The 72,089-nt window shown below is 39.0% G+C and overlaps 5 protein-coding genes across 5 annotated transcripts in view; 2 read left to right on the forward strand and 3 right to left on the reverse strand.

The window, feature by feature from the left end:
- Positions 1–3,027: 3,027 nt before the first annotated feature.
- LOC135461817 (uncharacterized) lies at positions 3,028–7,027 on the reverse strand. The gene is made up of 3 exons (XM_064739063.1): positions 6,929–7,027; positions 5,737–6,501; positions 3,028–4,007 (listed from the first exon to the last, which is right to left on the reverse strand). The coding sequence occupies exons 1-3, from the start codon at positions 6,969–6,971 to the stop codon at positions 3,499–3,501; spliced, it is 1,317 nt and encodes a 438-aa protein (XP_064595133.1). The 5' UTR covers positions 6,972–7,027; the 3' UTR covers positions 3,028–3,498.
- Positions 7,028–17,834: 10,807 nt separating this feature from the next.
- On the reverse strand, positions 17,835–19,071 carry LOC135464515 (homeobox protein engrailed-1-B-like). Its single transcript, XM_064741943.1, has 2 exons — positions 18,732–19,071; positions 17,835–18,133 (listed from the first exon to the last, which is right to left on the reverse strand). The coding sequence occupies exons 1-2, from the start codon at positions 19,069–19,071 to the stop codon at positions 17,835–17,837; spliced, it is 639 nt and encodes a 212-aa protein (XP_064598013.1).
- Positions 19,072–43,979: 24,908 nt separating this feature from the next.
- On the reverse strand, positions 43,980–49,221 carry LOC135479940 (charged multivesicular body protein 5-like). The gene is made up of 7 exons (XM_064759813.1): positions 49,064–49,221; positions 47,981–48,085; positions 47,298–47,344; positions 46,913–47,006; positions 46,508–46,579; positions 45,879–46,097; positions 43,980–45,226 (listed from the first exon to the last, which is right to left on the reverse strand). Exons 1-7 carry the CDS (start codon positions 49,130–49,132, stop codon positions 45,170–45,172), a joined length of 663 nt encoding a protein of 220 aa, XP_064615883.1. The 5' UTR covers positions 49,133–49,221; the 3' UTR covers positions 43,980–45,169.
- Positions 49,222–49,512: 291 nt separating this feature from the next.
- On the forward strand, positions 49,513–55,847 carry LOC135479146 (peroxisomal trans-2-enoyl-CoA reductase-like). Its single transcript, XM_064758907.1, has 8 exons — positions 49,513–49,648; positions 50,956–51,089; positions 51,301–51,466; positions 51,750–51,831; positions 52,794–52,890; positions 53,361–53,468; positions 53,812–53,923; positions 54,792–55,847. The coding sequence occupies exons 1-8, from the start codon at positions 49,513–49,515 to the stop codon at positions 54,857–54,859; spliced, it is 903 nt and encodes a 300-aa protein (XP_064614977.1). The 3' UTR covers positions 54,860–55,847.
- A 12,973-nt stretch (positions 55,848–68,820) lies between these two features.
- LOC135482018 (uncharacterized) overlaps positions 68,821–72,089 on the forward strand; it is a 7,045-nt gene continuing 3,776 nt past the window's right edge. Inside the window, exons 1-3 of the mRNA XM_064761832.1 lie at positions 68,821–68,981; positions 70,393–70,429; positions 71,631–71,828. Coding sequence (XP_064617902.1) covers positions 68,856–68,981; positions 70,393–70,429; positions 71,631–71,828 — 361 coding nt within the window. The 5' untranslated portion in view covers positions 68,821–68,855. The remainder of the gene's footprint in view (positions 68,982–70,392; positions 70,430–71,630; positions 71,829–72,089) is intronic.

The following is a 72,089-nucleotide window of genomic DNA, read 5'->3' on the forward strand; positions in this document are numbered from 1 at the left end:
AACCACATAAATATTTAAGTAAACGCACCACCACCATGACTGACTCGACTGCGGCTAACAGTCCGGCAGTTATCCGGTGTGTGTCTGCGTGGTGGAGGGCGGCGAGTTGACTTCTGACATTCCAGTCTCCTCCACCCGTTACCTCACCACCGCCGCCTAAGTGAAAAAACATTGATTAATGTTGATCTAGATGTTGAGAATAAATAGTAAATTTATTATTAACATCACTTTGTTTTGGTCGTGTCGGTTTCTGCACAGTGAACATTCATAACATTTTAAACGCTTTATTTTCGTATATCAGGTATGGACATGACGTTTGTTTTACACCTAAATGGAAGCGATTTTTGAACAAAAAGCTTTCATATCCCCTAAATGCATGCTACGCTAAATTATAAACTTCAATGTTGCTGGACTTTAAAGCAGCCATATGTGCCCTGCACCATTTGGGTTTCCAAACAAAGAAAGCAGAAGAAATCACTTTTTCCCATGCACTGAACACCCGATAAACCTGAGATATGTACATGTTCATGCTACAGACTGCATCAGAACTATATGCAGACAGTACCATGCAGGTGCAGCGCAGGTGTCGTGTTGTGTTCCGTGGTGTTATATCGGAACTCAGCCTACTTTTATAAATCTGAATGTAGAATTAGTTTTTCGCAACGTTCCTCGTAAATCATTTTGCCCTGTTATGTTATATATACAGCCTACACACAATGAAGGGAAGGACTCAAAATTTTTATAAGGCGCCTTTATTGCAATTATGAAACGAATATACACGCCAAGGCTTTCAGCTAACCGTCTCAACAAAAAGAGGAAACAAATTTAATTCGCTTTTATTACAAATATAAAGTTATATTATAAGCTAACCGTCTCAACACATGTAAAATTTATTAACACCCAAATGTCCAAAATATTCCTATGGATTTCAATCAAAGTTATAAAGCAAAGGCTATAAGCGTTATATAGGTGCACGTATCTTCTCCCTCTATACCTAAACTTAGGCCATATACAAATAACGAAATATTAAATACATCCACATCACCAAGCTGCAAGTGTGGAGTTGGCAATTGGGTTCCGAATACCCAGACAGAAAATTTAAAAATTAACGACTTCGTTACTGTTATCTTTCAATAAGTTGACTTGAATTTCGGATTTTGACACTTTGAAGATGCATGCTTTCAACTGCAGCCAATTCCGTTATCCTAAATGTTTGAATCGTAAGGTATTCTTTCATTAAAATTTGATTTTTGGAGGAATAAATCGTATCAAACGGCACTGCATTTTGCAGGGCAGACCTAACGGTTTTTCCATATTTGTTAATGCATTCATAATGCGAACTGCCCACCTACCTAGCGAGATTGCCCACGGTTAACTGTACTCGGCAAACCACAATCGCAACCATGTACTTCACTCTATGTTAACCACAATACCACCCATGCATCTTACGCACAAACCCACTTTGTCTACACGTAGGTCAGCCGTAGACACTTTCATATAAAGATGTGCGGTAAGTTTGCCTCACTTTACATATGACCGATGGATTAGCACGCCAGCACGTCGCAATGGCCCAGGAGCCTCCCGCCAATGCGGTCGCTGGGAGTTCAAGTCCAGCTCAAGCTGACTTCCTCTCCGACGTTGGAAGATCTGCTAGCAGCCTGCGGATGGTCATGAGATTCCCCAGGGCTATGCCAGCTTTCCTCTCACCATAACACTGGCGGCCGTCGAATAAGTGAAATATTTTTGAGTATATATCTTTATATATATACAGGTAGATTATTTTTGTGATGGCTTGAATTAATCTTCGTATAATCTACCTGACGTAAACAATCTATATGAACATCACACCTGGGTCCCTAAAGATATGTTTGCATGTTTGGTTGAGATTTCCAGCACGATCTCGTGGAAGAGAACGCTAACAGAACTGTATTATAGGTCTTCACGCAACACGAGTATATATACTCCATCGCCTAACTGACGTATAATTTTCCCTGTTCGAACGAAGATACAGCTGTGTCGGGCAAGCGGTTTGTCTTTATATGCCGAGGTACCATGGTTTCTTCTGGAATCTGTCCCATTTGCTTCAGCTGTAAAACGGCCTAAAACCCCAAAGAATCAAACATATATGTGGTAAGCATTATAACCGTCTATTTTCAAGAAAGGTCCAGCTCCCACTTCCTAGTTTTTAAACAAAATTACCCATACCTTTACAACCATGCGATAAATCCAGGTTCATGAGAGAAATTACGGATCATGTGAGAACTTCAAGTTTATGTGGGAATTTCAGGTTCAAGTTTATGTGGGAATTTCAGGTTCATGAGAGAAATCCAGGTTCATGCGAGAAATTCAGGTTCATGAGAGAAATCCAGGTTCATGAGAGAAATCCAGGTTCATGCGAGAAATCCAGGTTCATGCGAGAAATTCAGGTTCATGAGAGAAATTCAAGTTTAAAACTATGTTAGTCTTGTTACTCTCCTTGCTTGGTGTTCACTGTATCAGGAGATTTATCAAGTATTGGTTTCTCCGGTGCCATGTAGTAAGAAATGAGCCTGCTTAGGGTGTCCTATCAGGTGTTAAAATAAACAATACGTAACAGTATTAATCACTATGAAAGAATTGTTAGAATAAGAACTATAACTCGCTTCCATTTTGAACAGCCAGTACGGTGCTTTGCGCTATGTACATATATTTTGAAAGGAAGCCTCATTTTGGGATTTAAGTCTAACGCGACTAAACTTTTCATACAGCTGGTTTCACATACTCATCACAAAACATCGTGAACGTTTCCTAAGACTGTTTCTATGGTTATCTGAAAACAAGACATTTCAGCGTTTTGGTGGCTTCTTCTCAAGGGAGCCTGAGTGAATGGTGGAATAGCCCACATGTTGAAGGTACTGGTCGGATCTGGTGCACAAGATGTGGACATTCCGTTATAGATTAGGTAACGTATAAAACAGACGAAGAAAATTATTAACTTTCTGTGAATATTAGCCAAGCAAAGGATATATAAAGAGATGTCTTCTCGCTTTTATTAATGGCATTTAAGAACAATAACAGTGAAGGGGGTTCTTATAGACAGTGTAAAACTCAATACAATACACACCATATCATGTTGAGGTCAGTGGTCATACCCTGTATTATAGGCAATGAGTTCTGAACACGTCAGCATGCCGGTTTAAATTATGTATTACCCATGTTAATATGCATATTATTGATTACATGGTTCCACTTCATTACAAATGCTTTGAAACGTTTAAAAGGAAGAGAGGACAATTTTACCCATCTTTGCTAATGGAATACAAACATTGATATGACCTGTAAAGCACATTACTAAGCACATGCGCGTGGAAATATTAACCCATCTTTGTTAATGGAATGCAAACACCGATATGACTGGTAAAACAATACTTAGCACATGCGCATGATTCAAAAGCAGAGTTACCGTCTGGCACCAAATCAGTGTAAGTGTGGTAATCCACTTAAGTATCTACTCATAATTTAATACAGCTCAATTCCGTCCTCAGACGAAATCAGCTGGCTGGAGTCCTCTGGGTCTAAAGGGATATCCACACAATTGATTAGCTTATACTTGGCCAGGAAGTGAAGAAGCCAGATGTGTTCCAGCTTAAACTCGGGATACACAGATCTGAATATTGGCACAGCATTCTCCCGTAGCTGATGAACACTGACCATACCAGAATGTGTATATGCGTCTCTCAGCCAGGTGGCCACATCTCGCTCAGCTTTGATCACATTCTCAAGCAACTCCGGCCTGTTGACCAGACCAGTGTACGGACAAGACTTCACAACTCGCGTTGTCCAGCGTTGCACATTGGATTTGGCTATATCGAATTCAATCATGGCGGATTTCGGTCCCATCTTCAGAGAATGGCCGACAACGGCTAATTTGAATTCCCGGGAGTAGTTTCTCACCACTCTGGTCTTCTTTTGTGGGCAGTGCATTTTACGATGGACTTTCCACTTGGCCTTGGCCTTGGAACTTTTGACTGAGATGAAAAACAGAATAACACATTATATCCTCGTTAAACGGATTTATTTATTTATTGGATTGGTGTTTTACGCCTTACTCAAGAAGATTTCACTTATACGACGGCGGCCAGCATTATGGTGGGAGGAAACACACGACCATCCGCAAGTTTTTGACAGACCTTCTCACGTAGGGCCGTGAAAAGTCAGCATGAGATGAACTTGAACTCACAGCGACCACACTGGTGGGAGGCTCCTGGGTTATTATGCCGTGCTGGCATGCTACCCCCCTCGGCCTCGGTGTCGATGTCGGCTCGGTGTCCGTTGACTTTGCTTGGGTGCACGATCCATTATTAACGGTGTATATATTGTCTTACATATTACTGCATCAGTGAGGCATGCTTCGGTCTGCTATACATTATATTGCTATAAACGGACACCGTCTTAACATGGCCGAAATAGCGATAAAAATGACGTTAACCCCCTCCCACTCTCCAGAACAAACACAAAGAAACACTCCACCACAGTTGCCACACTGACGTCACTTATTTGGTATAGGACGTCTTCGCAAAATGTGTTTGTGTGTGTGTGTACTATAGGAACTAATTATTAACAAAAATGGGTTCATACATTCGCCAGAATCATAAGTATACTTCTTATAATTACTTGCAATGTAAATAAAGAACAACCATTGCTAGAAGACAGAAGTCACTAAAGTAACCGATAATTCATGACAGCACAACAGTCACTTATCCTCATGGTGTGATACAGAAAACGATGACCCTCGTCTCACAGGTGTAACACATAATACAAGACAGAACAAAATAGTCACTATATTCACGGCGTGATAGAGGAAACGATGACCCTGGCCTCACAGATCTGATAGATGATACAAGAAGATAGAACATAGTCACTATACTCACGGGGTGAGACAGAAAACGATGACCCTGGTCTCACCGATGTGACAGATAATACAAGACAGAACAACATTGTCACTATATTCACAAAGTGAGACAGAAAAAGATGATCCTGGCCTCACAGACGCGACAGATAATACAAGACAGAACAACATTGTCACCATACTCACGGGATGATACAGAAAACGATGGTCCTGGTCTCACAGACGTGACAGATAATACAAGACAGAACAACATTTTCACTATACCCACGGGTGATACATAAAACGATGATCCTGGCCCCACAGACGCGACAGATAATACAAGCCAGAACAACACTGTCACTCTTCTCACGGGGTAATACAGAAAACGATGACCCTGGTCTCACCGATGTGACAGATAATACAAGACAGAACAACACAGTCACCATACTCACGGGGTGATAAGGAAAACGATGATCCTGTTCTCACAGACATGATAGATGATACAAGAAGATAGAACAACATCGTCACTATACTCATGGGGTGATACAGAAAACGATGATCCTGGCCTCAGAGATGTGACAGATAATACAAGACAGAACAACACTGTCACTATACTCATGGGGTGATGCAGGAAACGATGACCCTGGTCTCAGATGTGATAGCTGATACAAGAAGATAGAACAACATCGTCACTATACTCATGGGGTGATACAGAAAACGATGATCCTGGCCTCACAGATGTGACAGATAATACAAGACAGAACAACACTGTCACTATACTCATGGGGTGATGTAGGAAACGATGACCCTGGCCTCACAGATGTGATAGCTGATACAAGAAGATAGAACAACATTGTCACTATACTCACGGGGTGATACAGAAAACGATGATCCTGGCCTCACAGATGTAACAGACACAATCTTTGGCATCTGGTCTCCATCTACCTCTGTCATGTCCGCAACTTCATCTTCCTCATCAACTTCATCGTTGGAGTCCGATCCTACATCAGAGGCACAGTCACTAACAACCTCTTCGTTTTCTGGTGAATTCGGACAGTTCATATCGTCTTTCTGAGAGAGGGGAGAGTTCACTGGTTGAACGGGCAAAGTCATGAAAATTTCGGGGCTGGGTTCTACTTCCGTGGAGGATGCCTTCACCAAGTTTGAGAGGAATGTTGAGGCTGCATGGGACGGTGAAGACTCCTGGAAGCTCGATTGAGAGGTCTTGATTCGTTTAGACAAGGGAGTTGGGTAAAACCCAGAAGATGCGGAGCTGAAGATGTTTCGGTCGCCCGAAGAGCTTCTGTTCGGTTCGGCAATAAGCGAACCACCGTCCAGATCATCAAAGGTACCAGAATCTTTCTCACTTAAATCCGAGCTGCATTGTGGTCGTTTTCTTGTGTTTCCCTCGTAACTTCCGCTGCGGTTTCTCTTTATCCTTTGGTCATCAACAAACAGGTCCTGGAATCTGTGCTTCCCATCCTCTCCCTCCTGACTTAGTAAGGGAAACATCCAGGCTGTGTTTCCAAAATCAGACTCCTGAACCAAGTGCTGTATCTTCGACGACACATTCAGCAAACAGCGACATTTTATTCCCTGCATCCAGTCCGGATGAGATACTACCTCGTGGGAATCTGATACAAAATTTAAAAAAAAAAAAAACAGTTGTGGTACTGTGCCTGGACCAGAGTGGTCTCCTTTTAAGAAACATCTGTTCAAAAGAACATTTGACACTGCAGGTCCTGTTCATTTATTTCAAACATGCCTTTTTGTAAAACCAATAAAGAGGAGGTTTGTTTACATGACTAATAATAGCGACAAACATCGATCAATTATATAGAGCACATATACTACGTGCAACTAAGGTGAACATTAGCTTCTCACCTTTTTGCTAAGTTGGTATTTGAATGAAAAAGTCTCCTTTTTAAAGTCTCCTGCAGGCTTTTAATAAGGCTTCAATTTTTCCAACTAATAAAGATTCAACATATACACAAGTGTTTTTAAAAAATGCGGACACACAGAAATGCAATTATAACCCATCTATTACTGATTTTCACTTACCTAGTCGCATGCCTCCTTGCAGCTTATACTCGGAAAGTTTCATGTCGAGCCATACCGCAAACTGAGACAACAAAGGCGGCTGCTGATGGAGGTCCTCAATGATCGCCGCAAACTTTTGCTTGGCGTGTCCGATGCTCACGCCCATTATCGAGTAAGCAAACTGTCGCTTATACTGAAAATATAACGTGAAATCAAGGCTAATATTTACCTCAGCACATGCAACAATACTTTCCACTACACAACTAAAATGAATGAATGAATGAAAGAATGAATGCTTGGGGTTTAACGTCGTACTTAAGTATTCAGTCATATTGAAAACTTTGACAGCCTTTCTGTAACTTCTGAATTCGGAGCTTTGCACTAGAAAAGTGCCAAGCTCTTTGCATACACCCCTTAAAAACTCCAAGTCCCAGTGTTGATCTGGGTATCAATCAGAAAAGACACAGCGAAGACCGTCCAATCAGAGACAAGATGTTCAGTCTGCTGACTGCATGCTTTGCACCCTGTTTATTTACCTTATACAAGTGGTCCATGCTTATTTGACAGTTCATATTATCATTTGTATCGGAAACAACTTTCACATAAGGAGAAAATCAAACCACGTACAAGACACGATGCATAACTTGACCTATTCCCAAAACAACCTATTTATGCCGGAATGGGTTTGTTGGACTAACTACCAAATATAACATGGTATTTGGCTTGACCCGGATAAAGTAGGGTTCGTCTAAACAGAATTCACACTGTAGCCTGCGCGAGGAATTTACTGTCCCCAAGTAGTACAAAGATCTGACCTTAATGTGACCAGAGCTACAACTGAGGCTCTAGCTCTAGATGCTTCAAACTCATTGTCCACTAAAATGGTCAAATATACTTAAGCTTTAACACAGAAGCACACAAGAAATCTATGTACCATGCGGACATGTCACTTTCCTACATGTACAATTTATCAATCCTGCTACACACACAAACAACCAGTGTTGACACAAAATCAAGTTATAAGTCTAATACAGAAAAACACAATGTTTTATACATGAAAATGAAAATAATATCTACAATTTGACGACGAGGAGCCATTAGGTGTGTGTAAATATATTGTGGTAGGACAAGCCCATGCCGAAGACACCAGGCATGACACCAAACCTAGTAACATTATACTGACACCAGGCCAACCAGTTTTGTTTCCTTGTTCTAACCTCTCAGTGCTGGGCGACAAGCGAGGCAGCAAAAAATGATCATTTTTAAAGTCTTGGGTATGATCCGCCCCGGGTTTGATCCTGGACAATGAAAATAAAGCGATACACATGAACAATATGAATCGGCATTCAGAATGTGTTCAGCATGAGCTATATTTTTTTCTTTCTTTAAATGTGTATTTATATGATTGTTCAATGTCATATTGAGGAATTCGTCACTTATACATGTCGAAGGCAGCCAGTTGATTAGGTGGAGAAACCTGTAGAACCCGGGATAGACCACCGACATTTTCTAACGTGTAACATATGCTATTATAAAAAGAAGGCAACGCGGTCTGCACCAAACATCATGTAAGAACACATGACAGAATGCCATCGATTGCATCTTACGGCCACGTGAACAACGGAAGCGGTGGAAACCTAGAAGATCCCGTATCCGAGTGAGCTGAAGATCGAGCCACTGAAAACAGCACCTATACAAGCTTGTTATATATAGCTCTTTTCTTGGCCTATGATCATGATCATTTCTTGTTATGATCATTACTTGCCGTCAGATTCTACTAGTATACGATGTTGCCCCATTTGCACTTTCCGATAAGCAAATCAAATCGGTCAAATTGATCTCTGAACAAGTAATAATATGTTATTCTTTTTTTGCTGTCATTGTGAACTACCCGTTTGCTTTACGAGCTAGACTAAAACAGTGACGTATTACAAAACAAAAAAAAGTACACCGCTTGATTAGCTTGTTTTAACTGGGCAATTCTTTCCACCGTACCGCCTTTCCAAAACCTACAAGCTAAGCTTTGTTCTGTAACCTTCTATTATTGAGTCCTGGCTATTTAGTGGATGGTTTTGGTAATACAGGCCATTGGGGTGCATGAAGAGATGTGATCATGTTTACACTATAGCAGACAATGTAAGTTTTTCTGTTTGTCAAATATAAATTCCGTGCATGTCATAACACTCCGAACGGAATAACTAGGATAATTTTTATCAGCGACTTTAAATTTTGTTGCTAACGGACCCGCCCCAGAGAAAATTTGGCACCAACCGACTAAAATATCTGGGTTTTCCGATAAAGATTATTTAGTTCAGAAAACAAAGTCATCTGACCTGATCGGCTGAGTTATCAAGGACGCATAAACTGTGGAAAAAGTCCTTTTTCTACTCCTGTGAATCACGAAACACAGCAAGTCTTCAATGACTACGTCAGTTTGATGAAATGACTCAGTTTTCTGAGTTGAGTATAAAGCTCTTGGAAAAATCGGATTTGCATAGGATTTACTGGGAAAATCAGATTTGCATAGGATTTATTGGGAAAATCAGCACTATAAGTCAGCTGATTCTATTACAGTGCAAAATTTAGGTATGTATAACCCAATAATAATTAACAGGAATGTCATTTTCAGAGACTTCCCAAAATAGGTTCATATACAAGGCGTCGGATGAGGTACTCTTTCCATGATACATATGAATTTTTTGCAAAGGACCCCCTTACTAACAATGTATACGCGTAACATAATTACTCCTCCCTGGTCCCATGTCACAAGAAAGTGTCCCTACGTGCTTTGAACAAATATCATGTAATTCGAGAGGCATGACACTCATAACATCAGTAGCCTATCTCGTCATTCTTTACTCGATCAGTTTTATCTGCCATTGATATTATGAGTGTATCGAGAGGGATGTAGATTACAAGGTTAAATTTACAAAAGACAATATTCAGTATAGACGACAATGAACATGGGCTGTAAGGTTTCGCATATGTCTATAAAGCGCAAATGTCCTTTGTTCCATATTCGTTTGCTTCGGTATGGTATGAGGCGTCATCCAATGTCTTCAGCGATAAGGTGAAACAGAATATTGATCCAGTCAGCTGTCAGATCCCCTCGGGCTTACAAAACAAACGTCAGGTACGGCATCGATATCTGAGGAACGACAGCGATTATAACTCCAGACGTTACTTGCTGGGTCTTGCAGGAGTGATAGTTACGATTAATGTGCATATATTTTGTCTCTACGATGCAAACCTTTGATCGTTTGAAAACAAGAGTTTGCTAAATATACTAATCTCAGTATTGATGCCTTGTTTTACGACAGTCACATCTATGTAATAAGCCAGAGTCTTAAGAACTCCAAACATACCTCTCATCTAAGGTTACAGATCCACGAGGTTTTCAATGTATGATTTGGCATGGCAATATGTTGGATGGAGTCTTAGCAAATAAATGCATATTAATAAAGAGAATGATTACACACGTGTTTCGCAGTTTATTACTGTGTTTTCCCCGCATACTTCAGAATATTTTATTCATACAACGGCTGTCAAGATAATATGTGGAAAATTGTGGAAAATATGTGAACAGGGTTCCAGGTTCCACCGCCGTTCTTTGCTAGGTACATGCCAACCTTCTGACTTAAGGCCGCAGTCGGCAAAGCTGGGGTTGGATTCGAGCCCGCGTCCTAACTGATCAAGATCCGATTGGCTTTAGGATGTGCCATACGTCGTGCGCATGAGCAAGAGAGGGCCAGATAGGAAAATTAAAGTATTAAAAAGCGTTTGATTTTATTTTAAAAAATGAAGGAATTTATATTTTTATCTGATTGTTGATTATCGCCATGCTCAGGAATTGTTTCTTTGTACCATTTTATACTCCTGTACACACAACAAAATGTCACATAACAATATTTCCTTCATGTTTAATATACAACAACATGTTCAACAAATCTAAACCGTTTGTTTTGCAGCGTCCAGTACTGAAAATGGTGCACGCTTTGTCGTTTCAGAGAAATGCTAAAAATGCCCATTCTTTTTTTACAGCACAATGGTCACGTCTTTTCCACATCTAATATATTGACACTCTCTTTCACAATTTTCACAAAATATTCAATACCTTTGTTCATCGTTGCCTTTTTGTGATTGTTCAGCGCTAAAAAAAAATTTATTTCATCATTGCTATGGTATGTTCATGTAATGATTAATGACTGGGTTAATTCGAGTGTGATGCGATGTCTGGACGTTCAATACAATCTGAAAATGCTTTCTGCGAATCTGAAAAATGTTTTCGGCGAATTTCTAACGGTGAGAGCAAAATGTTGAAAAGAGTTTTACTTCCTGGTAGTATACATCTGCCATTGTTTTCCGGTGGCAGTTTAAGGCACTTAGAGTATGTTGTGTCATCCAAATCTGTTGGATATACCTAATAAATTTTCATTCCACAAGTAGGTGAGCTTTCAGGGTGAAAAACTGTCAAACTATACAGGAGGAAATTACCACAGCTCTTAAGTATAACATCTTCGCACACGAAAACAATGTCTCCGGCATGCCGGTAGGTTGGTTTGAAAAGCGTAATGGGTAAGGAACGTAAAGGCTAAGGTAAAGAAAACGAATCTATAGGCCTTCCTACGAATACCAAACAGCAAAAAAGGCAGGTTGGTCAGCTTAATACTTCTTAGTCTGTCTGCTTCTTTCCTTACACACTTCGTCGTGAAATGTCTAACAGTGCACGCTGTACCATCTTACGTCTCCATGGAAACGCCATGTGAACTCTTTAAGCTGGTTTTGGGGAGATGATAGAGAACGAATGGCCACAATTTCTCGTGCTGCTAAATTAACCCTCGAGCTGCTGGTGGACCTATTCGTGGATGGCATCAGCGGTCATACATCCAGTACAACGACCATGAATAGGAAACTTTAGGTTTTCTCCCGATGCTTGAAAAGTAAACTGTACATTTTCTCCAGACAAATAATAAAAGTAAATAACTTTTTGAATGGTTGGTAACTAAAGGGATAACGCTGGCATTTTTTTCCTTATGTTTTGCCTTCGATTACGTCGGCGTATCAAGATTCTTATAGCAACTAATGAACTTTTGAGGAAAAATAATGATACAAATTTAGAGGAAACAGCTGACACCAGTGACCAAGGCAAATTGTACTGCTGGACTCAAAATAACACTAACAATACAATCAATCAAAGAATGCGTACTGTGCTTTTCGGCAAGAGATTAGAACTCGAAATCTAGTAAGTTTGCATATTGTGATATATTTAATGTACACTAATGTGTCAGATTAAAATTGGTAATTGTGGTATTTCTAAGCTTGGTGTTCTGGGATAGGCAAGGCACTGGCTGGGGCGAGATCTAAATATTGAAATTGTCAGAGATGGTCAACAGACATGTCAAGCCACTGAGGCCACTCACGGCGTTCCAACGAGGCACAATTTGAAATATACAGAGATCATTTTGACTTCATTAATTGTAGTTTTACACCGTTCTCAAGAATATTTTGCACATACGAGGGCGAGCTGCAGTACGGTGGAATGAAACCGGGCAGAGCTCGGGAGAAAGCCACGACCATCAGTAGGTTGATGCAGACCTTCCCACGCACGACCGGTGGGAAACCAGCCTGAGCTGGACGGCATTAATACCGAACTCCTACAAATGACGATATTAAACCCGCTCTCATACAAGTCTTGATAAATTTAAAGCGAAATAATGTTGAAATCGACCTTAAGCCGTAAGCAAGCAAAGCAGCATGAGAACGATATGCTATCTCGCGTGTGTTTTGTTTCCTTTTCTGTGCGAAACCAATAAACCGCAGAAAGCATCCAGTTATATGACACAGTACTGGTAGACTAGATGGATTCAAAACAGACAACATAAAACAAAAATAAAAACAAAGACTCAAAATATGAACAAAACTGAGGGATGTGTCACAGCGGGCAATTGGCAGACAGCACTCATCCCCTGAAAACTACGGGGTCTATGCCTAGCATTAAAAGGGTTAATCGCCTTCTGGCTGTCGTATGCGAGCAGAAGCTGTACATCGAGTAGCGACGGCACATCTATGGAACCTCGTCCAGGCTCAAGTGAATAGACGGGAGCTCTGAAAATCGATACCCGCAGCGAGGCCTTCCGCAGCGTGGTTTGCGGCAGCGCGGGATAAAGCGTGACTATGAGTGCAGATGTGGACCCAGGTGGATCCATGACCCGGCTCAGGTTCTTTGTGTATCTGGCTGGGATCAGCGACTAAGACTCCCCCCAGGCCCTACTGCATCAGAGAAGCATGGGGCTGCGGACTGAGCCTTCCCTTCCATCCAAACGTATGCAGTATAACATCGTACGAGCGCTGTACGTATTTGGGTCATAATGGGTGCCTCATGGAGAACGGAGGCAGGTCCACGGATACTGACACTGAACAATACTATATAAACGTACGACCAAAACATTCAGAACAAGACAACTGCTAGCCTGTCCCATACACAGAACAAGCTTATGCTTACGCTGATCCAAACAAACGGCGAAGCTAAGTAACACAAATAACGTGTACTCCACTTACCACTGGAAGATTTTCAGTGCTGAGTAGTGCGTGTGTTCAGAGCCTCACGTACATCCGCGAGAGCTGGGTCTCCGAAGTAAACGTGGGCTGAGGCCAATGTATAGTAAGTAGGTCGACTCGAATCTCAACATGCACTACAGGGTCAGTCGATCGTGGATCTGTGCATACAGCCGGGGTTATTCTCGCACTGCGAGTCTCGCCGTCTGGGTCGACCACTTCCAGATAATGGGCCAGTCTAAGAATATCCGCCGTTTGACTTGGGCCCGTCCAAGAGGGTACTCGACAATCAAAATCATTGATTCACTGGCAGAGCTTTCGGGTGTATAGAATCCCACCAAGGACAGCTTCCTCTTTCAGTCGTGACATATCGATAGAATTTTGTGTGGTCTAACATACAGAACATAAAGGGCATAACATTGACCACTGGCCGGTTTAAAGGCTATTTATTGTTGTAAAAAACAATAGACCGATATTTTGAACAATTAAGTCGGGAACATTGTAAATATCACATTTTTTTTATACAACGTTGCTTTCAAAACCATGTGCCATTCTTCAGTAAACCTGATATCGTTTTGAAATAACCATTTGTCCTGTAATCATTTGTCATGTAGGGTCATGTACCGGTCGGCACGATTACTGGCATAGTGTCTTGTACTGGTCGGCGTAAAAACCTATACATGTATTTCGGGACTGACATGTGCCATGTACTGGTCGGCCCGATGACTAGCAGCTGTCATGCACTGGTCGGCCCGATTAATGACAATGCACTGCGACTGGGTGGGAACGTCATGTATGGAGCAATCGGCATGAAGGTGTATTAGATAAATAGGTTTGCAATGGAAACTGCTAGTAGGAATTACTGCAGTCAAATGAACAGTGTATAATATTGAAAGTGACGTTTTAACGTTGAGTCTGTTGAACAATGTGTTTGATCACACGAGTGCTGGTGCCAGTTAGTGTTTCACCCATGTTACATACCTAGAGATTCCGACACGAGTTCTGGTGCCAGTTTAGTGTTTCACCAATGTTACATACCTAGAGATTCCGACACGAGTGCTGGTGCCAGTTTAGTGTTTCACCCATGTTACATACCTAGAGATTCCGACTGATTGGTGGCAAAAAACTTCTTTCAGATTTACATCAAAACGGTAAATGGCTAACCACTGACTTATTGTGTGCCTTACGCTTAAAGCGTCTAAAAAGTCAGCGATTTACTATTTGACATAGCCATTGCTCAGTGCAATTGTTGAGCTATCTAGTTCAGAATCTCCGCCTTCTTATGTCGTTTTCTGGTTAAAACTCTGATAATTGTTTTCTGAAGAACACGGAGCTGTCTCAGTATCTCATACAGAATGAGTATGGACAGTGTTAGCTCCTTAGCTCCTTCACATCGATTTGTCAGTCACACCGCTTTGTACGGGGGCACATTCTATATGGAAACACTTGTTGGAGATTCCACAATGGCCTGGCATGGATGGGAGGAAGTCTTATCTGAGTATCACTCCGGTGGAGAGGGAGAGGGTTGTGAGGATGGGGTGAAGGCTGGTATGATAGTCGGTGTGTGTGTGTTGGAGAGTGCGTGGGAGCCACAGTTCTTGTCTGGTTTCATAATTAAAACCAAAACTTAAAACTTCTGCACCTGAGACCGGATTCCATTAGTGATTAATGTTTGAAAATAGAACCTTTTATAGATAAGGAAGGATGGGTACCCTTGTCTGAGGTGTGAATGTGCTTTTTGTCAAACGTATACCACAACCATGACCACCATCGTATTTTGATATAGATTTAGAGTTTCTCACGCCTCAAATGAAGAAATTGCCCGTTTGCCTTTATTTTCGCTTTAATTATCGAATCCATTGCATGCAGAGTTTTGTAAGGCGTCTTTCTCTGGAAACCGCATGTACTTTAACAATGGGATCGAATGTTCTAATTCAGTCAGTTCACACTGCCTTGGTTGCTTCAGGGGTACCCCACTTAACATGGGAGGACTATAAGGAATTTGGATTTATAAGTACTGAAACAGGAGGCTGTACTATTTTTTTAAAAATGGCATATTCCAGATTGCTCTAGATGGAAAATGTATATTGATGGTGGTAAACCTTAAAATACTCAAAATTCCTATATTTGGTGCCCTCTGCCCCAGGTACATTATAGAGAGCTGTAACAATTCGCTTCTAAGCTGCGTAAAAATACAGCATTTTCTGCTGTTAACCCGCAGTGCCCGTTTATATCAAATAAATAAATAACTAGTTCCAATCGTGTGTAGAATCTTCTTTTTTTTTTTTTTGCTTTTTTTTTTTTTGCTCACATTAGACAATTCCCTTTGGTAAAGGGCCTTTCTCTTGCAGAAAGATCTCTTCCAACAGCATTCACTGGCTCCTCACGTAAAGAAGTCTTATGGGGATCATTTACCGGGATCCACAGATGCATCTGAATTAGGCTCATCTAATGAAATCACCTATTCTAAATCTTTCCGGTTAACTGGTAATCTGTCTGCATTCACAGCCAAGTTGGTTGTTTTGTCTTTTACGGTTTGTAGCAGATTTATACCTCTTTTCAGGGCCCTCGTACTTTCTGACATTTTTACTTTGTTAACAGTTACAAAGTTTGTATGTCATAGTCCTCATTCCGATATGTATTTTATTATATTATATTATATGGCCTGGTGTGATGGTAGAAAGTGACGGTTATAGTGCCATCGCTTGGTGCCGTGTTTTCATCGCTTCCTAGATTTGCGCCGTAGTTTCGTATCTTCGCCCCATAGCTTTGTCCCCTCGTGTCATCGCTTCGTCCCACTGCCGGGATATACCAAGATGGAACACTAGTATGATAATTTCCATATCCGCCTTCAGGAGATAAGCTGGACACTTTAAGCTAAACGAGCGCATATATTTTCCTTATTATTTATGAAGTAAATTTGTCAACTTCAACCCCAAAATATATATATATATCCTTTAACTTTCTCAAGATATCATACCATGCCGCAACATGCAGCTTGCACTTTTCTCTACAACATATCAAAAAATCAACTCAGCATGACCACCATGCGTTTATGCTGTTGTTGCTATAGGAGTGAAGTGACAGCATTTTGCCTCCTTTTTAATGTTAGGATGGTCGGTAATAACACTGGGTAAGTCGTTTCAGTTCTATCCAAAGCAGACAAAATGTAGATATAAATTTTACCTAACTTGGTGCTAAATAGCTGTTGAGAAATTTATAGTGCATGTATCAACAAGTTATAATGTGTGGCAGTATTATCCAATTTGTACTCCTTTACTCTTCAGCTCAGAGGCAAATCTTGGACCCATGTAAATGCACTAACTGCGCATATGTAACCTTTAATACGCGTTCAACTATATCTATAGGCTACATCATGACGGTGTTGCCATATAGTGGGTCTGTTGCTATGCCAGCATATATAGTCCTGCCTCTATGGAACGCATGTCGGCAGTTGTTCAAAAGTGTATTAAAATTAAGTCAGGCTTAAATCTTAATACCAGTCTCAACCCAATGCAAAGTGAATTACACTTTTGTCTGTACTAAAGCTAATGCCGGGCTTAAGTATTAATACGTTTTTGAACATCTGGGCCCAGTTGCCTGCATGACCGAGTTGCTTAGCGCGCCAGCGCGGCGCAATCACTCAGGAGCCTCAAACCAATGCGGTCACTGTGAGTTCAAGTAGGTGAGGCATCGTACGTGGGAATCGAAAGTTCAGCAACCTGTGGATGGTTGTATGTTTCTCCCATGCTCGGCCCCATGTAATCCACCATAATGCTGAACACCGTCGTATAAAAAAAAAATTTTCATCAGTTCGGCGTAAAACACCGATCAAATAAATAAATCTTCGGAAAGGCCGCAACCATTCACGATGCCAATTCAAAGACTTAGGCATAACCCAACTAGGGATTGAACTTGCGACTTTTACTTAAGGCCCATCAAATGAAATCATTTCAAAATGGCTTCTGATAAAACTCGATGTAGTTTTTTTCTCTCTTCTTTACGCAGATTAAAAATGGTAAAAACTTAGTGGACCAAGCCATATATGTTTGCAAACATTTTATTTATGTCATTTATTAACATATATTATCTCTGTACAAAATCCAACAATATATAATAATACGGTTTTCCAGAAATATCTTGATATCACATAGGGATTAAGTAAGGTGGTTTGATATCGAACGAATACGACAACATATTTAAAGTAGTGCCTAGAGTCTACGGCACTGTTTATGGTAGACTCGTTGAGAAGACTAAGTTCTTAAGGTACCTTCCTATGTACCATGGCGGACACCCCGGGAAATTTGAAAAGTCTTTGGCTATGGTCTAAAATATCACAGCATCGCATTGTCTTTAGGACTTGGTCATGAGATTAGCTCTCCTCTTTACGAGTGACGTGATTGTACAGTCCCTGCTCCAAAAGATTCATAGCCAACTTTGTTTTTCGACCACTTGATTTTTTCGACTTGGCTCGCTTGTTCTGGAACCATATCTTTATCTGTGACTCGTGAAGTTTCAGCTCTCTGGACAAACTGCGCCGTTTATCTTCGGTGAGGTAAGGACACACCTTGAAAGCTTCTGTCAGAATCTCTATTTGCGCCTTGCTGAAAGATGTACGATGACGCGGCTCGGATGACTCCGTTCGTCTCTGCTGACGGCGTGATCTTGGACCTAGAAGTTACCGAAAAGAACGACGATTTTATACAAATGTCATATCCTGAAGGATAAAATACGTATTAGAGACACAAAATAGGTATACTTTTCTCGCAGTATATTTGTCTAACTCAGTAATAAAACTTACCAATGGAATATTCTAGAGAACCGGTATGGTGTTGGATATCAATAAGAAAATACCGTTACATAAAGAGTTCACTGAACCCATCACATATTTTTAGACCGTGAATATGTATGAATTAAATTTGAATTAGAAAACTAAATTTATTTATTACTTTTAAATGATCGTTACATAAAATACCTACAGCTTTAATTGAATCAGGTAAAGTAAAAATGCCTTTTCTTATTTATGCACACAGTTCTGGCGAACTTTTTGCCACGATGTCTTTTTAGATGAAGGCAAATTGACAAGAATACATGCCACTTACGGAGAATATCGAGGCTTGTATTTGATCAATCTTTAAAAAGTATTTGAGTAAATATGGCAAACAGTGTTCGGATGCAGATCTTTCGTATGATCACAGGGTACGAGAGTACTTATACCGTAGCACTTAAATTGTACATTAAGTCATCGATATATACATGGGGCACCTACCTGCGGAGGGTCTGTCTGAGTAACGCGTGCAGTAGATCCACGCTGGGAAAAGCTGCTCCCGGTTCTCAGGGGACGGGAGCACCCTGTTCACACCCTCTGACCCTCTGCCACCCAGCTGGGGGCCCTTACTGTCTATTATCCCTGAAAAGGACAATCTTCCACCTAGCTGGTCCTCTAGAGTTTCCAGCTTTACAATGGTGACGGCAGCATTCGGCGACGGCGGACACATGGGCTTAAGGTTAACATCAGTGCTACACCCTGCAGTTTTACTGTCATTAGAAGACTTTGAGCCAAATGAAGGTTTGAGTATTTCGTCGATGGAGAAATTAGTGAACTTCATGTTCAGGAGCTTTCTGACGTGCTCCCTCTCGTGTCGTCAGGAAGAGAATGGTGTCTCTAGGGCTAGGGGCAGAATGGTCTTTCGAGTTCTTGGTTGACTGACTTATCATGAGAAGTGACCTCTGACCTCCCAAAAATCACGAGGGTAATTGAGTGCTTTGAAAATGTGGTCAACCACAACGTGCCCCTGGCCACATGGGAGGGACTTTAACGGCGATAAGCTCTCTGCACTTTGGGCGATGCTAATTTAACTATCAAATTACACCCCATTCCACCCTATGAGTGGACATCTAGTCCAAGACTGCAACGCTTCTTTAAATTACAAAAAAAAATCTTCGTTTATCTCCTTTTGATTTAAAACAAGAAAACCTGTGAGTAATATATACCTACTACGGTACTATAATAAACGAGGTAATTGTTCCAAAACAGGTCACTCTCTACCTCATCCATATTTCATAAGAAAACAACATATAAAATATGCATTTACAATTTAAAAATATATATATCTACTCTTCATTAAGCATGAATCTTTTACCATTTATCCATCATGGAAAGGTCTTAATCTCAAGATTAAAACTATTCCTTATGCTAAGCTTGGAATTTAACATGATGGAAGGCAAAGAAAACGTGATTATCGTTTTTTTTTAACTCCGTGAGCACAAGTAAACTTGACTCTAATGACTTGTAGTATTTTAGAGAGAGTCAGTCTTGAATAATCAGTCCAAGATTTATAAGTTTTCAACAATGAAATAGATTAAATAAACCTTTTGATGTAACGTTTATACTGAATTATACTCTATACTCATTTTGTTAATATATATATATATATATATATATATATATATATATATATATATAGAAAATAAGGCTACATATATATATATATATATATATATATATATATATATATATATATATATATATATATATATATATATATATATATATATATATATATATATATTTCAGTGTGTGATTCCTTGAGCAATCTATTGCTTTAGATTGATTTTCCTAAACTCGTTACCAACAATGGAACAGATATAGCGAGTAGCTTCACTGTTACAGAGCCCATTCTATAGCCTGTAACATTCAAGCATATATTAGACAAAATATGTTTTAGTTTCAGTTAGGTCTAATTGAAGAAATGGTTTTTGAAGTCTGTCCACTTAAAATAAAACCGCTACTTTGATGCAGTCATTTCTGGTGTTATATTTACCCCGACTTCGCCATGTTTTATTGAATTTCCAAAACTGAAATAAAGAGAGAATTTCAGTTATACTGACGTATCCCTGACTATGATGGAAAGTAGCCTTATTTCTCGAGTCTAAGCCTATTAACCGCACATATCGAAATATTCCAACCACATTTGCTTAAGCCATAAAAAAGGGTTTCTTGTTGTGTGGTTTCGTCCTGATTGCCTTTATTGCTCCGGATAGCCGTCATCCTAATCAAAGTACCTTTTGTTAGTTCACACCGGAGCAGTACCACCCGTGTGGTCAATCAAGCTATTACCAGCTCTTATCATTTTATTAATCACCAACAAATTAAGTAGATCAGGTAGTGTGAGTGGAGGTGTCAGCGGCCGTGTAAGTGGAGGTTTGTTTGTTGTTGTGGCACCGATATCAGCTCCGTGTCGCTGGGTACAGCCTCAGTCGAGCAGAACGCTTCGTCTTATCTCTACTGCTCAGATTTTCCCCATCAGACACATGTCAGCGGGATCTATGTGTTTAGCTCCGGGCACTGGCTCTCTTCTGATAAACGCGTTTAGTTAACTGTCTTCGGCTAATCCATACATTTAAATTGACTGTAAGCCCTCATGATTTACTGCCTCATTTAACGCTCATGATGAATTACTCTGGTTGAATCCCCTAGTTAGTTGCGTCTAACTAAAGTAAACAGCGTCCCACAAACAGAACAGGTTACCAAAGTAAACCATGAATCAGTGCATGTTGTCTTACGTTTATTGGTTAAACCAATGCTGTATTTGTTACCCCGGTTAGAAAAAACCCGAGAGCCGGTGCCGGTATTTACAACGTGAATCACAGGTATCGAGAATGACAAAACTGTTAGGTTCCAATTAAAAGATGCTGTTTACACAAAGGAAGAGAAGGTTTTCTTTTCCTAGCGAACATATACCATTACCCGAATTTCAGAACATTTGCTGTTTAGATATCAAGAACAAAATACCTATCACCTGTAAGTATGTGAAAGCCGGTACCTCTATTTTTAACGTGAATCAAAAGTAACGAGGATGAGAAAACTCTTAGCTTCAAGCTGTTTAAAAAAGATGCTGTTTAAACGCAAAAGAACTAAATATTTAGTTTGCTTAAAGCTAAGATGCACCATGCATTGCCCGAATTTCCGAAGATTTACTGTACAGATATTAATACCAAATGATCATTGACTTATAAGGGTTCTGTTTGGATATAAAAAAAAAGAAATTTGAATGACCTGAAAATGTGCAGTTCAGATAAAAAAGCAAACAGTATTTTTTTAATGTTTTTTTCATTTTTATTTTTATGGTTTGCAGTTAATGATAAGACTTGTAAGAAACAAACATCATTAACTTGCGGATGTCATGATCAGATACACATATATAAAAAGGAACTATCAAAATTTACATGTGAAGTTGAGAACAAAACATTAGTGAAACGTAGAAAGTAGGCCATAAATGTCGACAACTTCCTCTGACGAAAGCAAGTAATGTGATGAGTATTACTTTAATTTCAACAACTTAAATTTAATAACAGTAAATGTTATTAATTTTTGCCTTTGACAGAAGGCTGTGTTTATAAAAACAAATAATCAAAGAAACTGACGAAATTGTATTTGACAAATACAAAATTCCGCAAATATTAAAGCTATGTTCTCAGATTGTGTCCCAGCTCATGCTGGCTTCCTTTTCGGCCGAAGTCTGCCAGCAATATGCGGATGGTCGTAGGTTTCCCCGGGCTCTACCCCCTTTTCCTACCCACCATAATGCTGGTCGCTTTCGTGTAAGTGATATAGTCTTGTGTATTGCGTAAAACACCAATCAAATAAATAAATAAATAAATCAGATCGTGTTATTAATTATTTTATATTTTTTGATCGCTTTACTTTTGGACATCTACATGTCTATGTCAGCCATCAGCTGTGTTCTTTCTTTAAATCTCACTGAAGACTAAGGCGATTTTCTCCTACTTTATATGGAAATTATTACAGCAATATGCCACAAATAACCCAAGCGTCAATGAACAAATTTTAACCATTAGTTATTGAAAACCTTGACGGGAATCCAACAATTAAACTGAATTTTTCACACTGGCCAATCAACAATTAAGCTATATTGGCTTACAGTACCAAAAAATACTTTACTTCAAATAAAAGTGAAACGTGAACTCGATGGTAAATTTTTAAAGTGCTAACTTATAACGGTTTACAAAACAGTTAGAATAAACGCGTAACTGAGGTAAAATGAAGAGGCCGAATTTCACCTGTTATCTGTGACCATTTTCCAACCAAATCACATTGTCGTCTCTGCATTAATTTATTGTACTGTAATTTGACTGGCTGATTCTTTTGTGTTCCTTGTCAAACATGGTGGGATGGCAAATGCGGTCATTTAAGCATTTTGGTCGTCATTAGTTTCCTTTTTTGTTGTACTCATAACATTGCGTAAAGCCATTTTACGCTCTGCGCCCACAAGAGTTGACCAGCGGGAGTTCTGTGTTACCCTTAACAGCGACGCAGAATCGCAAATCTGTCTAGGACTTAAGTCAGACTTACCCTCAAAAAAACCTGAATGCGCTAAAACTCTGGAACATTTATCTTAATACCATTGGACTTCCACAAAATTGTATTTAGCCTAGAATTTCAAATCTACATTCAGGAATAATACCATTCTCGGTAAGATTAACTTTGGGTTGAGTACAAGACAGCTTCCAGTGGTCACACAGGTGCTGAATTTACCAGGTCTTACATATTTTGTCTGTGAATATTTTAAACATATTTATTTACTTAGTTATTTGATCGTTGGTTAACTCAATACACACAAAAACTTTCACACAAAGGCTATACGAGTACAGCCAGTTTCAAATGTGTGGAAAATCTGGAGTAAACCACAGATGTTTGGCGAGTTACTCTGGAATACGTTCGACAAAACCTCATACTGGTGGAAAGCAAGGGATCTCCACTTAAATTCATTTAGGGCTTCCTCAACCGACTCTTGTCACCAATGCCCCAAGAACAATAGAAGTAGATGAATTTCGAAAGTTTTCTGTTTGAAAATGGGATTGAACCCATGTGTCCAGTGACCTAGAGGCGAGCATGAAATATTTTATTTGACTGAGTATATTTTATACATAGCCACAAATATTATCAGTACATGTATTATTATTCTACGGTATACTGGTAATATATTGGCGGTGCGTATAACAGAGATACTTGGTACACGGTCGTCTTAGCGTGTGCCACACGTCCAACAATTATAAACAACGTGTCGACGTATGCGGAAAATCCGATACAGCACATACGCTTCCAGTTAGGATAACTGTAAAATGTACAAACCGTTTCCAAATGGACATCTCATTAAAATTAAGAATGGGTACAAATACCCTTATGGTGACAACTAGCTTGTGACCTTATCACATCTGTCAGATCACCCTTACCATTGCTATCGCTGTACTGTCACTGGCCCCGTTAACTCGTTTGATAACATTATTTGAAAAATGACTGGAGCTATTCGCTTGTATTCGATTACCACAAGCCCATACGCCTCGGAAACATTGGTATTATCTAACAGAAGCGGGAATGTCTTATCAAGTCCCGATGCTAATCGCCGTGAAACGATGCATGTTAACCACGGAAACCCATCGGCTAATCTACAGCCTTATCATCTGACCCAGGTCTTCAGTAAGTTTGACCACATGCTTGTACATTTCTTTGATATACGATATGGACACCGGGCACAGTAACGAGTTATGTGAGGTGTTCGCGATAGTGGGGCGGGTATCGCATATACTGCTTCGTTCTACAGTAGCAGGTTATGGGAATGCTTGCCGCCGTCGTATAAGTGAAATATTCTTGGGTAGTGCGTAAAACACCAGTTAAATAAATAAAAATAATAACTAACTCCATCCTAGTAGATTTGATTTGTTATCTTCCAAGATAAATAAACGATAAATTCTGCACAATTAAGCTCGACATATATGGTCATAATATATCCTGGAAAAATGTCTACTCATTAAATTGGACATACTGGAAAGATATTTCTTCCACTGTTTGAACTGTTGATACAGTAGACCTACAATATCATTTACATGGAACTCCAGCGACCATGTTTAAATAGCATAGCTGCAGATGCACGGCCGGGGTATTCCTGGTTCAGCTCGTAGCATCTGGAGGAGCTGTACTGGCGATTTTGACCCCTATTAAATGTTTACAAAACGCGGACGCCAGAGATAGCACCCCGGCTTGAATACGGCGTTTCAATAAGTTTACTGTATTTTATAAAAGAAAACAGAAAAAAAATCCTCTGTATGAGATTCTTCTTTTAAAGTCTTCAATTTTAATAAATTCAGAGAAAAAAATTATATCATAAGAATTAATTAATTTTGAGCGTTGTCCGTTGAGATGCCGTGTTCTCACGTCGGTAAACCTTTGGCATCCCTAATGAATTTTACACTGACTCTGATATTTTGTTATTTAGAAACTGCTGACTGGACGCAGTAAAAATGTAATTGGGGAGACGAATGCGGTTTTGGCCTAGAGAGTATGCTACTGTCTGACATTATTTGTGATACAGTCGTTGAATATTAGACGGCTTATAAATCAACTGATTTTACGTTCCTGGTGATCCGATGACCGCTTCGACTCACACCAGCCATTTGTGCAGTGTTGTCATTTTGTTATATATGTTAATCGGTGAAATCTCATTAAAATAATAAAGTATGATACTTTTTAGAAAGCTTAACTAGCTTGCTTTCGATTGAAATATGTTTTAGCCAGATGCCCTCTTGTCCTTTAAGATTTACAGGTATAGTTCCTTTTTTATCACCAAACAGGAGAGTTATGCCAATAGTCCAAGCTTTCCATCCCATGAAGCATACAAAGCAGGCTGAGCGAATTACGCTGAGGCAATTGTTTACATATTCCTACACAGCTTTTCGCTTTACCTTTTTGGCTTAGCAATGAGCATAGGATGACATAACAATGTGCTGATCGCTCCCTTGTGATTTTAATATAAAATGCATATGTCAAGTTAAATACCGGACGGTTTTAAGTCAGGGGGATGGAGAGACTATGCATTTCTTTTTTATTTAATTATTTTTTCTTTGTCCGCCTAAAATTTGCCTCTTGGATACAACTTACAAGAAGTGTTTGGATTTCCACACTAAATATTTTCTAAAACATTTTTCAAACACGTTTAGCGGTTAATCAAATTTTTATGAACCTATGTCAGTATTTACCTTTTTCTGTTTTAATACATTCAAACCCCACATGAATCACGTATATAGCTATGTGAGACACGCACCCATTTCAAATTAAAAAAATAAAAAACTGCGGTGTAATTGTAACTTATACATAATAACATAAACATGTTAAAACATGCTGTCATCAATGAAGTTTTAAGATGTTCACCCACGAATTTCGAAGTCAGATTAAAGATTACAATGATGATCGTCTTACCGGACTACAAATTGGTTTGATTAAACAAGCCATCGTTTTATGAACTGTTAAAATTGTGGTGCGCTGTTGGTGATGAGAGAATTTTGTGTATAATTGGTTGGAGAGCCCACTAGCTGATTTAGACCTTCAGTCAACTGATGATATGTACAGATAATATATATGTGACCCACCGGCATAGACATCTCATGACTAATTAGTTCGGTACAATTTAGCATATACATGAACAAGTGCACTTTTTTCTGTTTATTTTTCTGCCATCTCCAACGTGCTGGCGGGTATACTCGCTATACCTGTCTTAGTCATGTTTTATACAGTTATATTTCCAACACTAAGAAACATATATCATGGCTTTATAATATCCGTTTCCCCATGTTTCTCTATGACTCACTTCGTGTTTGTTAATAGTTTGTTACATGTAGAACACATATACAATTCCATGTAGAACTCCAACAGAGACATACAGTTGTCCACTTGCATCAGTGTCTTTAACTTTTACTTAATCTCCATCTTACACTTTCACAAGAATCAATAAAAGATATTTAAATAATGAAAAATTTTCAGATTTGTCCAGAATTTATTAAAATGTGTGAAATACCATGATCGCTATCGTTTACCTTCCACTGCCATTCCCTGCATGGTATAACCCTTCACACAACAAAATAAAAAATATGGCCAAGTGATATCGTCATCACATTGTAATCACTTTTGTATCAGTGTTCTCTTTTGGCCTTTTTTTCACTCCTCCCTTACTGCCTAAAAAAACTTTCCATCTTTTCTTAATATTTTCGTTTCGCCCATACCTTGCTTCGTTCTTAATGGCAAGCATCTGAGAGGAAAATTGTCTGAGACAACGAAATTCCTTACGTTTCCCAAGGAAAGATAAACAATCGCGTGCAAGCACTTCAGTTCTCCAGATTTGCAACTATTAACATAAATATTTACAATGTCGCAACATCTTTTCTTCTGACCCTTTTGGGGGGTCCATTTTCTGCTTTCATGGCTCCGCAGGCCTTATTGCTTACCTCCCTTGTTTACCATTTGTCTAAACATGTTTGCTGTGTCTTCAAATGCAGCAATTAACCTAGGTTAATTTGTGTGTGATATACTTTTTCAATGACTTCTTCAATTTTCGGTCACGTCTGCTTAAACACGAGACACATAATATCGATCCCCCTGGTAGAAACATGGAGACATCCGTTTTTTCTTATCCATTTCCCCCTAAAACCACAGCTAATCATCGCAAACGTATTGTCTGACAGGAACAAAAACTGGTCGCTAAGTGTAAAGATATTAATATCTGTGTCTCATGTTTGCCTCGCGTGGTCAGTCGCTTCTGTCACGATTCGTCTCGAGGCAAGTGTCAATCATTATCTACCTTTATTTAGTTGAGATCGCCTAAAGGGAACAGCCTAATCATACCTGTTTAAGGACGAGCTGCACTTTCATTATTAGAAACTAATTGTTATCATTTAATTATATGAGACGTTTTAATAATGCTGACAGGTGAGTATCAAGATTAATGCGTAAATGAAGTTAACAATCTAGGATGGCTGACGACTAACATTTGCTCCCTCAACTAATTAAATTTTACCAAAAAAGTGAATTAATATTTATTAAATCTAATCTCATTATACGCTAAAAATCGGTCTCAAGATTTCACAGATAAAAATCTTAAAACAATCAACTAGTTTAAATTCAGTTCAAAGAAGGTAAGGAGATTGCCCATAATGAGCGTCGTCACCGTGCAACGGTTATTGTGCTGAGCTGCTCTCACGTTACGTTGGTTGCGTTTTCAAAACAATCTAGACAGTTATACAAGGTTTATCAACAGAATGGCAGGTTTTACAGTCAAGGGTGATCAAAAAGATTAAATACTTTACTATTCCAAAGGCTAACGATGCGACATACTTACTGAAAATTAATTAACTTCAGGCACCTGTGTTTGAAAAATGTATTAAATTTTAAATCAGGATTAAATCATAATACCTGTCTCATAAACACAACGCAGACGGCTTTTTGGACAGATTTAATCATGCACATTTAAATGTGAAATGCTATTCTGATATTAGGTCAGCTCAACAAATTGGTTGTAAACATGCCCATCTGATAAATATGGTGTGTCTAAAGTAGACGCTTTTATCTTCATTTAAAAATCCTGAAATACCCTAGAAAAATTTTACCTAATATACACAATACATGAGGTGTTACTCCGAAAAACGTGTACTTTGTTGTGACTTAATATTTCTACACTTTATTTTGCCATCATCAGGAGAATGATCATCAGTCTGTGGGAGCCGGTTAAGACCATCATCGCTTCGCAGGATCATGTCATAGCTTCGCTCCCTCGTTCTACAGCTTCGTTCCCGCGTTCTATGGCTTCGTTCTCTCGTTCTATAGCTTTGTACCATCGGCCTTTAGCCCTGTACGCACCTGGCCAAATATTGTGCCGAACCGTATGTTTTGAAGATTCGCATTACCTCGTGCAGCAAGAGGTAATTTGGCGAAAATTTCACGACAGTCACGAACAAAAATGATAGCTATCTCCCGCATTTCGTTGATGACAGACTTACAAATAATTAAGAATGCGTTGCGACATTAAGCGAATTTACACAAATCAGCACGAACTTTTGATGAATGTACCCAAAGTCGTCTATCATGTGATCGTGGAATGGTGGGAAAGCTTTGTATACCTTCGTAATAATTCGTTGTTGATGTAATAAGCCCCATCGTCAACGTTCGGGAAGATTCGTAAATGATTCGTAATTGTTTCGTGATAAAGGGTGAATAAGCTACAAGAAAATCTGTGCCATTCTTCGTAAGTCTGTCTAAAATTCGTATTTATTCCCAAGTATTTCGTACCTGTGCAGCCTAATCGGTTAATATTCAGAACCGTTACGACCCAGCGATGCTTCGGGAATGGCTGCGTCACCTTTACGATTGCAACTAACAGCTTCGCGATAATGTACGAAGCTTTCGAGAATGCTTACGAATCATTATGATCTTACGTCCAGTTGCTAAATTTTTCAACTTTTTGAAATTTTCGCCGAAATGAAAAATAGAACACGAATTCATTACGAACGCCCACGAATTCAAAACGAAAAACCACGAATGCAAACAAAATTACATAACGACATTTCCTGACGGTCCGGCAAAAATTCATTATGCTAGTTATTTTCAGTCTTACTTAAGACTGCTGTGTTATCTCGGTTCCGAAACCATTGCATTGTGGTACTGCAAGGGTGGGTTACCGTGCCAAGTAGCACTATAAGAATGTTGATATTCAGACCACAGTGTATATACCATATCGTATACAAACCAAGTTCATATAACCTAATAAGGTCACAATATTTTTGATAACATACACAAGTGTAAAGTTAAAATCGACTTAATTGAGACATCCATGCTATAGACTGTATTTTAGCATTTTAGCCCAAATGAGATTGTACTCCAGTATATCTGCACACATACACTAAAGATTTGAAAATTTCTGATATGACTGCAAAGGGCATTTGACTAGCTAATAAAATTGGTCGACATCCAAATAAATAAAAAATATACAATTAAAAATAAATTCGTCTCGTGAGCATACCGCTTTCTTTTCATTTAAAAAAGACAATAGACTCAATGTATATTTTGGATTAATAAAATATCCGACATAAAGGCTTATCTTTTACTTTGTGATGTTACATAACCGAGAAATCGCAGTTCAAACTATGCAAAATCGCGCACATTTAGAAGGTCGAAAGCGTCGCCATGTTATGATTTTAATCAATCAGATGCGAGTTATCTCTAAAACCCGAGAAGGCATCTGTTTCCGATAAAGTCACGCGGAAACTTCTTTGTATTTTAACCATATATGTAAGTGTTGGATATGTGCGACGCAACATCGTGTATCCGGTTTCTTTAACATGGCGTATCCCATGGCCTGGTAAGAATTCCAAATTAAATGGTGATTTGTAGAGTTACCAGGCAAGTTGGAAGAAAAAGACTGTTTTCACCTCTCTTCCGAAATATTACTAAGTTTATATTGTTTGTTGAGTTTTATTTTAATGTAGTCTTAAACTCAAATGTGACGCCGCCGTCGTATAAGTGAAATATTCTTGAATGCGGCGTAAAACACCAATTAATGAATCAAATGTCACGAGCTATACATTTAACAAACATAAAACTTCCATGAAAAACATGTTCATTTCTTTGAATCTATGTAGGTGTAACATAATGAATCATGCTTTGTAATCAGTTTTTACTATTTTAAATTTTCCACCAAGACAAATGTCATTACCGGAAAGGAAAAACCGATACCGTTTTGGTCTCGTGAGGATTCTTGGGCGGCAATCGATCGAAACGATGGAATGATACTTTGAAGTGATGGAACGATACTGCGAAGCGATGACCGATACTGCTAAGCGATGAAAATGACGCTTCGTAGAATTGTTCAATCGCTTCGCACCATCGTCCACCGCAGTATCGTTCCATCGTTTCTTTCCATCTTTGTTCAATAGAACTATACTAAGATGGTACGATAATGGCCTTAACGAGCGTCCATATCCACTGTAATAATTAAAATATTTCGACAAACGATTAGGACAGGTAAAGGAAATGAAATGAATTGTTTTCGCATACGTGTGCTAGACTGTGAATTATGGTTATCAATATAGGACACTCCACAGTCAGATTTGAAGACCAAATACTGGCTACGGCTCTGCATTTAAACACAGCCATCATGACTGCACCTCCCACCCCACATTTCCCTTTATGTAAAGAGCGGGTGCCTGAGGACAGGTTTCACACCTAAAGGCCATGTCGCAGGGTGCATCTCTCGTCACACAGATCTGCTAGGGTCGGGTGCGCTCGGTGATGTCCTGGTAAACTGCTAGAGGCACAAGTCCGGTTTATGGCACCTAATCTCCACTCCGAAATCTTCAGCTGCCATATGAACGACTTTATCTGATATAGAGCTTTACAGATCACGATCGGACAAGCTACGCGGAGTTATTGGTGAAGGAAGTTCGATTTTAAAATCGCTAATCACTGGAACCGAAGCGCTCATAAATTAAGATCTGTGTGTATTAAGTTTTCAGGATACATATATTATATATACACTTATGATTATACTATCCTGGCATATAATTTAGCTGGGTCTCGTGGGAATCGAAGGTCCAGCAACCTACGATGATCGTGGGGTTCACCAGGACTCCGGTTTCCTCCCACCATTATATTGGCAATCATCGTATAGGTTAAATTTTCTGAGCATAGCGTAAATCAGCAATATATAAATGAATTAATCATAAAAATTGATGTATATGTCTCGTCCAAACAACAATGATTACCATGTCAATGTGTTTATTTCTATAATACAGACTTAATCAGTTAAGTACGTGAAATCAAGAAGAAATAATGAAGGAGTTGATACGTGTACAGGTGTATTCTAGCAAGTTTATATTGGAAGTGTACTTTGCCTCAACTACCAGGGGGACTTAACAGTTGGTGGATAGAATGGGCTCAGTGAACAGTTTGCATTGTAGATAGCGAATTTAAGTGCAATATAATCTCCATATGCTGTGCGGCTAATCAGAGCTCCAGCCTATAAGAAAATTTCCAGGAATAAGAACTTTCTAACACCTATTTAATCCCCTCGGGCTGTGAGAGTTCCAGGAGGTAAACTTCTGGTAGGCAAGAGTTCCCCACGGGAAAATCTTGTGTGAGTGCTTAAGTCCTCTCGTGTGGCGAGTCTCCCAGACTGGAGATCTTTCTGGTAGCACTAATGTACTCTCGGATGGCGAGGATTCCTGGCGAGAGGACCAAGGTGACAAAATGATGTAACTTAAGTAGTGGTGTTGCTAGGTTGATTTTTTAAAATGTAGAGAAATGTGCAAGCTGCATGTGGTGGTATAGCCTGGTATCACGTGAAAGTTAAGGGATATATATTTTGGGGTTTGAAGTTTATAAGTTAACTACATAAATAGTAATTTAAATCAACGCTCTTGTGTATCCTTAACTGTCGCGTTAGCGTCTGTTTGTCACGTGATCACGAGATTCAGTGGAGGGCGAGAAAGACGTCAAGCTATCCGACATCGATCACTGACCTTGAGGTCAACGGTGCGGCAAACACTGATACCAACCCAAATTGTGGATTATAATCACCCTGTCATAGAATTATGTATTCAGATCTCAATGATATATGGATTATAGCGACGGCTTATCAGAAAGATGGACGGCCCTTTCCCCGCTTATTGATTAGAATTAAATTCAAAATGATTACTCAGCCTGCATGTGTTCCAAGTATATCTAAACACGGCACAATGGTTGCTTTATGTTCTCTTGTCTGAAAATTAAAGAGGAAAAAACTCTCAAGAAAACTAATTTGAATTTTCTAAAAAAGAAAACATGTATTACCATCTGTGGAGCAGTGCAACAGCTTATGTCGGAAATTAATGTACAAAAAATAAAACACAACAATCGAGTGATGGACTTTTCGGAATGCATTGCTATAATGAAACATTTAAATATTTTTTTTTGCGAGGAGCTAATGATCATACAAACGCTTTGTCATTGCATGTAAATATTTATGTCAAACAACGAATTGGTATATAATTATACTAATATAATATAATATTATAATTAAACTTTTACGGTATATGTGCATGTATGTCGTGTATACTATATGCATATATATTAGAATGAACGCGGTTATTTCACTGGAATCAGAACTCAGATATGTAAGTTGCATGTACGGAAATCCAGCACAGGACTTATTCGCTTTATGTCATTTGAACGCATGTAGAAAATATATGTGCATCGGTTCTGACACTTGGGCGAATTCAGAGGTTTTAAAAGGTCCGACTTCAGCTAAAGAGACCTAAGTGTTAATATGATTTTCAAAACTATATATAAGTATACACTGTGTTCAGGCTTCAAAATTGCGCTAGCTTACATACATTCGAGCCGGCATAGTAATAAAGAACTATAAAAAAATATTTGAGAAATGAACTCAAACAAATATTGATGACACAAGCTGTTCACAATAATCTGACCGCCGTTTTTTTTTCTCTGTTAACATGGCTGACACGTCCCTTGTTTTTGCTCTGTTTATCGGTTTTTATTTGGTGAACAGCGTGGAGAAAACATTATCATTCCCCTACCCTGAGGCGGCATTGACGGCAGAATTACCCAGGACTAATTGAGCAGCAGTCCTGTAGCCCCCGGGCAGACCTAGGAGACCAGATGACTGGGGTGTTATAAAATCTTAAGAAATATCTTTCACAACTGGCTGTATTTACTGTACATAATAGTATCAGATGTATTATAAACCGTACACATGTTTTAAGCCACTGAAATTTAACCTCTGTTATTCGAGTGTATTTTGAAAACACACACAGAAATGAAACACAGGGATATCTTCCTCAATGTACAATGATAAAGAACGACCTTTGGGTTTAATTATTAGGCTGTTGATCTGCAAATTTTTTGAGCGAACGAAAAAAAGAAATATCAAATGACTTTACCGAATTATAGTAGGCCTACTATGATTTTGCGAGTATATAAGTATATGCAGACAAATAAGGCTGAGTTTTTTCACTTTCGGTTGACAATGTAATTTGTCTGTCTAAGACAGCTGGGAGGTTCCGGAGACAGCCCCGCGGCTAAATTACACTCATTAGTTTAAACTAAGTTCTCCCGCCCGAGCAGTCTAACCCAGCCCCCTAGACCACCACTGAGATTTGACATCAGCGCAGATAAAATCAATTAAGCACCTGTTATGCTAATAACTGTTTACGCCAGAGTTTAATAGGCATATCAGAAAGGTAACTCAGTACAGATGCATATAGAGGGCGCTAGGGCGCTTAAACTTTCTGTACTGGTAATGGGACGGGTGATGGGTGTTTGTGTGTAGTTCCAATTCATGGCGTATCCTTAACTGCGCCATGACGCGACGTTTTCGAAGCACATTCAAAAAGGGAAAGAGCAACCAAAAGATTTCGCATACTTATCATTCAAACCTAGCATGCTGTATACTAGTTGTTAATAACGGGTGCACCTCGCTTATGAAAATCATTTTGTAAAAGAACAACCCTGTATACAGAAAAGAACAGTAAATATATAGAGGCCAATGACTCAGTCAATGTCTTATTTTTGCCAAGTTATATTTCCCCCTGTTTCATTCTTCGCTGCGATAAGTCAATCGTCCGTTGTCCTGTTTTAATTAGGCATATGTGATCGCAACTCAACTGATTTACCCTGGGTATTAAATGTCATGGTTTCCGCGCATGCGTGAGATAACCCAGTCACTCAAACGCTGCCCTTATAACATCCCAATACCTGGATTTTCAACGCATGTGAAATTCTTTATTAAAGATTATAAAAGTCCTTCTTTCATATTTTATGCTTAAACTTCCATACAGTAGTTGCAATTATTGTTTTCAATTCTTTTAAATCCTCTTCGCAGTTTTCTCCCACCATAATGCTGGCGGGCGTCGCATAGGTTATGCTTGAGTAGAGACGTCGTAAAAGACCAATCCAATAAATGAATAAATAAAATTTATTTATTTATTTATTTATTTATTTATTTATCTATTTGATTGGTGTTTTACGCCGTACTCAAGAATATTTCACTTATACGACGGCCGCCAGCATTATGATGGGGGGCAAACCGGGCAGAGCCCGGGTGAAACCCACGACCGTCCGCAGGTTGCTGGAAACCTTCCCATGCACGGCCGGAGAGGAAGCCAGTATGAGCTGGACTTGAACTCACAGCGACCGCATTGGCGAGAGGCTCCTGGGTCATTGCGCTGTGCTAGCGCGCTAACGAATAAATAAAATAAAAAAACATATATCAGTGCACTATACATCGTAATTTTCACCAAAAAGCACACATATATAAATTATTTTAACTCTTTGTCATGGGTTAGACTGTACGCAAAAATGCTGTGGAATTTGACACAAACGATTTGACCATTCAAACTCACACTCCTTCAAAGTAGGCATATTTAAGCATGCCATGGAAATAGCATGGAATATCACATATAAGTAACAATCTCGGGCCATTAAAGAAGAGCAGAATTAATTATCAAGCTGTTATAAACCTGTATATCATGAATACACTGTATACATATCCAGGGTGCCTCGTTGGTTCAGTCGAGCCGCAAACTTAATTCAGGCGGTTTATCAGGTACAATGGTATTTTGTAATAAGGGAGCTAAGAGTTTACTTCAAGCACTCTGAAATCCCTACCCTTAAACCTGTCTGAAAATAATCCTTGAGTATGTATGGTGCTGAACACCAATCAAATAACTAAATGGTCATTTCTATCAATTTATTTATTGCTTTGTTTCATTTTTGTTTCCCGCCGTATATAATTTTTCACTTATACGAAAATGATCAGTTCTATATGGTGGTGGAAAGGACCTGATATACGGTAAGGCGGAGAATCGGCCCCAGAGAGGTTCGATAAGCAAGTGCAAATTTCAAAATCCCAGCATAATTCTGTAAATTTCCGAATCAGAAGTATAAAACTTGGTTGAAGTACTCATGAAAGTTATAATCCCATAAAAGAGATGGTTGCTTAGTAATAATTCTCCAAAAATGCGCTCTCGATCAAAAACGCCAATTTTTCGTTCAAACGAGGCACTGTGATTTTAACTTACAGTATGAAGCGTTAACTGAAACCTTCATGTGTGTATTTCTACGTGCTGTCAAACTTTTGTTTTGGTTAACGTTTGTTTTCATGTGTAAAACATAAACTTTATAACGTGATGAGTTTTGTCATATTTTAGCAAGTTTTAAATCTGTATTTCTGCCGTGGTGCCATCAAACATTCTCCACAGTACGGTGGCCTAACGAAGTCGCCGCGGAGTAAAGGTTGAATAACGGGAAGATTTCGAATCTTTGTAGCTTCTTTTCCTTTTCATTGGAAACATACTTTTGTGTGAGTAAAGATAAAGGCCGTCTTGCATTAAATAAGTGTTATCATGAATTAGAACGTATAAGGTATGGTATCACGTACCACTTGGCAACTATAGCGACATCATACGTGAATCCTGCTTGAGAGCTCATGTGGTCTACTGGCTATCATTAACATTAACATGTTAGGTGTATAATGCTGAAAGTTACACTTGTTATATATTTATTTAACTGACTGGTGCATAACTGCGTACTGAAATATTTTTCAGACAGTTACATCTGTAGTGCAATGATTTTCATAACTCTACAGTGTCTAATGTAAAAAAAAAAAACATATTTCAATGTGACTAGAACCGGCTAAAATTTTGCCATTTTGTGAACTATACACCGCCTTAGTGCATTTTTGGAGCTTTATAAGCCGCATACTTGCCATATAACAGGACAAGACGACTAAAACGGAACCGGAAAAAGAAGTAGCGTTACGAGTGTGTGGGCAGCTGTCACTCACAGCTATAGTCACTTTCGCTACTCGAGGTCCACATCTCCTTACACTCTGGCTAATTCCCCGCCTTACCATACCAGGTCCCTTATTTGAGCGCCCGGAATAAGCCCTACCTATTGCAATTTACTGACGAACTTTCCCACGTGAGACACGTATACTGATAGACGTCATATATTGTGGAAGACAAGTGACATTAAGCGAACATTTGGCTAAACAAACAGCCACACTTGCAGCGTCGACAACTTAGTGTTATACAAAAACAGTGAGGGCACAAAAATAAGCCGGAGTTATATACCCAAACCTCGTTTGTCCTGGCGGTTAAATTCGATTTATTGATTTGTGTTAAAAGCCAGGCTAAAGAGTTTCCCACTGATATGATGGCTCTCGGGATTATAAGTGGATGAAACAGAAGTGCGCGGAGTAAGTCAGCCTGACTTAAAGCCGCTTAAACTTTCATTGGGTTGATTACATTTTTTTCCTAAAATTATATTACGAAAACAAGTAAGACCAATTATTAAATTCTTTCCTCATAAAACTGACACTATATCAGACTTTCCCCCATCTCCTTTTCCTTCAGGACTATTGCTGAAAAAAGTACATGTAAATGAAAGTATATAGCCTCGTGTATGTTGATTGACTCATTAGAAGAGCCAGAGGCGGAATCCCCGATGCTTAATTAGCACCTTTTAATCTACAGATCTGATCATTATTAATCCGCCGATAAGACATGCCATAATTTGCTACATTAGTTGCCAGTTATTTTATTGTTCGCCGAAATTATATTTGCATCTACTGGAAGAAGTAATAAAAAAGTCAAGCTGGTGTAGTTTAAGAGAATAGGGGCGCGCCAAAACTGCAGCTCAGCTCTCCACCACTGTATATATGTATGAAAGTTTTGGATGACTGTGAAGGACTATCAAACAAAACTCATTTAACTTGCATGATTATGGATTTGCTTTGTATTCTGACTATAATGTGTTCTTCAGGTAACCTCTGTTATAATATTAAAAATTACCATTTATTCGTGAGAGCAAGCATTAGCCTTCTCAAGTATAACGATTTACTGATACAGTAAAAAATAATCCCACATATAATGAATAAATTAATTTTTCAAAAACCTTTGTTTAAATTATAGATATATGCACTGTTACATGTATCCCAAATAAACGTGTTGGCGATTGAGATTTTTTTTTATTTCATTGGTGCATGTTTACAAGTATATCGCATTCTAGAACATTTCATTTATATGATCGATTGCGTTTAAATTTATTTGTGGAAAAACCCAGGCAGGGTTGTATGTTAAACCAATGGCATATCGTTAGGTATATGCAATGTAAGAAACATTGCAAACCCTCTCATGCAGTTTAAGATTTAAATATTTAAAGCAGTAGCTTTATCACTTATTTGTGTACACACTTTCCATTAAACCACCCCTCTTACCCACTCCACCGCACACCATCTGCCGTCGAAGGTTTTAACCAAGACGTTTCTTATCTTAAACTCGGAGAGGCTTCCATGTCTTTGTGAGGTGTCAGGTAAGTCCATCATCGTAGCGCCACGGGCAACAGCCATAAAGACAATTCTGTGTCCTGCACTCCCTGATTTCTGTGATAAATAATAGACCGAGTTAACATGGTTGTTTCCGCTACGACAGAAGTAAAACAAGTATGTAGCAAAGCGTAGCTACGCCCCCTGGATGGATTGAATATATATTTGTCCATAACGGAACACTACATTTTCTCCATTTTCAAAAAAAAAAATGATAATAACAAATGATAATAGTAAAGCAATATTTTGCCACCACCATATATCATTAACCTTGTTTTAAAAAACCATCAGTGGTTTCTCTGCATTTTCTTTTCTGGATAGTTATTTAAAAAGTAAACCCTATAGCGCCATTGGAAGAAGTATGTTTGCGTAAACTTTACAATACAACCAGCAGACCAAGTTGTGACATTTGAAACACCATGGCTATCAGGTTTTCATAGTTCAGGTCGTGCATTTAAAGTTGAACACACTGCAATTGGGCGTGTAAAGGATGACCACTTAGTTATCAAACGTTGTAGTTTTCAAGATTTTGGAAGAAGCTTGTTAACAAACTGTTCTGTAAATCTGAAAAAACAGCTTTAGATGTTTATGTGAATTCACACCAGTTCCATTCTCACATTAGCTTGCTGACCTCCTGACCAGTTAGGAGAGATCCCTGACCTGAAGCATATTTGACGTGTTAGATTTGCAAGTGTAAAATATACAATGTTTATTTGAAAGGTGTTTGCTAGTCAGCTTACCTAATAGCCTTTTAAGGATATACAACAAACAAATAACAATGCAACAAACAAATAACAATCTTCATGATTCTGATTAAAAAAACAGATAAAAATATCATAAAATGAGGAGCGTGCTAATGGTTTCATTTACTTTTTCGCGATAGAGCTGTTATTATAGATTACATTATATCAGTATTTTTTTTTTAAGTATACATGTTGAATTATGAATTAGATACCTAATTTATTACGTAAGGGTTTCGCGTACGCAGCAGTCACTAATTTGTTTTGTTTAATTAGCTATCTGCCAGGGGCAGAGTAGTAAGCCTTATACTGCTATCTGTCATCCAAACTAAGCTTGTCAACAATTAAGACAAGCTTATGTTGTAATGAACTGCACTGTCAGTCTCGCTGACCTATGTCATTCTCACTGTGGCTATTATTAAACCAATTCGTCGTTCATCTTTAGTGAATCTTTTTCATAACGCATACGTTAAGCCTTATTTAGTGAAAAAGGTATGATCCTCCTCTGTAGTGTATACGAAATTGAACAAAACATTTAGTGAAATTTGTATCTTGGCCAGAAGAACATGTTTTATTATAATCTCAATATGTATTATGTATACTTGGAGTTTAACGTCGTACTTAACCATTTTTCCAGTCATATGACTTCGAAGAGTCATTAGGTTTTGTGTTCATATACTGTGTCTTCTTGTGGCATGCCGAAGACGCCGGACATGACACCCGACCCGGCAACATTATGCTGCCACCGGGCCAACCACTCGTGTTTCCTTGCTCTAACCTCTCACTGCTGAGTGCCAAGCTAGGCAGCAGCAAGTAGCATTTTTAAAGTCTTTCGTATCACCCGACCTGGGTTTGATCTCGGAGTCTCCCGATCTCGTATAATCTGAATAAAACTTATCTAAGCGATTCCTGGGTACAGTTCCGTCCAGTCTTGGAGCCTTCTAGTGTTCATGCTGAACATCTAGTATTCAGGTTTAACATCTAGTATTCAGGCTTAACATTTCAGTAGCGTTCGGTAACATCTGACGTTAACAGATATTCACGTGATACGTTGCCTTGGCAGCTGCAAAATTACGTACCCTTTGTGGATCGGGACCGAGGTGTTGCGACTTAACGTGATTTAAAATAATCGTGTGTTAAGTCTGCAAGCCAGTCGCGGCCAAACTTCGATCGTTCTCTGACATATCTGCAGTCGTGTATTAAGTGTGCTAACCAGTCATGGACAGGCCGCATTCTCTGTCCTCACTCGTGTATTAAGTGTGCTAACCAATCATGGACAGGCTGCATTCTCTGTCCTCACTCGTGTATTAAGTGTGCTAACCAATCATGGACAGGCTGCATTCTCTGTCCTCACTCGTGTATTAAGTGTGCTAACCAATCATGGACAGGCTGCATTCTCTGTCCTCACTCGTGTATTAAGTGTGCTAACCAATCATGGACAGGCTGCATTCTCTGTCTGCACTCGTGTATTAAGTGTGCTAACCAATCATTTACAGGCTGCATTCTCTGTCCTCACTCATGTCTTAAGGGGGCCACTCAATCATGGACAGGCTGCATTCTCTGTCTGCACTCGTGTATTAAGTGTGTTAACCAGTCATGGACAGGCTGCATTCTCTGTCCTCACTCGTGTCTAAAGAGTGCTAACCAGTCCTGTCCAGTCTTCACTCTCCGTCTGCACTCGTGTTTTAAGTGTGCTAATCATTCACGGACAGGCTGCATTCTCTGTCTGCAGTCGTGAATTAAGTGTGTTAACCAATCATGGACAGGCTGCATTCTCTGTCTGCACTCGTGTATTAAGTGTGTTAACCAATCATGGACAGGCTGCATTCTCTGTCTGCACTCGTGTAGTAAGTGTGTTAACCAATCCTGTCCAGTCTTCACTCTTTGTCTGCACTCGTGTATTAAATGTGTTGATCAATCACGCCCAGTCTCCATCCCCTGCATGCACTCATGTATTAAGTGTAGTAAGCAAAGACACCAAAATTTCATTCTCTGACAGTACTCAGGTATTCAGTATGTTAACAACTGTATCCTCTGTCTGCACTGGCCAACAGGGAAGCACTATTCCCTGTACGCGCTTTCGTTTTGTGTATGTTCACAAACACAGCCCTACTGTTCTAAATCTGATTTACGGACATTTAGTTTCTTTTTCTAACGTCTTTTTCCGAAGACCAAAAGTCTACCTATTCCTATTTGTGATAGTGAATAAATAATAATCCAGCCCATACGATGTTTTCTAAAATTGGACGTTTGTTGCACTGTGTAAGCAAGAAAATATCTTGTGTTCACATTTATCATAAGCTTAATGCTTTTCACATTTTGCGCCGCCACTTGCCAATAATCGCGTCAGCATGAGTGTGATAGTATATTTTATTTATATTTATTTGATCCTTTTTTAACGCGATACTACCACAGTTTTTATTTAACATGCAATGGATGTCGGTATTATGGGTTGGGGAAATCAGAGTTATTGATGGACATTTCCATGAGTGACGTACAGATATGCACACCAGATCGAACATGGAAGACAGGTGATATTTAACGACAGTCAGACTGCGAAAACGGCCAAACGACCCTCATTGACTGTATATTGTCCCCAAGTCATCACAAATGGCGAGAGGGGAAGATCTACAAATCCAGTGCCCAAGGTCGCATTTGAACCTGCACCTCGTGTTTCCTAAGGATTGATAGGTTAGCACTTTCACACGGGGAGACAGGTGGTCTGTAGCGACGGTAAGACTGCGGAAACGGACAGCATAATACGTTGCTTGTCACATGCGTGGCTTGAATACGTGTAGGAACTGCAAGGGCTTATTCCGTGTCCCACATACACAAATATCCAATAGCTGTTATACTTGCATGGTTACGTATGTCTTTACGTCCTACACTTCAGTTCTAAACCGGCATGGGCGGAGAGAAAAAATCCCAGGAAATTAACGATTGGTCTTTTATCTATTGTGGACGGTGTCGAGTCATTAACAGCCAGCTTCTGTTCCGATCATGCGAGGTTATCTAATAACAGCAGTTCCGTGCCTGTGTTGACATGTTAAACAATACCGACATTAATCAGTAAAGGTCTCAATTCAACCGGAATTAAGCCATAGAACTCATGGCCTAAACTTGCCACATGGCCCATTTGGGCTGTAGCTTATTTGAAAGCCAAACAGAAGACCGTATGAAAATAATTTCATTTCAAGAGATACCTATCGACCATTTGACAGCAAAAATGGCCTCACAGGTCTTAAGCCTGAAATAAACTGCGGCCTTTGGATTTTTCTACAGCTCAATTGTCGTGGAAAGTTTATCGGTGACGGGCAGGTCGGGCTGCGGGTGGCGTGTTGGATTCAGTGGCCTGGAAGAGCGCCGCCTGGGAACGGGCGATATTGCTTTCTGCCCTTGTCACACACCTTAGCATCTTCTGTAACACAGACCAGCTGGAAAATTGAATCTTTGCTGGTTACAGCTTTGTCAGAGAGGCCAATTTAACATCAATACGGGAACCTAATTGATTAACCCCGTTGACTTCACATCCAATCAGATTGAATTTATATTTCCAGCGACAAATTTCAGCAGCCCCACTAACTTCATTCCCTCATTCTTGTCATGTGATTTTACACCAAGTTATAAGCAATTGGTACTCACTTTTAAGATATTGTTCTAATATTAATTAAACTACCTAATTATAATGAATGCACCAGAGCGATATATTTGATATGACTGTATGGTTTGGCCTCATACTTGACTAAATGACTGACGAAAGTTGAAAGTCACATACGGAATGTCGCCAATTAGGGTTATGGGGTATACGGGAGTAAATAAGTATTGCATGAATCAATTATTAAAAATTCCATTGGATCGACGAGGTTAAGGGGGACGTCACACCCCTTTATTTGACTTTATAATTTCAATAAGGTTGAAAGGCTGAAAAATATACTCCAAGCCTGTAATAGGCACACGGTTTTATTCTTAAAATCTTAAGGCATTCTTTCTCTCTCTCCATATATATATATATATATATATATATATATATATATATATATATATATATACCTCCATAAACCTCAGATACACAAGCTTCAGCCAATGTAAAATAGTTAGTTGAACAATCTCATCAACACAGTAGTGAATCAAGAAATTTCAAGGATATTGGAAAACAAATTTCTCCAAGAGAATGTGAGCATACCACAAAAGCATACTGTCTATAAGCTGAGGTTGGTTCTGTACTATGTCTGCAGGTCAGTACGGGTGCCAAGCTGGTTCCCAATTTCTAGGCTTTTCCAGGCCCAATCACAAAAACCCTGATTTCCCAGGCTTTGTCAGGTCCAACCACAAAAACCCGATTTCCCAGGCTTTTCAAGGTTACTTCCGATATTCAGGCCTATCAAATTTTTCAAGCCCCTGTATCACCGGTATTAACCACTCTATTACGCCCGTTCCAGGGCCCGGTTTCACGAAGCACGCTTAACATTACGTTCACTTAACAACCACGGCACCCACAGCTATAGGCATTACATCGTCATGGTAGGTTGCGATCTCGTAACGTTAAGGGAACTTCGTGAAACTTGGGCCCAGCTGCTATGTGAATTCGTCCATCCAACGTGAGAACAGCTTTCCTCACTAGTTTCTTGTAAGTTTCTATGTCCACACTGCCCTTGTTCCTTGGTCAAGTACTACTGCATAAATGCAGATTGATTTTGAAGTTAGGCCATTGGTTTCACGCTGTACACAAGAAAATTTCATTTATACGAGGGCGGCAAGCATTGTGATGGAAGGAAACCAGGCAGAGCCCAGGGGATCCCCCGACCGTCCGCAGGTTGCTGAAAGACGTTCCCACGTATGGGCTTTCCTTATAAATGCAGTAGATGCAGTGTTCATTTTATTTGTAAGATAAGGACAGCAAACGTCAGTTATTAAATCAACTAAACATCCACTAAACCAGCTCCCAGGCTCACGTGTCACATCGTATCACACTTTCAGTCTCATGGCAAATGAAAAAAAAAAAAAGACACAAAAAGATGGCCAGAAAGACTTCTTCCATCCTAAACGCTATCAAAAAGGGCTCCGTGAAGACACATGTATAAATAAGAGCAGCGGATTTATTTCAAGTATATTGTTACCACCATCTCGGTTATGTGGCATAAAGCCACAATCATTCATAATCATGGACATCAAAATGGCTGCTTACTCTGCTGGTGGTACACTAACAAGCTAGATGAACGTTTTCACAGCCTTATTATCAATCAATCAGCAGAAAGATAATCACTGTGGTACATTTATCCTATTTTATTCTAAACCATGCGATGCTGGGAAATTTACCAGTGAGGTAATACATTTTAATTGCAAGTAGTACTGGAATTTACAACATTCATCAAAGTATGAATTATCTGATACACATAGAAACCTATAAAGTCATTGTAGGTTGCTACAAACTGATGCCACAAATTGCATAGAACTTAACCACTCAACTATAAGTCAGTTACAAACTGATAGGGTTATAAGCAACTGGGCCTAGTTTCACAAAGATGTCATACATGAACAATAATAATAGGACAACGGTACCGTAAATACCATAAAAAATTGTCATACATAGCTTCGTTTATTTATTTATTTATTTCATTGGTGTTTTACGCCGTACTCAAGAATATTTCACTTATACGACGGCAGCCAGCATTATGGTGGGTGGAAAACTGGGCAGAGCCCGGGAAAACCCACGACCATCCGCAGGTTGCTGGCTGACCTTCCCACATACAGCCGGAGAGGAAGTCAGCATGAACTTGACTTGAACTCACAGCGACCTCATTGGTGAGAGACTCCTGGGCCATTACGCTGCGCTAGCGCGCTAACCAACTAAGCCACGGAAGCCCCATACATGGCTTCATGAAACTGGGCCCAGGTCACATAAACCATGGTAAAAACTTTGCTAACATAATACATGTCAGAATGTATACATATATCAGGTCGCAGGTTAGGAGTCAAAAATGTCCTGGGGAGAAAGAAAACAAAGAATGAGGAAAGGGAGTGATGCTCAACATATCTGGTGGGAAAAAAAAACTTCATTAACATGCAGCTGTGTACTTATGTTACTCATCTTAGAGAGCCATTAAGGGAAACAATATGAAAAAAGAAAGCAGCAAAGTATGAATCAATCAGGTATACAGTTGTACATGTACTGAAATACATGCTGAATTCCAAAGCTCTGGCTCAAGTAGGCAAATTTTGTAATATGCTGATTAGGGTGTGTCACTAATGTACCCAATGTCATACTAACCTGTAAGTCAACTTTTTATATTATACTGAATTTCAGTAATTCCTTTCACATGATCCCTATCAAGCTTAATTTAAAAATTTACTTTTTTCCCCTTTCTTACCTGTATACAAAGTTTAAAAACACATTTGATGCCAAAGCAGTAGAAAAAAATTACGCCTTCTGACAACTTAGTTTCTGAGGAAATACTAGTGTTGGACTTCATGTTGTCTAAAATTTAAAAAAACAAAACAAAAAAGACAAAGAGTGGCCCATTCCACTGAGTATACAAGACTGTGTCAAATATACTCATATACACTAACCTTTGGTACAGACACTGAGATACACATAAATAATAAAAAAAAAGAACACCAAATGCAGAGCAATACCATTTACATCAGTGTCACAATGATCGCAGTAAATGACGTACAAAAGATGATATCAAGTCACATTTATAATAAACTATGTACACACTGAACAGAACGGAGAAAAGTCTTCATTTGGCCGTCTCTGGAATCTGTGGTAAGCCAAACTCGTCCACCTTGACACCATCCTATAAACAGAATCGACTCAAAGTCAGGCACTATTCAGAGAGAACTGTAGTCTTCTGATGTCCAACCAGCCTACTATTACAGGGACGCCGAAAAAATAGCAGAGCGAAGGGGAGACAACTTCTATCAGAAATGACGACACATAAGTTGTGTCCCTTGACGGTTCAAAATAAATAGAAAGACTTCATGCGATTTTCAACAGCTGAACTCGCACAGATGTTACAAGGAGGCAAGATATACGATTATTAGCACAGGGCAGATGAGGGTTCACACAGAACTAAACTTTGAACTTCAGCGTTCATGTAAGCTAGATCAGGGATAGAATGAAGTGACCTTTGATATGAATGGTTCTTTATACTTTCTTTTTTATTTCCTTTTTTAATTTCTGTCATTGTCATCTATCTGTAATGTAATGCCAATAGTATTACACAAGAGAGGAACAAAAATTATTTCAACCAGAGAAATCTGACTTCATCTTAATCTCCCAGATATATGCATGAAGCTATGATAAGATAATGACTATCATGACTATGACTATGGTGATTTTTGAAATTGCATATTACAATTTAAATGTAAGTGGTAATAAGGTCAAACTTGGCTTGTACACTGTGACCAACAGGTTTGTATTCCCATTAAGGTAAAACCTGGACTCACCCTCATGGATTCTGCGCCTGGTTCACTAGTTGGTGCACTAGGTGCTCCTATCGCATCATCTAAGTACGAAGAATCCTCGAAGCCAATCTCATCACCGAGCGCATCAAGCTCCGCCTCTAGTTCGTCATCGTCCATCTCCGGCATTCCATAACTCCTCCCTAATGTCTCCTGGACCTCATTGGCCTGGTCCATCAGATCCTCCATATCATCCTGGATGTTCTGTTACAACATAAGGGAGAGAACTCATACCTGCAGTGATTACCGATCTTTTATAAAAAAAAAAAATACTTGCACTTTAATCTGCCATTGTGTACAGAACCACATTTCCCACCCATGACACAAAATGTTTCCCAAGGACTTATTGGCCTATGTTTTTCAGTAGTATCAAGGACCTTTCAGTTTCAGTAAGGAACTTTCACATGGAGATAAATGGAGAACAGGTAGCTTATTTATTGTTTCATTTCAAACAAGGTATTATATAACACTTGACATATTTCTCAAAACCTCTTCACCATGACATGATTACCAAATATTATTCAATACGTTAAGCTGTTGTGGCATGCATCTGCGGAAACCTTACTTGGTTTATTTCTGAACATATATTAACACACTGGTTAGGAAAAACGTACCTCTATCTGATCAATATTGACATGTTTGTAAGCTTTTTTAAATTCCTTTACACCAACTTTCATGGCATCAACCTGAAAATACAAATATTTTCATATAAGACTAAAATATATTGGCCAAAGTTGCTGATAAACTTAGCATTAGATTTTACACAGCACACATTTAGTCACATTAATTATATCCTTTTCTGAAGTGGTCTGGTGCGACATCCACAACAATTTTTTTAGCTGAAACAACATAAACCTTAAACACTGTAAACCAGTGTGAGCAAAAAGCAAACAAAACAGAAATTTGAAAATTCGGATTTGAACCCATCAACATAATCTTATAAACTAAGACAACTTTAAATTTACAACTGAAAAACATTCATGTAAAAGCTATTAGGAGAGGAATAATGATGTACTTACTGTGGTTTTCGTATCTTTTAGAGTTTGTATTCCATAATTTGTCTGTTCAAGGTTAAATGACTGCTGCATAAGTTGATCTCTCTGGTTCTCATACCTGACAACAACAACATGTCAAAATCATCAGGAATTTACAAATAATGCAGATTTACAAAACCAAAGATAAAACTATACCTCTGTAAATATTACCAACGATAAAATACATCAAAGATATTTACCATAAAAAACAATAAAGTGCAATCCCTTAACTGACTACTGAGCATGCGAGAAGGTAACATATTATATGAACAAGACAATCACATTATAAAGCGACTAAGTGTTGAATTAAACACATGTTATGTCAAATAAGAGGAAACACAAAGAGAAAACGTAAAACAATCTAACTTACATTCGTTTTTGCTTTAAAACTCTCATAGCCTTCTGTTTCACCATATTCTAAAACAAAGAAGACAGACTGTGACACATTAACTGAACCAAAACATTGATGTTTGACATCTTTACTTTACCACTGAGTAGTACATTACACAATCATTTATAAGGGGTATTATCTGAAAATACCATTACCAGGCAAATCCATAAAACACATTCTGTATTCAAAACTGACTTTATTCCTGAAGGTGCAGAATTCAATAGATGAGCAAAGGATAGATTATTTTTTCCATAAATCTATGCAAGAGATCTGTATCTGTTTTGTCTATTTGTTCAACAGTGCTTCACCAATGTGACTATGGACAGGTATATGGATTGAGGAATCTTGGCAAGTTGTCATGATCAGTCGGAAACCATCACACTGACCATGACAACCACACCATTAGTGAAGCAAAAGTCTTATATGTTTATTTATTTACTTGATTGGAGTCCTACACCATACTCAAGAACACTTCACCTATATGACGACAGCCAGCATGGTGGCTTGAGGAAACCAGACAGAGCCCACTGGTTGCTGGCATCTTTTGTCTGTGAAGATCACAGAAACATAGGAATCTAATATTACAAGGATTTACACTAATCCTTATTCTTTGGGAAAATGAACAAGTAAATGTAAAAACTTGAAATACATCTTTCAGATACCTTTGAGGGCCCATCTCTCATTTTTTTCATCTGATCTTTATACTTTGCTAACTCCTGATCCAGCCGAGAAATCTTCTTGTCAATGGACTCACCTCTGCTGTCAATCTGAATAGAAGAAAACACCACAAGAAAATTTTAAAACATGTGAAATATAATTTTATGTACAGTACATTTATTTTAACATAGATTTTTTGCATAAATGCATAATTTACATGTCATATGGGAGACGGTAAGGTTTCTAAGACTGCAAGTTCTTTAATTGAAGTATTAAACAGATCATACTGGCCATGTCAACTGAAAATGAACTCTTACAGCCATTTTTTTTTCATCCCAAATAAATGGTGTGTTTCATCATAAATTCCTTATAAATGTAGTGGCTTATTCACAGCAATCTTGTATGACTCAGCTTTGTTAATGTATGTTCATCAAAATCACAAGCAAATCAGTGAATACCGGTAATTAAAGAGGAGCTTTTATCATCCTGACAGAATACAGTGATGAAGGCAAATTGAACTGACAGTTGTACATTTACTGATTAAAACACAAAGGAAGCCACAAAAATCATGTAGAGTGAAACCAATCAAAGTAACTAAAAGTGCTTTATGAAAACAACATTTCACTTTGTCAAGCCGGCTCCAGTGGCTTTCATCGATGAGAAATCAAGTCGGAACTGTCGTCTGACAGTCCATTCCCTGTTACAGAATTTGTCCGACTAAACAAAAAAAAAAACCTACAAATCAAATGTGTGGGTTTAAGCCTCGATGCAACAGTGGAGCCATCCCCATTATTTAAAACTATTTGCCATTACACTGTACATTAACATGTGTTTGTTTCTTGAATTTGACTGAAGCAATATTTTCGTCCTGTGACAGAAATGAGTGATAAAATGATACATCACAATGAAAATGATGACTTTTTTTCAACCTCAAATGCGTTCAAGGCCTTTAGATGGAATATGAGAAACATATACGCTACAATCACATCATCTGGGTAAAACATAAAAACAACAACAACAACAGTCCACATTAGTTAGGGCCTACATTAGTATCATAGCGTAATAACCACAAAGTTAACTGTTCTTACATTCGAAATACAGTCCGTCAGGTTCGGCGGTGGCTCTTTGGGCTTTCCTCTGCCAAAGAATCTGTTCATCTTGGAAGAATTTAGGCACAAATGTCAAACGTAACGCCAACACAACAAGGAAATCCTTTTTGCTGTAGAATGTGAAGACGTCATGGGTTTGTGACGGAAACTTGCTAAAGGGAGATAACTCCGGAACACGCTCATAGAGGCTCACAAGGCGTTCTTACATGTAGCATAAGTTTTTGTATTTAAGGAGCAAGATTGCTTCAGAAGAGCAGATAATAAAGTATGGAAAGTATAAGAAATTACATATACCAATATTAATTTTATGGCCACAAGTTGAGCGAGGTATTGTTTTTCTTTATTTAATACCGACATACGCGTTGTGAGGGTCTTATTTTGGATCCTCTTATTTGTCATGTGATCGCAATATTTCCCAATCGTCCAAAATGGCGGGGGCAGTGCCCAAGTCGCGAAGGGTGTCTAGTATATTCCGTCCAGGACTGTTTAAGGATAAAGTTGCTATTGTGACGGGAGGGGGAACAGGAATCGGAAAAGCTATAACACAGGAACTTCTTCATTTAGGTGAATTCGTGCTCCCCTTTGTATGATGACGATCATGCACGTGACGATGATCTCAGTCCGTGTCATTAAGAATAACTGTGCATCATGACTTTATGCATGCGCTTATCCTTTACACACCTAAACATAGCCAGCTTGCTATGACGAATTGAAATGAGAAAAAATGTAAGTACAGCAGTCAGTTTAAAAAAAATACAAAGCCACAACCGCTAGGCCGGACGATTAATCTAGATACAAGTAGCATGCCTAAATGATTTTTAAAATTCATAGAAACCACAAGAAACTACACATTTTTGAAAAGCTCGATGTATGTGTATTTAAAAAATACATTGCTCATAACTGGCACACGACCACCTAGAATGCAGACCCCCCCCCCCCCCCCCCGCACCCCCCCCCCCCCACCACCACCACACACACACACAATTTAATTTTCTGCAAACTGCGAAAAATGGCCTCAATTTTTTGGTGGGCAAAACAAGGCCTAAAATATCCCATTAATGTTTCTCAGGGAAGTATATAGACACAAGTTTATAATGCTAAAAGAACAATTACATGATTTAAGAATTAATTATAAATTTAGGGGTACATGCTAGTTGCAAAATATACCTATATATTTATATAAATATAAAAAATGCAGAATTTCAGCTATTTGGGTAGTGGTACCCCATTTTGATTTTCCAGAAGCCGGTTCCACCAAAATTTTTCTGCTTTAGTTAATATGTAACAAATTAATTGCTAATTGGAAGCTTTCATTTTTAATTAAAAATTAAGTCACACATTCTTTTGTGGAATCCACCCCGTGATTGGGTGCTTTTGGGATGTAATAATACAGGAAAACATGGTGCACAAAAGATCCTACAACCGGGCATCTTTGGGTCAGCTTTCAGCCATTTAACAAAACAAACTGGTGGCTCCCCCAGAAGAGCTTTGGAAACCCTACTAGAAGTATTTTAAATTCTAACAAAAGTATTCAAACCACCACATGCATGCATCGGTGTGTATCTGTGACCGAGATACTATTAAAAACATTCCAGAAAGGTATTAACATTTATGCATGTAAAGTGTAAAGTACTGTTTGTATTAATTACTATGTCTTACTACATCTTAAACAGCTCCAAAGTTCTGATGAGAAAATGTTATATTGTTTGAAAATGACATTAGGGTCTGAATATCGAATAAGCGAAAGTGTTGTTGTCAATACACAATATTTGTGTTGTTTTTTATGCAGTAGAGGTGAATTTCCTTATATGCCTACTACATAAGCTTCTTGATCTAAGCCTTTCTCTCTTGTTCTGGTGGACCTGACCCAGGCTGCAAAGTGATGATAGCATCACGCAATTTAGAGAGACTGGAACAAGCGGCTGAGGAGATGCGCTCAGGCATTCCCCAGGATTCCCCAGCACAAATCGAACATGTGGAGTGCAACATCCGTAAAGAGCAGCAGGTATGACTGTCAATATATATGACTTTATTTATACTACCATGCTTAGCCTAATATCATGTCACAGTGCAATTAAATGAATCTTTCTGTAATGAAGCCCATTTAATGTCTGTAATCTGCATATGTCAACATTGACAATATTTTTTTCTACATCTATGTTTCAAAGCAACTGCTTCATAATCACCCACTGCATATTTCGCCAATTTGAAAACAGGTAAAGACTTTAATCTCAAGTACGTTGGCTAAGTTTGGAAAACTGGATTATTTGGTGAACAATGGAGGTGGTCAGTTTCCAGGCCCAGCAGCCAGCTTCAGTCTTAAGGGATGGAATGCTGTTATAGAAACCAACCTTACCGGCACATTTTTGTGCTGCAGGGAAGGCAAGTACAAAGCCGAGCACTCTTTCTTGGGTTATTAATTAACAGCGTATGGATTACTGGTAAACACGCATATATAAAGTGATATTATCAATATCTTTTTGGAAAACTAATGGAAATGGACACATGTAATGAATAGTTACAGATTTTGTACAAAATAATGTTCAACCTTGTGAAATTGGTGTTGGTGAAATTAGGCAAAACGTATTCCTAACAGTCTTCAGAAGGGTAAACATACTGTAATACAGCCTACCTTGTAAATTGTTGTCAATGTTTTTCATCTTAGCATATAACCAATGGATGGCAGACCATGGAGGCGTAATCCTAAATATTATAGCTGATATGTGGAAGGGTTTCCCCAGTATGAGGTAAGCGAACAATGCCGTCATTAAAAATATGTTTGTTTAGCGTAATCTGCTTACCTAAAAGGGCTCAGTGAAATGGTTTACTGAGACTTTTTTCAGAAACTGCCTGGTAGCATTTAGTAGATCTTGTGTGTTGTGTGACAATTTTAATCAACATCACATGCTATTATGGCAAAAAAAAAGCGTGTCAAGGTTATTGCATCAAACGTCCTCACTCTAGATTTCTTAAGTTTTACAATGAGTATAATTGTCTGGTAAGTAACTACGAACAGGGCGAACAGAATTTCTGCCACTCAGCTTCATGATGTGTAACCATTCCAGGTTGGGGGCTGTATAATCATCGTATTGAATATGATAGCTACGTTGGGTATATGAACTGTTGCTATCTAAGCACAACTGAGATACATATTTTATTGTCGACAACACTTATGATGGGATGATGCACGATTTCAATACTGATTTCACTCGTTGGCCTAAAACATTCTTGCGCCTTTCAACATCATTGGAAACTGTTGACTGCTTCTCTTTGCATGATTCCGACCTAATTCAGTACTTTATGTACTTTCTTAGTTCTTTGGTGGTTTGTGTTAAACGTCGTTTGGGAATTGGCTTGCGATTATTGACCTGGAAGGTTCATATTAGTTGAAGGTGTCTGTTTCAACACATAGATTAAAATGCAAAATTTTATTAAGTAAAAGGGGAAAAGGAAACCAGCATATTGTTTGTTTAACGTTGCCTTTGCGACTGTGCTCTGAAGGAAAACTTGTATCATATTACTTATACAGTACAAGAGAACAGTGGTCGTTTCTGCTTGGAGAAGGACAGCCATCCCGCAAGATGAGGTACCTCAGTGGTCTCGCATTAGCCACTAAAGCGATGTCTCTTGACAAAAGAGCCGTGACAATCACTGATTCATCCAAAATATCCCCTGATAATCGCTCAAATATATACTGATTTTTTTCTAGTCACACAGGAGCAGCGCGAGCCGGGGTGGATAATCTCACGAAGTCCTTAGCACTGGAATGGGCGGCAAATGGCGTCCGAGTGAACTCTGTTGCCCCAGTAAGATGTTACACAATGTTTAAGGAAGTTTTATGACATTATTTATTTTGGAGTTTTGTGGCTTGACTCCGAACTTATGGATAAGATAACATTCTGGTTGATAGTAGGAAGCTGCAAGATAGAACTCAGAAAGAACCACTCCCCTTTGAGCAGCAAAAGGAAATGAAACGGATTCAATCACTGAATGAAGTGTTTAATTACCTGCCAGAAACTGTTTCGTCTTTTTATATCCATGACCTTTTGAGGGATGTGACAACTATTGCGATTTTGAACTTGACAGTGTTCCTCCAGTGACCAGCAGCTGCCTTGTTGTCTTGTCCAAAATACTTGTGTATGAATCGACAAAAAATACCACAACAGCTAACTTTTTGGGCTTGAATGTCCTGTCGCTACGATTGCCGGTTCCGATTCACCCCCTCGTTAGTTGACACGGTTCATATAATAGTGTCCTGTACTTCAACCCTTTTCAGGGTAGCTCTATTTATTCTGAGACAGCTGCAGCCAACTATGGAGATATGAAGATATTCGAGGGGGCAATTCCATACATACCAGCAAAGCGGCTGGGGAAAACCGAAGAGGTGAGGATGTCAGATTTAAATTTGTACATGTATGCATTTGTCAGATGTTTGTCTTTTTGCTAGATCGTATACCAGGTAAAGTCTGTCAGCAAGCTGCAGATGGCTGTTTGATTTACCCCGGTTTCTGCCCCGTTTCCTGACACCATAATTCGATTTTTTCGAAGTATCGCTAGGTGCCATTACCGTGACAAGGTATCTGTTTTGGACTTCTCCTTACTCATCGGTATCTGTTATCTTCTGGGTGTTTTTTGTGAGTAGGCATGTGTGTATTAAGAAGTACCATTATTCTACATGTTTAAGTGCTTTAATCCATGATTATGCGCTCCTGTCCTGTCTGTCACAGGTGTCTGCTGCTGTCTGTTTCCTGCTCTCCCCAGCTGCAGCGTACATATCAGGGGAAACTCTGAAGGTCGATGGTGCAGCCAGTCTGTACAGAAGTCTGCTCAACATACCGGGTATGTACAATCCCCTAACATGTATGTGTCTGGCCACCTTCCATACAAATAGCAAACAGCAGTAGATAAGTTCAGTACTTATAGACAGACCTACAGTTATACAGTTGTTGAGGAAATGGGCTTTGGAATTCAATGGATTGGAGTGATAGTGCGAGGAAACCAAAGGATTTCAAATTTTCTGTGATATTTGCAAATCTAATGCTTTTTCAGCTAAATATACTATTCGAATCCGGTGTCTCTTTTCCAGACCACACACTTCGAAATTCGATTTGCATGTCTGCTACAGAGACGACTCCAAATTGAATTTCTCACCAAACTAAAGGATCCCACAATTAGTGTATTCTCTACAAACCAAATCACTTAAACCCGATGATTCTTCTCCAAACCAAACAATTAAATTAAAAAAAAAACAAATGTATTTTGTCCGTACCAAAGTATTCCGTATCCTTTGCATCTGGCATAAACCAAACATTCATTTTCCATCTCGAACACCTTTATTAACAAACCAGCTCTTTGGTATGTGAAAACCATCAAATCTCATCTGATAGTTGACTTGAGCTTTTGCTGGCTGAGTGGATCAGTGTCTTCAGATATGGCCGTTAATCAGTGAGTTCCCAGATTGCTAGTCTGCTGGTTAAGCCAAGCTATTGTACATCATTTACCAGGCTGCTGAATGCTAGAGAAATATACTTTAGCGCACTCTAAGTTTAACACAAGTCAAAGAAATAAGTAAATCGTCAGACTTCGTATGCTTTGTTCTGTTTTTTTTTTTTTTTTGTTTTTTTGTTCTGTTTGGAATATAGGCTTTAATTTGAAAAATGTCAAGGGACAGTATGTGATACTTACGGAATTTCTCTTTTCCTTGCAGAACACAACAAAATACCAGCATTTTCCTGGGATATTGATGAAACTGATCCGACGAAATCGAAATTGTGACCCCATAGTTAATTGTTTCTCTCGAGTATGTTCGCCAGGTGAATATATTACTGAGGGAACTGTTGTAAGGAAACATTCTGAAGTTACTTGATTAATACCTGGATTATTTTCCACCATTACCTGATAGATATGTCGAAAATTTTCCACTGTTATTTGATTGATTGTTTTTAAAAAAATCTCTACCGTATACTTGATTGATGACTCAAAGATTTCGGACAGTTAATTGATTGCTATCTCAAAAATTTCGAACAGTTAATTGATTGCTATCTTAAAATATTTCTACGGAATATTTATACAGAACTTTATTTGAAAAATGTCTGAAAATATTTTCTAGTTTTATTTGGATGAGCATTTTAAAAATGTTTAATCTGGTAACTGCTTTATGAAATTACGCACAGATAATCTAGAATATTTGAATTAAAATCAATAAAATAACCCAGGTTTCTATTTGAGATGCATCAGTGCTTGTATATCGTAATTTATGTATGTAGCTGTTAATCAGTTATTGACTAGGCATGTAAACAAACAGAATCTTGTTTAAATGCTTGGGCATAGACGGTGTCTGTTCAATCACAGCCTAGAACGGGAAATTTCTGGATTATTGTTTGTGAGACCTTGGTGAAAATGAACGTCGCCGGCGTTCATGAGGCCGTTGGTGTATATAGTCTTGGGCTTCTTGCAGACAACTTGTCTGCCACGAATATGACGCAGAAGTCTGTAAGTTGCACGTGGAAAAGTTACCAGAAAGCTACATGTATGGTTACCTCCGGAACGTCTGATTTCTTTCACCAATAAAAATGCCATCATATATATTTTTTTTAAAAATTCAGTATATGGCAAATACTGTCAAATGAAAAGACAATAAACAAGATTCTAAGCAAGAACCTCTGATGTTTTGGTATATGTTGGACACAAACCACAGAAGAAGTAAGAAAGTATATAAGGTACGAAATTAAGACGCATCCATGCAACGAGAGGAAATAAACAGTTTTCAGTGATGATGGGAAGGCACTAGGAATGTTTAGGCGAATGAGTTCAATCAGTGTCCATGCAAACCACGTATACCACGCTAGCGTAAATGTTGTTCAGAAACGATAATCAAAACATGTATGTTGTTACGACCCAAACTGCCTGTATTATAAAGAGATGGCTTGTTCGAAATACACGACAGTTTAGCCGCACAAAAAAGTAACCAAAACCAGCAGATTTTATATTACAACAATTTATTAGCTTTAACAAGAACAGATAATAAGACTTAATACAAATACTAAAGTACTTAAGTTTAACAAGAAAGGATAGCAGTATCTATTACAAATACTAAAGTACTTACATGTACAACGGTGTCAAGTCCAAACGGACGCATATATTCCACAATGCGGAAAACCATACAGGCATAAATGCAGAAATAAAAGGGAAAATCCACAGTATAACTGAGTGTATGACGAAATATACACAAAATTCCACAGACAGAGACCGTGTACTAATAAGCACTGTGTACACAAGAGCACAAAATCAATATACAAGTTCAGACTGAACAAGTGCTCGGTGGAGATAGGATTTAACAAAGCCAGAGGCTATAAAGACACCAAAATTCAGCACAAAAGGCCTACTAAAGTAATACACAGCGAAAGCATGCAAAACTCTCAAAAATTCTCCGTTCTCTCCCTTTGACCTGCTTTCATAGGTCTTATATAGCCTGGTGGAATTGTCTAGAATAAGAAAAATTCCTGAACACTTGATGTAAAAAAGTAGGCACCGAACTGAGCGTATTCTGGAACACTCCAAGGCAGAGGCAAACAGCAGGCCCCGAACTCAGCATATGAAAATAGTGGCAAGCTAAATTTTGAAGCTGACGGCAGTCGTGCACATAATGTCCGTTGCACTTTGATTGAAGGTGTTCACATATTCTACGACCCTTTGACGTTTCTCAGTTGAGCATTGCCTGAGGGTGAAGGTGTGAATCTGGTGCCAACGCGTTTGTGTAATTTGTGGTCTTAGAGTAGCTTGCATGAAACTCTCTTTGGACAGTCGATCAGATGACTTTGTACATTGTAAATCTTCATGAAAGCAAGGAGGAGGGGAGCCTGTAGAAAAGTTCGTGAAAATGCTAAGAGTTGCATGCAGTTTTATTTACCTTACTTTCTTAGCAATTGTCTCCTTGTGGCCATCATTTCAGAAATAATAAATTGACGGAAAACAATTTTTTTGCAAATTTAATGTATAGTTGGTGGCGGACGTGTTAGAATTGGTATAAAGCTTACAGTGGTGCATGAAAGCCTATCCTGATCTTGGGGCAGTACATCTGCGCTTGGCATTCGTCTGGTAGCATTCAGAGAGCAGCAATAGTGCACAGCCATGATCAAAGGACCTGGTATGGTATGGGGGGAAATTGGCCCCAATGCAAGAAACTGCAGCTCAAGAAGCGAAACTGACTACAGCTGTGATTGACAGCTGCTGACGCGCTCGCAAGGCAATTTCAAATTTTTTTAGTTCTGTTTTACTTTTCTTTTCCTGTTATATGCCAAGGATGCATTAAAGCAATGTATAGGTCATAAAATCGAATAATTGATGGATTGCTCCAGCCACATTGAAATATCTTCTTTTTGTTTTTGCATTAAACACTGTAGAGCGGGGAAAATCACTGCACCACGAATGTAACTTTCTGAAATATTCAGGAGCACACAGTTGTGCGCCAATCAATTAAATACATATACAACAAATATTCAGCCTTACACTTTCGCTACGCATAACATGATAATGATAGCTAGAGGTCCAGATGTGCTCTCAATCAGGATTTATGTGTGATTTCACTTGTTACTCGTGGACTCACTGTAAGTTGCCATTATAAGTCAGTGGGCAGTAACCTGATCAAAGCACATTCACGGCAGACGTGAAAAAGCTCACTTGTGGTAGTAGTGTTTAGGAGACAATTAAATTTAGGGTGTATGTACTGTCAAGTTGAGTAAATTTACGCCCATTCCACATACAATCGTTTCACAGACGTTACCACTTCGGCGGCCTAATCGTTAGATCGTCCGCCTAGAAATCAGGAGATCTGGGATCAAACCCGGGCCGGGTCATACCAAAGACTTTAAAATGGTATTTGTTGCTGCCTCGCTTGGCGTTCAGCACTGGGAGGATGGATAGAACAAGGAATAGGACTAGCCAGTGTCAGTATGATGTGACTGCATGGTTGGGGTGTCATGTATGGTGTCTTCAGCATGGTACTTGACGGCAGCACTTTGACGGCATGTACCCACCGTGTCAACAGAAATCACAGTACTCCTCGTCGTTGTTTGACTGAAAGAAATTGTGAAGTGCTACTTAAAATCCCAAGCATACATACAAACATACATACCTACATAAGTGGAAAACCTTACTATTTAGGACATATGCGACTTAAGATTTATCACAGAAGACTATCAGTGAAATGAAACGCAGAGAACCTGAAAAATGACAACTAATAATCAAAACAGTATACAATGCACGGAGAGAGTGCAGTAGGCTGATAAATATTCCTGTCATTTATAGGTACCCGACACACTGGTAACGAGAGTTGGTTCAAGATCCGCAGTGGTGTCTCGCTGAATATACAGAGTTTCCTCTATACCATGGAAATGCAATGCCAAATACTGTACGTAATTGGCATGGGGTATATTTAACGAAGAAGGCATTACATGTATTTATTTATTTATTTATTTATTTATTAGATTGCTATATCAGATATATGTGATATCGTTCCATTTTATGAGTGGTGGAAGGAGGAGTGCCCGGTGTAAACCACCAATCATTGGAAAGTTACTTGCGCGCCATACTGTGGAAAACAAGTGGTCTTCTACCTATGTTAGACTGCGCAAACGACCATACCAGCGTTAAGATCATCAAGACCTCACAAGGAGTGACGGCGGGGAAATCCACAAATCCCCTGACCTAGGGGACAGCACCCAGAACTACGGGTGGCGAAAACCTGACTGCCCAGGGTAAACCACAACCTTTCGAAAGGTACCTGGAAAACCCGCTAACTTGAAACTGCAGTGCATCAGCGAGAGTTGGATTCGATTGACTCGCGACCATATGGGTCAACGGCCTGTTAGTCGTAGCGGGTTAACCGACCAGGACATGTTTACTTATATCAATATGTAATAGCCCGGTTTCCTGCCACCGTATAATGTGTCAGCCGTCGTCGTATACGTGAAATATTATTGAGTACAACGTAAAATTGCAAATAAATAAATATATAAAAATAATCGGGGTGTACATATAACGTTAATTTCAGTCAGCAAACAGTTCCATGGACAGCGGTGTGAATATTCAAATCCGTAACAAGACAGACAGGCGTGAGAACAAGACAGACAGGTGTGAGAACAAGACAGACAGGCGTGAGATCAAGACAGACGCGTGTGAGAACAAGACAGACACGTGTGAGAACAAGACAGACACGTGTGAGAACAAGAAAGACAGGCGTGAGAAAAAGAAGGATGTAGAGACTTATACAGTCTTACTAAATAGTCTCTGTGTGCGTGTACCTGTAAATGAAGATCAAGCTGTATCGCGGAACAGCAAGCAAACTCAGGCAAGACAATATGTACGATACATTTGCAATACTCAATAAACGGACCCGTAGTTGATATACGTTGCTCTGAACAACCAGACACTGAGATGCTATCTTGTTCACTCATAACTGGTCACCGGCGGCTAGGTGCATTATGAAACCTATCGATTCATGTTGTTTTATGCAAGTTCTCGTTCTTCACTGAAACATAATTTGGCGTACATGTAAATAAAATGTATGCTGTATCAAGCTAAGTGATTGCACCCTAGAAAAAATCTGAAAATATGATTTTACAAGAGAGATCATCTATATGAGAAATACATCAGGTCATACCGCGCAAAAAGATGACCCAAACGAACTTATAAGCTGTGTGTTTGATAAATGTTGAATTTCTTTACCCACAGTGTTCTTATTTCACAAAGGACTTTTCGAACACATGTACCGCGTCTGACAGCACATCAGAGGTGAGTCACTATTTTATTCTATTTTTCCTTGATCAGATTGTTAAAGCCAACGTTTAAGCTGGAAGCGGTGAGTAAATATATTACATATACAGTCAATGCCCTGTGTAACGACCAAGTAAATGTCATATTGGGAGTGGTAAAATAAGTCAACGTTTAAACTGGAACCGTACGTAGATGTTAGTTATACAATCGATTTTTACAACGACAAAGTTGTAAACATTGGCCATAGTGAGTGGTAGGGGTTATGATGAGATATTTGCCATAATTATGTTTATTTTACTCAAGAAACAAGACATGGCTGTTGAAGTCATCACTGTTATAATCCCTGTTGGCGGATGAACGATGGGTACATCATCTACATGTGGCCATTTCTGTACCCCAATGCATTTATCAGTATCTATATGCGGTAACCATGATGTTGTCACGGAATGACTTATATGTGATATAGACAAAGACACAAATAAACATATATATTATTATTATTTTATGATATAATATGATTTAAAGTTCATTTTCTGCTCATGTATGAAACTTTTTTATCCAGTTATTCAAAATTTGCAAGGAATTACTGTTATTGCAGCACTTAGATAGTAGGCCTATGCGGATGTGGATCGAAGTATTTTGACGGAACTAACAGAAATTATAACAAATATTCGAAAAAGAAAATTTATATTTTTATATTCTTAGTATCTATTATTTGCCTCCGGTTGTTAGTAGAAGCATAACTATTATAAAATATGAAACCATACACCAGATGTTACCTTGCAGAATGTTTATAATTGTCATTCTTAAAGAGTACAATTCTACACTTATTGGTACAATTCTTCAACAATACATATATAGTTTTCCGCAGTGTCGATGACCGAGTGCTTACAGCGCCCATCTAATTACTCGAAGATATACAAACGAGTCTGATCACAGGATACCCATCTTTGCGGCATTGTCGTCTTAACAGTCTCGATTCTATCCTACTTGGCCTTATACGTAAGGCGAAGGAATTAACCATTATTGCTTACTCTCATTATTATTACGCCTTACTCTCATCGCGGAGTCTAACGGTTAGAATCTCTTTCTTCATTACAAAATAATGATTTTAGTACAGGTCAAACGATGACTGACGAGGATTTAACATAAAGTATCACATAGCAAATGTTATCCTTTTAGTAATGCCCCATGGGAGAGTCCGTATACTGCATATTTGGTACGGTCCCTTACTTACTCTTCATGAGAAATGCGTTCGTGCGCCATCGTCAATGTAGTATTATACACATGCCGATCCCCTTTTCTACGAGTTCATTTTAAACAACTTTTTGGAGATTTTATGTTAATAAATTTATTCATCATTACCTTCAAATTTTGACATGAAGTTTTCTGAATAATCTTTAAATAACTCTTTTAAGAGCTGGTGCAGGACAACGGAAAGTGAGTGAGTTTTGTAGGTACAAATTATTTCTCGAACAGCGCCTTTATCCGCGTCAGATTAATACAATGTCTAATAGGTATGATTTAAGCATCAAATTATGTTATATATCTATGAGGGGCCAAATTAACATTTAATCGAGAATTATCGATATCGATTTATCGATATCGATAAATAAATTATAGATATCGCTAATTTATTTATTGATATTGATAAATAGCCATATTTATCGATATCAATAAATGAATTATCGATATCGTTAATTTATTTATCGATATATATAAATATGGCAATTTCTCGATACCGATAAATCAGGGACATTAGTCGCATGATAGTAATAGCTCCCTTCTAACATCTCGTGGGATTTTCGCGTAGTCTAAATTAGTTCAAATGGCGGGTGTTTCGGATGTGGACGATGTTTTACGTGTCCTAAACAACACAATAACTCGAGATGAAAGAACACTACAACAAAATATTGGTAATTTGGATAACTTAAACAATAGATTGTCCCGGGATTTGGAAAACTTGACACGAATAAACTCAACGTTGTCAACAGACACTGCGAATGCACTGAACAGGGCACTCCGCGATCTTCAAGGCGAGGTACAGGCCTGTATACATTTACGATCTGCACCATTATCATCAAATGTGGGCATTACAGAAACGGTGGGCGTGGAGAATGGCTTACCTACACCACGTAGAAGTAATACTAGCACAGGTAAGCCAGTCAGCACCATAATACACATTTCTCAACAAAACTTATCTTTACAGGTAATGTACGTGTACTCCCTCGGCTAATATAGTGTAAATTATCAGTTTCTGGTTTACCAAACGAAAGAGAAATAAACTAGAAGTGTGTTTTAGCAGTAGAAAAGAAATTCCGGTTCGTGTAAATGTGTAATAATCGGTTGGCCGCAAATGTATATGTTAAATATTCTTGAGCAAATAAATAATAAATTCATCTTGTTACTGGAGTTTGCTGATGGAGCTTTATGCCGAAAACGTTTGCTCACACAAAGGTAATTTAAATGTAATATATCAATATCAGCTGAATCATAAAAAAGCCTCACTGAGCTGTCATTTCCACTGAAACTAAACCTAAACCTGAAACACTATTTATCGATAAATATTTATCGATATCAGTAATTCTGTTATTGTGTTATTGATATCAATAAATGAATTGGTGATATCGATAATTCTCGATCAAATGTTAATTTGCCCCCCCCCCCCTCCCTTCCCCCGTATATATCGGCTCTTTCCCGTAGCTTTTCTCAGTAGTATCAGATATTTGACAAAGGAGGGGTCTTACAGATCTTATGGTAAAACTACTTCGTTGTAAGAAACGTCTAGAAGATTTCAACAATACTGGGTATTTGTCGGGAGCAAGTGGCATCAATGGAGACCATTTGGCGTGGGGAGAGAACAGTACTAGGGTTATGGGCTGATTCTCCGAAGTGGAAAAACCTAAACGTGTCGATCATTCTGACAGAATTAATTTCTGGGGTCGTATAATGCGACACAAGAGACCTACTGTAGGCCTTTCTGCACGAAGTACTGTGTGTTCACCAAGTCTGAAGTCTCCACTATTGACTCAGGAGGGGTGTGCGTGTGACTCTGACAAAAGGTACATCTGTAAGAGTAGAGTCGAGAAGAACTCACCTGACACTTCCGCTCTCTGAGTGCTTTTTCTCTGAGTGACTTTTTAAGCATTTACATGAGTACTGGAATAAAACCCTGTAACTCACGTAATGTTACGAGGGTCAGGATTTTACCGGATAGCTGTGACAATTTGCCAGCTATCTGTTATTTTACTCTCTGTGTTTGCATTTTATTGATACATTTTCTCTTCTGCATTCCGTACCACACATTTTTCGGTGACCTATTTTGTATCGAGGCTACTTACGAGAAATATACCGGACGATTTGTCATGGTCATGAACTAATTTTGTATTGCGTGTGCGTGTAGGGCCTGTGTGTATTTTGGATAAAGTTTACATTATATGATCTTATGACATCTGTGTTCAAAAAGGCTGACTTGCGAAGTCCATTGTGAGAAATTTGGGTCAATACGTTATGAATAGTTGTTATTCCCTTACACAGCCTACGGTGCTATACACTTAACTGCTTGCTGTGCATTTTGTAGATTTAAAACCACTACATTCCTTCCTGTTAGTAGCAGTTAATAGATTTATTTATTTGATAGGTGTTTTACGCCGTACTCAAGAATATTTCACTTATACGACGGCGGCCAGCGTTATGGTGGGAGGAAACCGGGCACAGCCCGAGGGAAACCCACGACCATCCGCAGTTTGCTGACAAACCTTTCCACGTACGGCCGGAGAGGAAGCCAGCATGAGCTGGACTTGAACTCACAGCGACCACATTGGTGAGAGGCTCCTGGGCCATTACGCTGCGCTAGCGCGCTAACCGACTAGCGCAGCGTAATGACCCAGGAGCAGTTAAAAGATGCTTTAGGTTTAGCTTGTACTTGTTCGACTATACATTGATTGTTGTCCGTTAGGTGCCCTGTATTTCCTGACGATGGCATAAGTGTATGTCGAAATACTGATCTACCACAACGATAACCGTGACTTTTCGGAGTTATCTATATTTTCTATTACCTTCAAATTTAATTGTCTTCAAGAATAATCAAAAGAAAAAAAAAGAAATTAAATAAATGAGAAGATGGAAACCTCAGCGAAATTCGAAACCCAGCATTACCATCTTTATAGTGATGACCTGAAAGTTTTCAGCAAAACACAGACTTTAAAATATTCTATTTGTGTCAATGAGGTAAACAAATTTCTGAAATGGCCTTAAAGCTTATCTAAATCTTGGGAATATAGGTCAGTGTCTCATTTTCTTTAACCTAACACACATACATATATACTCTAGCATTAAACACTGAAGTCCTGGCAGTTTGAAACCTGGCCATTTCAGTTGCCTGTCCATGTTAATGCATATTACGTCAAACGCCAAAATCTTGTCGTCATTTTAAATTAGTTTATCCGCAGTTAATACCTATTTCTGTCTGGTAACTGACGGCCAAAAGAATCTTTACGACTCCGTGAGTAAACTTTAACCAGCCTTTTCAGCAAATTAATATCAAATTATTGTAGGAAAACATTGTACGAAGCATATTCTCATGTGCGACAAGCGTCAGATACACCCACACGAGTTTGTTTTGAGACAACGAAGAAAGAAAAATCACGTGACCCATAGATGGCCGCAACTGCATATGTAATAACTGTATAAAAACGTTATTCACAGTGTGCTGGACTTGCACACTGACTAAAAACCACCAAAGTAATGCCTCCATTGACTCTAGAATAACGCGAGAGGGCCCTGGGTATGGTATCCATGGGAGCCACGCATGCCCACATTGCAAGGACCTTCGGCTGCTCTCGTGTAACTGTGTCAAACTTGATGCAACGTTACAGACAGACAGGGCAGACATTGGACAGGCCAAGAGCAGACAGGCCTAAGGTAAATACGCCCACAGAAGACGGGTACTTGCATGCGCGCCTTACACCTGAGGAACCGCTTCCTGACGGTGACGTCATCGTCAATCAATGCCTTGGGTCACCGGGTCAGTTGGCAGAACGTGTCCAGGAGACTCATGGTTCACGGAATTATGGCCTATCGACCATTCAGAGGTTAGTTGTTGACAGCCGAACATCGTCGCGAGTGCATGGTTGCTATGGGCTCGAATTGTGCGAATTGGCGAACGAACGACTGCATCATACGTCCAGGAGGTGGTACCGTTTGGTGGCGGCAGCGCGATGGTGTAGGGTGGGATTTGTGGAGAAGAACGGACAGCACTGGTCATCATCTACGTTAACCTAACAGCTCAGCGTTAAGTGGAGGAATCTCTACGTCCTGTTGTCTTGCCATTCCTTCAACAGCAGCCACGTGGTGTCCTGTACCAGCAAGACAACGCCACACCCCATGCAGCTCGAGTTGTGCAGAACTTCCTGGACGCCATCAACGTCAACATCTTTCCGTGGCCTGCACGTTCCCCAGATATGTCCCCTATAGAACACCTTTGGGATATCATAGGTCATCGAGGAAGACAACGGCCACACCTTGCATCCAACCGACAGGAACTGACGTTCGCTCTCCACGATAAATGGCAACGAATCCCACGTCATCTCATCTGACGACTGACTTTTTGTATGTATTGAAACAAGGGGTGGCCACACGCGATATTGATTTGTTTTGATATTGACTGATTTTAAAAATGTTGTTAACCAAGATGGAATGGCTTTTTTTCTACCCTTGCTCTGTTTGTTCACTTGTATAATGATTTGAACGCTGCTTTATCCGTTCTTGCCCAAGACTTTCAGTATCTAAAGTCATTGGTTTTTTCAATATAGTAAACTTCAGTGTTTTTTGCTTTGGCAAAATAAATTGATTTGAACTCTTTGTAAAGTTTCTTTTGGCCGCCAGTTTTGTTCATTTTTAGAAAACTGAAATTGAGAATTGTGGGAATTCTCTAGGTACCACGGTATTAATATACATGAATATAAGCGTCATGCCCGACATTCGTATACCATTCGTAATCCGTAAAAGGCGTTCCAAGTCGATAATCGCGAGATTCATTTCCAAAACAACGTTTAACACTAGCTCCCAAAGACAAAGGTATGTAAGAAATTATACAAATAGGAAATAAAGCCGGTAACACACAAAAGAGAAGCGGTTATCGGTTTTCAGTGATGCTGGGCAGACAGTGGATATTCCAGGCATGAATTCCATATCAAAGTTCAAATTCGTAGTCCATGAATGAGTTCCAGGTCAAATTAGTCGTATTTATTTATTAGTTCTTTAAAATGCCCTTAAAATGCCTTATATACGTCACCTCACAGTTCATATTCTATTTTTTTTTACATTTCTGGTATGAATGTGTGTAGTGGCGTCCATTATAAGTAAATTTGTCCTAATGGCATTTTCACTGAATTAGCACTTTAAGGCAGTATTTAGTCAAATTTCTTTTCTGAACACCAAAGTTCTATTTTACATACCGATATTTCATTTTTATAAAATGCAGTAAACTTATACCAGTATACTTCGACGTCCGCAATCGTCAGTTGACAAACAAAGCTACCAATCAATAATTAGACTTCGTCAGCTTACATTTACTTTCCAAACTAGATGAAATGACTTGGTATTATATATTTTATAATTATACATCAACATAAATAGTTTCTATAATCTTTGCCATATGCGGTATTGTATCGGGCTACAGTCCCATAACTCAGCTTTCAAACAACATCGAGTGTGTCACGCAACACACCAGTCGGTACGTTTACCTCCCGGAGTAATCGTTTCATGCTGTTTATGTGTACAAATAAAAGAATTTCAATTTGTTTACTTCGATAATTTTCGATAACTTCCGACAAAAACAGCTTGCCGTATGCATAGAAATACTCATAATAATATGCCTGAAAGTCTTGAATCCCTTTGGCAGTGCTGTTTCGGTATGTCTGACAAAAGTAGATCATACGAATCTTCTTTGTACTGCGCATGGCGATAAAGGCTTAGGTAACGCCCAAACTTACAGACAAGATGAAGATATAAAGGAACATTTGCTTAAAAATCGTTGGAGTCTTTGGGCACCGAAAACGTAAATTCAGATTGGCGATTCGACGACTTTGTATATCTTGCTCATCAGCAGTATCTCACTAGCCATGGCGGTAAGATCAAATTGCAGAATTCAAAATTTTCATTTGAGTGAGTGAGTGAGTGCTTGGTGTTTAACGTCGTACTTAACGATTTTTCATTTATATGACGACGAAGCCATCCTTAGAGTGTATGCAGTGTGCCTCCTTGTTGTAGGACAGATTTCCCCCGCTCTTTTATCTAGTGCTGCTTCACTGAGACGCCTTACCGAAGGCAAGTAAGCCGTCCCGCCCGAGCGGGATACGGGGTCAACCAGTCATAGCACTACCCCCTTCATGATGAACGCCAATGGAGGAAGTTACAACTCAAGTCAGTTTTCATTTGAACTTATGTCATTAAGTTTAGGTTCATAAACATGAAGGTGTCTTATGTTGATAGATACTGAAACGTGTCCTCCTAAGTTTTACATCAACCGAAAGACGAAGTCGTGCTACCGCATTATGGGTGAGGAGAAGGTGGTACCAGTCCCGGGTGGACTGTCAGAGGCAGGGAGGAGACCGGATCTGGTGCGACACGATGGAGGAGTACAGGCACGTGGTCATCCTCATCACGGCTTCCAAAGATACAAAACACACTTGTAACTTTTGAAGTATGTCGGGGTTTGCTTTCTACAAAAAATCGACTGTACACTTAAATGTCTTAAACATCATAAAATTAGAAATAAATCGTATTTGTATGATAGACCATTACAAATGCTATCCTTAAATATATTTAGTGTTTTCACAAGAAAAAGAGTAAGCTTTTCCTCCATAGATGTTTTGAAAATAAATACTAGGATAAGTTAAAAGCCAGTAATGAAAATACTTAATAAAAAATCGGAATCGTTCACTTGATCCAATAATTTTGTGAAACATATCCAGAATCAAATAATGCAATGTTTCAGAACGAATACTAGATACATTTATTGGATGATGAGTGTGCATGGTTGTTGTTGGCTTTTGTACTTTGATAATCTAACAAAGACATAGTTGAAGGCAGGTAGAGTAAAACTTTATCAAATGACATTATGCTATAAGGCGGGTGAATGGCCCTTTAGCAAAACAGCTGTACAGAAAATGAAACTGAGTATAACAGATTTACAGCCTACGCAGCCTTCGAATAATTTGTATTTATAACTTCTTTAATCTGGTAACAGCTGTAACTTATGTAAACAAAAGAATAAACTTTTTGTGATTGTGAAACAAACTGTGATTTAGTATTAATTTACTTGCATGTTTACATAAGCTAAATTATGATTCAAACATCACACGTGGGAAGGTCTTCCAGCAACCTGCGCATGGTTGCGGTTTTCCCCTGGGCTCTGTCCAGTTTCCTTCCACCATAATGCTAGCCGCCGTCGTATAAGTGAAATATTCTTCAGTACGGCCGAAAATACCAGTTTAATTAATAAATAAAATAAATAAATGATTCAATGCATGGTCGTATGCATACTTACACACTTAACTGCGAACCGGCATATCTTTATTATCTTGTACAGAGGAAGACAAGCCTTGTGATATCCCATTGGTTTATGGTCCGCTTAGAACACCAGTTATTTCCCATAAATACACTCAACGGCCTATTTTGTATGCATGAAGTGCTTTTGTAATGTGTATGTCTTCTGCATACAGTTCGCCTCATCACATCTGAATACATCCGTGTTCTTAAGTAGTACCAGTTACAGTTCCTCAACAGCTGAGACTTTCTACCGTTTCTATTTTATCGTCATCTATACATTAACCAGAGTTCGACAAAACCGATAGTTATATATTTATAACTTCAGTGGGGCAAGTGGTTAATTTTTTGAAAACTAGGCCAAAGTCATAGATTTCTAGAACCTGTTAATAAAAGGACTTGAAAGACCTATTTCAGATATAGCTGCGCGTGCAGAAAGCTATACAACATGGCGCTGAGAACGCTCCTCCTGTGCGGTGTGGTTGTACTGGCATTCACCAATCCAGTGTCCAGCGGACTGTCTCTATCGTCACTTTCGAACAGAGTCGACCGTTTGGAAGCTTTATCTGCAGACGTAAGTATATACCTTAGCCTGCAAGGAACTCATATTTCAGCTGCAGTGGTGAGTTCATTAGAATGTATATATATATTTCAGTAACAACAAAGGTAAAGTCTTTGTAAACTTCAAAGTTTGGTATCCCCAGCTTATAGTAATAATGAATAGATATTTCCTTAAAGTGAAGAAAAACGAATGTTCACTATCAAGTGGTCCGCCTTGTGTTTTTGTTCTCTGTATATTGTTCAGTTTTCTTAGCTAACAAGGTCAACGCGACTTCATACATGTAGTCCCTATAGGGCCCTAACCATTACATATCCAGTATTACTGCTACACAAGTAAATGCTAAAGTTTTAGCACATAGTATACGCCGATAACTGACACAGATATTAGTAGTGTTGAAAGTAGAATATTACATTTCTTTTCCAGCCCTACGGGGAAAAGTAAAGGTATGAGTATGTTCATTAGATGGTCTAACCCTGTGAGAGAAGAGAAACCCAATATTCTTGTTTGAATTACATATATATTGGCTAAAACAAGCAGACCATGTGTCCCAAATTTTAAAAGAATTAGGGTAAAGGCCTATGCAGAATGTTTCCGGAATGGTCCAGGATCAGGATATCCACCTCCTGTCGCTCTTAATGTTTTCGTTATTTACTACGCGTGGTTGTAGCGAACTTACACTTGTTATTGGCTGAGAGAATAAACGCTTTAGGCTGTGCCTACTCTGTCATGTGTTAAATAAAACAAATGTATTAAATGATAAATTATGTCAGCCTGCGTGTCATATAGCTGTTTACAACATTTAAAAATTTTGACAAAGAACAAGGTCATACAGTTCATTTTGAAAACAACATAATAAACACCAATTACTCTTTATACCCCTCCAACAAGTTGTTGTTTTTAGAAATCATTTCAGAAAGAATAACACGTGTGGTCTTTTATACTTTTGAGTAGAATTCAAAAGACAAAATATTTCTTTCCAACGCTTTGGCTAAATTTTTTTCATGGTAACTCGATGCCACTAGCGGATCATTATTACCGGTATATACCACCTTTCTGATTAGACTGAATACAAATGATGAACGAGCCCTCATTAATGCTGGGTCCAGTTATTTATTTATTTGATTGCTCTTGAATTTTCCGATTATACACCGACCGTCATGTTTATGTGTGGTGAAAAACAGAGTGCCCGAGTAGCCATGCACCGAACCTGGCCAGGTACATGTACCTGACTTACCTGATTTACAAGTGCAGAGTAACTTCCCTGAAATACGCCTGGACTTACACATTCTCTGTATCTGCTTAAATTTCGCTACCAGAGCCAAGCTGATATTATCTACTTCGTAATACAATAGAAATAGGTCGTTCCCAGCACCAACAAGCGACATTGCATGTGATCAAATTCCAACCACATTTTGTTTTGCAGGGCCTTTTCCCGGGGAATAACGTGTCCTATTCTGCAGGTATGTGTGCACCATTCCACTTTCAGTTTTGTTATTGACACGATATGTGATGACGCATTTTAATGAGTATTCTAGGCTTCTTCCAAATTCATGACATTTTAAATGTATAAGGGTAAAGAACCCAGGCTCTAGAGTTCGTTCCTTACCGTTCCATTGTCTTGGGGCAACCTGAAAATCAGCCACTAAATTTAAATTAATTCCCAAAGACGTTTCCAGGGGTGTTTTAAACATGTAAATCAAATTATTGTACCTATCCACTCATTTGGTGTCGCCATTTCACCGCGTTAGAGACACGTCACAAATTTTAGGTAATAAACAATGTCGCGCTGTTACAGTGAACATGATTGGGCATGACAATTTGATAGAACAAAAATACAAACAAAAACACAAACGCCAGATGTCCCACTCAAGAGTTTCAGCTCCGTTGTCTAACATCCAAAGTTTCTTTGAGCTTGTCAGTTTGTCAGGGCGAACGTCTTCGTCTCCGGAGTCAGTATTACTTTACATTAGACATTAGGGAATTTGCCGAACGGAATAAGTTCTTGTCATTTGGAAACTTCTTTCCTGTCGATGTTGGGGGAACATTTCCTTTAAAACTAAGGCTTCGAAGAGCAAACAGTTATACAGTGAAATCTTCTGTTTCGCAGGCATTGGCGAGGCGGATTTGTTGCCAGCTGCAGAACTCGCCCTGACAAATTACCCACCCAACATGTAGGCATTGTGACACAGTTAGTCGCTCTCAGTTCGGCATAAATGTATGACTGTCCAGTTGAACCAATATGCCTCGGTTTAACATTTAAACTAACCTCCAAATCCAAATTTTTTTGACATCGATGTCTGTAAATTTTTGAAGAGGAATCATGAGCTGAGCAGTGTTTAGACGCCATAGCCAAAATATTACAACATAGTCCAAAAGAACTTCTACAACATGGCTACGTGGAGAGATTTGTCTGTCAGTTCTATATCCCCAATGTTGATTTCCATCTTCGCGACTTTCAAAACTTTCAAATTTTTAAAAATATTTTTTTGGCTTACTTCTTTTTTGTAGGTATACATATTGGCAAACTTTGTGTTCACTGTAAGCATTAATGAAACACAACAACAACAATAATTCAAACCATGTTGCGCGCACTAAAAGTCGGTCTCAGTCAGAAACATGACCAAATATTCTATACACCTTATAATCTGCTTCTGTTGGTAGACATCAAGTCATGCCCGTCAGAGTTCTACATGCACCGCCCCACTTTTGCCTGTTACCGGATTATGAAGGAAGTAAAGTCGTGGTACGAGGCCCGAGAGGAATGCCACACCCAGGGGGCTGACCTGATCTGGTACGAGAACCCGGTCGAGTATAGACACGTGGTCATCAAACTCCTCACCTCTCTCACAGAGTCGAAAGGTAAGCAAACATGTATCACACCAAGGCGACTGGACTGATCTGGTTTTAGAGCCCAGTCTGGTATACAGACACGTAGTCATCAAACTTCCTACCTCTCTCGTTGAGTGGAAAAGTAAGCAAACATGTGCCACACCCAGGCGGCTGGACTGATCTGGTATGAGAACCCAGTCTGGTTTGCAGACACGCATTCATCAAATTCCTCAGGTACATGTAGTGGTCATCAAACTCCTCACCTCTCTGACTGAGTCGAAAGGTAAGCAA

Source organism: Liolophura sinensis, chromosome 1 (assembly GCF_032854445.1).
Source record: "Liolophura sinensis isolate JHLJ2023 chromosome 1, CUHK_Ljap_v2, whole genome shotgun sequence".
NCBI classification, from domain to species: Eukaryota; Metazoa; Mollusca; class Polyplacophora; order Chitonida; family Chitonidae; genus Liolophura; species Liolophura sinensis.

Excerpts from the sequence above, each read along its gene's own strand:
- LOC135461817 (XM_064739063.1), bottom strand. The coding sequence starts at position 6,971 with ATGAAACTTTCCGAGTATAAGCTGCAAGGAGGCATGCGACTAG. Across the intron at positions 6,502-6,928 it reads GCAAGGAGGCATGCGACTAG|ATTCCCACGAGGTAGTATCT; the intron begins GTAAGTGAAAAT and ends ATTTTGTATCAG. Across the intron at positions 4,008-5,736 it reads ATCGTTTTCTGTATCACCCC|TCAAAAGTTCCAAGGCCAAG; the intron begins GTGAGTATAGTG and ends TTTTCATCTCAG.
- LOC135464515 (XM_064741943.1), bottom strand. The coding sequence starts at position 19,071 with ATGAAGTTCACTAATTTCTCCATCGACGAAATACTCAAACCTTCATTT. Across the intron at positions 18,134-18,731 it reads CTCAGACAGACCCTCCGCAG|GTCCAAGATCACGCCGTCAG; the intron begins GTAGGTGCCCCA and ends GGTAACTTCTAG.
- LOC135479940 (XM_064759813.1), bottom strand. The coding sequence starts at position 49,132 with ATGAACAGATTCTTTGGCAGAGGAAAGCCCAAAGAGCCACCGCCGAAC. Across the intron at positions 48,086-49,063 it reads TGACGGACTGTATTTCGAAT|ATTGACAGCAGAGGTGAGTC; the intron begins GTAAGAACAGTT and ends TCTTCTATTCAG. Across the intron at positions 46,580-46,912 it reads TAAAAGATACGAAAACCACA|GTTGATGCCATGAAAGTTGG; the intron begins GTAAGTACATCA and ends TTGTATTTTCAG.
- LOC135479146 (XM_064758907.1), top strand. The coding sequence starts at position 49,513 with ATGGCGGGGGCAGTGCCCAAGTCGCGAAGGGTGTCTAGTATATTCCGT. Across the intron at positions 51,467-51,749 it reads ATTTTTGTGCTGCAGGGAAG|CATATAACCAATGGATGGCA; the intron begins GCAAGTACAAAG and ends TTTTCATCTTAG. Across the intron at positions 53,924-54,791 it reads AAGTCTGCTCAACATACCGG|AACACAACAAAATACCAGCA; the intron begins GTATGTACAATC and ends TTTTCCTTGCAG.